Source organism: Pocillopora verrucosa, chromosome 8 (assembly GCF_036669915.1).
Source record: "Pocillopora verrucosa isolate sample1 chromosome 8, ASM3666991v2, whole genome shotgun sequence".
NCBI lineage: Eukaryota > Metazoa > Cnidaria > Anthozoa > Scleractinia > Pocilloporidae > Pocillopora > Pocillopora verrucosa.
Genome location: NC_089319.1, coordinates 6,561,261 through 6,633,349, shown reverse-complemented (window position 1 = coordinate 6,633,349; position 72,089 = coordinate 6,561,261). Strand labels below are relative to the sequence as shown.

At 39.2% G+C, this 72,089-nt stretch overlaps 2 protein-coding genes across 2 annotated transcripts; both read right to left on the bottom strand.

Annotated features, from left to right (window-relative positions):
• Positions 1 to 27,732: 27,732 nt before the first annotated feature.
• On the bottom strand, positions 27,733 to 45,115 carry LOC131769747 (enoyl-CoA hydratase, mitochondrial-like). The gene is made up of 8 exons (XM_066171117.1): positions 44,993 to 45,115; positions 40,103 to 40,286; positions 39,569 to 39,649; positions 34,677 to 34,802; positions 29,555 to 29,659; positions 28,625 to 28,757; positions 28,307 to 28,361; positions 27,733 to 27,798 (listed from the first exon to the last, which is right to left on the bottom strand). The coding sequence occupies exons 1-8, from the start codon at positions 45,113 to 45,115 to the stop codon at positions 27,733 to 27,735; spliced, it is 873 nt and encodes a 290-aa protein (XP_066027214.1).
• A 6,479-nt stretch (positions 45,116 to 51,594) lies between these two features.
• On the bottom strand, positions 51,595 to 52,395 carry LOC136282955 (uncharacterized). Its single transcript, XM_066171116.1, has one exon. The coding sequence runs from the start codon at positions 52,393 to 52,395 to the stop codon at positions 51,595 to 51,597; it is 801 nt and encodes a 266-aa protein (XP_066027213.1).
• Between the last annotated feature and the right edge of the window lie 19,694 nt (positions 52,396 to 72,089).

Below are 72,089 nucleotides of genomic sequence, written 5' to 3'. Positions count from 1 at the left end.
CAATTTAAACAAGGTGCCTTACAGCAAATAAAATCCATTTCTTCCAAGAATTTGATTGAAAACGAAAGGAAATTGAACAGAGAGGAAACAAGTCGAAAACTAGGTTTGTCTTGGATTAATTTACCAGAAAGTTTACTGAAGAGCCGTCATCTGGGGCGTCAGTTAGTTTTCCTGACTCGAGTCTTATTAACATATCGAACTGTGCAGAACTTAAATCTATACTCGCCCCAGTTCCAATGTATACCCCACGGTATCCGTTCAACAGATGAGCGAACGAACGAAAAATGACTATGATTTTACTTTATTTATTTTATTTTTTCTATCAATTTCGCCAGTAAAGTTTTTTTTTTTTTGGTGAAAATTCATGCTGAGTGTTTTCATTGCCCTTCACACAATTTTATATAAGCTTTCATTATTCTTTCACCTGCTCTAACAATCCCACACAACAATCCAAAGTTCTCGAAAGCTACGACTTTCCGAAAAATAACAGATACTAATTGTCCGTGAATTCGGCTTTTCGTTTCTCTACAAAAGCTGTCATCCCTTCCTTTTGATCGTCCTGCGAAATAAAAGAAAAGGAGAAATTTTTCCTTCGGGAAAGTTTCATCGCAAGTCCATACAAATTCAGTACACTGTTATTCATCATCATGGTAACAATCGAACAGACGAGGTTAGTGTCTAGAGAAACTGTGGTGTTGCGGCAGGTGGGGTATCACAAATATAATTTACATCAAAAGCGTTGATAATGTAAAAATAGCCACCATAGAGACTTTCTAAAGCTGACGTTCCTAGCGTTAGCCTTTCGTCAGAGCGAATAGAGGAATTGTGGGTTGTGTGTAGTTTACATGCAGAAAGTTGGAGCAACGCTTTTAGCGGGAACATAAGAACATTTTAATATTTTAATCCAAACTTTCTTCGGCTGCGCTGAAGACGTGAAGTATTCAGTGTATTGCTCTAAATCAGAGAGAGTAGGTGATATGTTTTCGGGAAATGGTTAAGTGGCTTTACCACTTTGTATTGCAATTGCCGTTTTCTTTCAATTGTAAAAGCCGATCAATATTAACTTACTGTTGAAAATGTTGAGTGAAACATTCTTTTCTCAAAATGCAGTCCTTCTGCCAGTGACATCTCGTAACCTAAACAAAAAGACATTTGGGAAATTCAACCATCTACGGAACTTTCAAAGGGAATGCAACGACCATAAATTGTTCTTGCATGCATTTCTTGTAAACCGTTAAACTTTTGGACTCAAGCAGGTCAGTCATGATGATTTATATCCCGAGGCAACAAAACCCTACGCAAGATCAAGTTCTTCTCTGCTTAACTTGCGCAAAAATCTAAGTCATTTTCTCAGTTTGCTTCAATTAAGATGATGACTTAGAAACAATCAATTTTACTCTTGTGAATGGAAGTACGTCATGATGTTTTGGGCTATTTCGGTCACCAGAAAAAAGATAGTTTCGCAGTAGAACAGTCAAATAGGATAAGTAACTGTTTTGAAGTTGACTGGTAAACCAACAAGAAACGTCTAGCGATGGACAAGATCAACACCGACTTCAGTTGACATAAAATCTTTCGAATAATCGAGGTATAACTCATGACAGGAAACAGTCAATCGGACGGTTACAACTGCCAGGGCAATACCTGTGTTGACAGCTTCTTTGGCGATCTGTACGGCAATCTTCGACAAGGATGATATTTTTGCAGCTGTCTTGATAGCTTCATCTACGAGCTCTTCTGCGGGGAAGACTTTATTAACCAGGCCTAACAAAAAATGAAAGTTTTTAAGTCTGCAATTTGAATTTAGATCTAAGTGAAGAAAAATCTCGAGAATGAATGCACAATGCCCCACCTGATAAAGCCGACGCCAATAATTCTTATAATTTTATGCAGTTTTATCACAGGAGTGCATGCCCCAAGTTCATACTTTTATTAACCCTTAAACCTAACTGAACAACTTGAGGTAACGCGGCCTTAACTGCGACTTTTTGAAAAAAGTATATAGAGCAAATGTACTTGAATCAAAACGAAGAGAAAGGTTGGCGCAAATAACTTTTGCCGAGAGCTTTTAATAAGAGAGGAGAGTACTGAAGACATACAAGTTTACGTAAACTCTAAAAAACGTCTTCGGAAGAGTGCGGACATCTTCGGAAGTGAACGGTTCCTTCGCGGAAATGCTAACAAACAGAAGGGAAAAATCTACGCCTTTAACTGAAATTTTGCAGGCTTACACAAGTGTTTAGCATAAAACAGTGCGTCTCCGTTGCAGTCCTTGATGATGTGGAAGTACGTTACACATTTCTCAATAATTTGTGTGAGAATTTGACGTTAGATCAATAACAAATTTGAACTGAGAAGTTTAAATATTCTCATTACCCGTTTGCTGGATGATGTGTGTTTATTACAGGGAGAAGTTGCATGTTGATCAATTTTGTAAGGTAAAGAGGTAATGATGAACAACTGGTCAAAAATAGGAGCTAGGTTGAAAGGAACATGGACCTGATTTCTGTGCATCCTCTGCTGAAATAGGATCTCCTGTTAGTATCATTGCCATAGCCAGGGACTTCCCAACAGCTCTTGGAAGTCGCTGTGTACCACAAGCACCTAAAAAAAATGAAAGCAATCTTCGAGTTAGTTGCAACTTTAAGCACAAACTTAAATTTAAACTTGACACAGTTGTAATTTTACTTATTGTCAACCATACAATTCTTATAATTTTAGTTTCAGAAATTTAATATTGGATCAACTAATTATCCCCAAATTGAAATTTTTCTTTATTCTCACCACTTATCTGGTTAATTTTGTATTGATAGTGTAAAGAGAAATTCTGTCTTGGTCACTCATGGGAGTTAAAGGGTTAAAGAACATAAAAGCAGCAATATAAGAGAAACTAGAATAAAAAAATATCCATTTCATAAAAAAGCCATCTTACTCCTATGATCTTTCCTGATTACAAGTCTTTACTTCCCCAAATCATATCACTTTTTTTTAAGTTCAAGCAAATTTTAACTCTTTGACCCCAAAGAGTGACTAGCATCTAATTTTTTTTCCTTACAATATCACCCCTGAATCACACATTAAGGTCATGAGAATAAAGGAAATGATCATCAATCAAACAAGATCTTGATTGTTAAACAAATTCTCCTTGTCAGCACATTAGGAAATGTATGGAGAAAAGTATGGAGAACTTGTAGACTGATGTTTGGGTGTAAAGGGGCTAATGACTAATACTCTTAAGAAGTCTAGAAAAATCTTGGAAAGGAGAAGACATAATTTTCATTTTCTTCATCTGCTATCCTGCAGCTTATTTCTGCTCTCTGATATTTTAATCAAGGTCAGTGGAATATATTATATTTTCTTATTGTGCAAACTGATAAAGTTGTTTCTGTGGGTAATTTATGTGTGCCATACCTGGAATAGTTCCAAGAAAAATCTCTGGTTGACCAAACTTAGCTTTGTTTCCAGCATAAATGATATCACACATGATGGCTAACTCACATCCTCCTTCAAGCTGTGAAGAAAGTATTGTACAACATACTTCAATCGAGCAACAATGGAAAAAGACAAACTTTGTTTGCCAACCATAATAACACAATGACAGCTACAAGAAAATCTCTTGATTATTGGACAATCTGGGCACTGAGCTGGTTATTTGCACCAATAACTTAGACTACTGGCATCTTATTCATAATAACATTTTGGACATATTAATAATGGTAACAGGACCGAGTGGAGTCTAATTTGGACTGTAACCATACGAGTGATTAACAAAATCGTAGGACCGCAAAGCGGAAGTCCGATTTGTTAATCACGAGTATGATTTCAGACAGAATTGGACAACAAGAAGGCCTGTTACCAATTAATCAAAACTATGACAAATTTGGGAAAGAAACTAGACATTGGTTATAAGTTTTCAGAAAAACCAAAAACCAACAGTTTACTCGGCGAAATGCGAGACAACAGCGCGCGCACATGACGCGTTCTGTCCCCTCGTACAGGCATGACGTGTTAACTGTCCCTTTAACTGACCTATTACACTGTCCAATTACAAGTATGACGCGTATACTGTCTTGTTGTGCTCAAATCGGCCGGCTGGTGATAACCAATCGCGTTGGAGAATTTTGTTACAGTTTCGATTAAAAAACATAACAAGGATCTTTGTAGAGAAAGCACGAATAGCTAAGACTAGAATGTTCCAATAGAAAGTGCTCCAAGTCAAACATACTCCGGTTTAAGTCCTGGTGTCTCTGAAAAAAGACTTATTCACTTACCACCATATCTTGACAAGTCACAATAGACCCTCAAAGGGTTTCCACTCTTCTCGGGGTCGATCTAATACTACCCGTCTCCTTTGGAGTGTCCAGAGTCCAGAATTTCCTTACAGGAGAAGGCCGGATGAGCAGAATCCCAGCCTCGTTTTTCTACATCGGAAGAGGGAAGAATAATCATTTGCAAGGAGGAGAGGATCAAACTTAGAAACAAAACAGCCCACCTAGGTCTTATTCCAAATGTAGTTCCTCTCGCGTGATTCTTAGATAGCTTTTGATTTTGGAAATATTTGTAGGATCCATAGCATCCTTCAATCTCAATTTAAGAGAATGGAAAAGTTATAAGGAAAGGCATGAGAACATTACCTTTATATTCTCTGAAAAGCGCTGAGGAGAAGTATGGAATAGGTCACCATTTTTTGCTTAGAAAAAGGGGGTGGGAGGTGTAGGAAGGTCTTACCGGGGGTGGGGGGTATCCTGGTTTTCAAAGGGAACGGGAAGGGGATCAGTCGCTGCTGACAGACCTTAAAGGTTGGACCTAAATTGAAAATTGATTTGAAAATTGACTGACTCGATTTATTGTGACAACCAAAATGCTGTGACCTTTCCTTCCCCCTCTTCTCCCCTTCTACCCAGGCGATAAAAATATGACTTGTTCCTAAGGTTAAGCACCTTACTCAACAGTACCTCTTCCATATTAAGTAGAACGTGGGTTACACCTTAAGTTTTCCGGACTTGATTTTTTAGTTAAGTTACTCAGTTGACATTCCTTCTTTGCATCACTAACATCTGATTTGCTGTTGTAAGATTGGCATTTTTCATCTTGAAGGCATCTCAATCCACAGGTCATTTCGTCAGCGTATAATGTCTTGGTGATATGACCAATTAGCTCAAATCCTAGAAAAACAACACAATCGTGTTTCATTTTATTATCATACAGTTTACTTTGGATACTTTCATAATACAGTATGTGTGTAGTTGTTCACCCTGTCTTAAGAAGTCATCTTGATTCTTGATATCGTGCACAGGTGAATATGAAGAAGCCCTAAGAGTTATGAGAGTTGTGCGTAGACAGTTCCCGTTGTTTTTACCCGATTTTGGGGCAATCCCATGTTTTTTTTAGGAGGATTTGTTGTGGCCAACAGAGTATAAAGAGAGACCGGAAGTGTAGAAAATTGACTGCCAAAGAGGGGGATCGTAAGATTGTTACAGAGCCTTATGTGGGGAGGGATCATGTAAAGTTTATCGTTATAGTAAGTTATATTATATTGATTTGGTGAGTTTTCGCTCATGGCAATTGACGCGTTCATATCCCGTCGGAAAAAAAATATCACGGTGTTATAACAGAGGCATAACACATTCACGTGTTACCTTCAATTCTCTCGAAAACCTCGTCCCTGCTCAAGTCAGTGCGGGCCGACGAACTGAAAGCCACAAGAAATGCAGCAACACCACTCAACAGATTGGGACAGAAATGGAAACTAACTAGAAGCCCTCTCATCCTGTAATTTGAGAAAGAAAGAAAAACAGATGACAAATGTCGCGCTTTCCCTTTTTTGATGCAACAAATAGTTTTGACTGCGAATTTAGGGTTTTAATTACACTTTGTCTGACTCGGCGAAAGAATACGGAGGGCTTTTTAAACTACCAGCTCATATAAAGGAACCTTCCCTGCTAAGGATTAAAACTTGTCCGCTGGCTTGCAAAAGTTACTCAACTCAGTGTCGAAATGATAAACGGTTCAGCTAGCTGTACTTTGGTTCAGTGACTTGACACAACCGAGAGTAGTGTGAAATAGCTAAAGCTATCGGCAAATGGTTGATAGTAGGCTGTAATGGCTTAGTAACGCATCAGCCTACTCAAAGGAAAGTGAAATGGTTTAGCGTGACGACAAAAGGTTTAGTACAAACCGAAACCGAAATGGTTTAGTGTCTAGTCTATGTGGGGTCTTACGTCACAATCCTATAGTTTTTATAGTTTTTAAGCGCCCTCTAGTTGCAGTTTGGCCGGTTTAAAGCAATGAATCACTTAATCACGTTTCCAAGCGATAGTTCTGAATGTCTAGACTGTAAGTGTGCTGTCGCGTAAAATGATGCATTTTATCTGAATTTTTGTCTTTCCTTTTATTTCAGATTCTTTTTTTATCTTGAGGTAGTCAAATGGAGAATTCTTCCCATGATTAGGCGTAAAGCCGGTAAGGATTAACTTAAAAACAAGAAAAATGAGCGGACAATCCTCTCTCGACAATTAGTTAAACACAACAAACATGTGTCATGTCTAAAAAGTGGAAAAAATCCTTCCCCAGTCCCCGAGGGGTTGAAGGTCAAAATCTGTATGATTACTTTTTTATTGTCCGGGAGATTTCCCAGCTACCCTCGACCTCTTGTGCTAAGCATGGTTTTTCTCAAAGGCTTCCCACCATATCAAACAGGTCTTGGAAATTTTCTTGTGTCAGTAGTGATTTTTTTTCGAACTGCAAAGTATTCTTTCCCCTTCCTCTGGAATTTTTAGTATTCACGTGCGACTCTCGCGATCCGATCAACTAGCCAATCATGTTTAGAGTCCTTCAACTTAACGTTGAGGTTGACATGGTCACTAGTTAAACCTTTTATTTAAGCAGTTGTGAAAATTTAATCGTTATGTATCTCTCAACTCAAATAGGTTTTTTGATTGGACGGTTGAATATGTCACGCGCCGTGAATCAAAATACACTAACTTTCTAGGGTGAACAAAATTCTCTAAGCCCCTGAGGAGACAACAACTTTAACTTTCGACTCTCGCGCGATAAGGTTGTTCGCCGTGAAACCGCGGCAAAAGTGTGTGCCAGCCTACGTACAAAAAGTGATTTTTGCTGTCATATTCGGTTTGGGATGTATGAGAAAATATTTTCAAAAATAAAAATTAAAATAAATGGCCCAACGGGAAACAGTGAGGATTGCTTTCCCTTACCCCGAAATGGAAACAAAAACAATCTTATAACCTAATGAGTGTAACGGTGCATTTGTCTTTATTTTGCTTTATTGGTTTGTTACTGTTATTCGCACAGTCAAGGGTTGCTTGGTGTACAGATAGACACAACTAACGAACAAAGACTCTCCAGAAATCGCCGTTTGTGTCGTTAGTGTTACGGGAGTCATCATCACATTCCATTTTTCTGAGGTCGCCAACGTCATGCAGTTGGACCCTAAGTTGACGACTGTTTTTTATCAAGACGGGATACCAGTATAGCCTCTCTTGATCTTCACCATGTCCCCACTTTCCAACCCGGCCCTTTCCACTTTTTAGTTTACCCCAATCTTTGCAAATGCCAGCTAACTTGGAATTGTCATCCAACGTCACTCTCACAAACGAACCACAGGCGTCCGGTTGCTCATCTGTCTGACCGCTGAAGTACTGGACCACAGCTTCGCCTGAGCTGTTGGAAGCTGTGACCACGTGGAATGTGCGTCCCTGTTTCTTGTGGCAGTGGAATCTCAGCTGAGTGAAGGACAAGTATCTTTTGAGCTCTTTCATGGCACTCTTCTGCAGAACCATGTGTGACTTACCTATTCCACGGTATGATGTCTCAATTGACACCTTAGGAGAGGGACTTCCGAACTCAACCTTTGACACCAGAAGCCAACCTCCTAAAATAAAACAAACCTAAAATAAAACAAACCTAAATGATCTGGTGACATCCATGTAACTAGAATTTTGGACATATTAAATGGTAACAGGAGCGAGTGGAGTCCAATTGGGTCTGTAATCCTACGAGTGATTTACAGAATCGTACGACCGCAAAGCGGGGGTCCGATTTGTTAGTCACTCGTATCGTTATAGACAGAATTGGACGACAAGAAGACCTGTTACCAATTAGTCAATACTATGACAAAATTTGAGAAAGAAACTAGACATCGGTTATACGTTTTCATAAAAACGAAAAACAACAGTTTACTCGGCGAAATGCGAGACAACAGCGCGCACATGACGCGTTCTGTCCACTCACAGAGGCATGACGCGTTAACTGTCCTATAAGTGTTCAAATCGGCCGGCTGATGATAACCAATCACTTTCGAGAACTCTGCTGTAGTTTTCATTCAAAACATAATAAGGATCTTGGTAGAGAAAGCAAGAATAGCCAAGACCATAACGTTCCAATAACAACTCTACCAAGTCAGATATACTCCTGTTGAAGTTCTCGTGTCTCAAAAAACAATTCATTCTCTTACCACCAGATCTTGACATGTCACAATAGACCTTCAAAGGGTTTCCACTCTTCTCGGGGTCGATCCAATACTCCCCGTCTCCTTTGGAATGTCCAGAGTCCAGAATTTCTTTACAGGAGAAAGCCGGGTGAGCAGAATCCCAACCTCGTTTATCTGCATAGGAAAAGAGAAGTATAATCATTTGGAACGAGGAGAGGATCAAACTAAGAAACAAAACACGTCACAGAGGTCTTATTCCATCAGTAGTTCCTTTCGTGTAATTATTAGATAGCTCTTGATTTTGGAAATTTAAATTTAAACTAAGAAAATGGAAAACCTATCATTATAAGGAAAAGCAAGAGATTTTAAACTTCATATTCTCTCGGGAAAGGTTATACATGGATGTACACGTGACACGAGAGAGCTCTGAAAAGCGCTAATCAGAAGTAAGAAATAGGTCACCATTTTTGACTTGTAAAGAGGGGGTGGGAGGGGTGGCAGAGTCTTAGGGGGGATATCATTGTTTTCAAAGGGAATGGAGAGGGGATCAGTGGTCGCTAACAGAGTTTAAAGGTGGGACTAAAGAAAATTGGCGGCCAATGAGGAAGATCGATAGAATAATTCGGAACGTTATGGAAGGATCAGGAAAACTTTATTGTGACAACCAAAATACTCCGACCCATCATACCCTCCCACCTCCTCTAACTTTTCCATAATGTTAAGCACCTTACTCAACAGTACCTCTTCCATAATAAGTAGAACGTGGGTTACACCTCAGGTTTTCCGGACTTGAATTTTTGGTTTGATTACTCAGTTGACATTCCTTCTTTAAATCACTAGCATCGGATTTGCTGTTGTAAGATCGGCAGTTTTCATCTCGAAGGCAACTCAATCCACAGCTTATTTCATCAGCATATAATGTCTTGGTGATGTGACCTATTAGCTCAAATCCTTGAAAAACAACACAATCGTGTTTCATGTTCAGATCACTCAGTTTATTTTGGATACTTTCATTATACAGTTTATGTGTAGTTAATTACCCTATCTTAAGAGGTCATCTTGACTCTTGATATCGTTCAAAGGTGAATATGAAGAAGCCCTGAAAGTTATGAGAGTTGCACGTAGAAAGTTCCTGTTGTTTTTACCCAATTTTGGGGCGGTGTCATATTTTTTTCCAGGGCGAACTACTGTGGCAACAGAGTATAAAAGGGGAAGAATGGAGACTTACTACCAATAAGGGGGATTGTAAGAATGTCACGGAGCCTTATTTGGGAGGGGGGAATCAAAATCTGTGTCATCCGATCCCAGTTTTCGCCCATGGCACTTGAAACACTCACATCCCATCGGAACAAAATATCACTGTGTTAGGAGGTATAACACATTCACGTGTTACCTTCAATTCGCTCGAAAACCTCGTCCCTCCTCAAGTCAGTGTGCAAAGACGAACTGAAAGCCACAAGAAACAAAGCAACACCACTCAACAGAACGGGACAGAAACGGAAACCAACTAGAAGCCCTCTCATCCTGTAATTTGAGAAAGAAAGAAAAACAGATGACAAATGTTGCCCTTCTCCCTTCTTAGATGCAACAAATAGTTTTGATTGTGAATTTAGGATTTTGCTAATTACACTTTGTCTGACTCAGCGAAAGAATACGAGCGCTTTTTAAACTACCAAGTCATATAAAGGAATCTTCCCTGCTGAGGATTAATTCTTGTCCGCTGGCTTGCACAAGTTACTCACCCGATAGTAAGCAAATACATTGAGTTTCTCACTCACACTCACCTTCCTTTTCTTACTTTTCCTCGACTTTTCTTCTCACGTTTATGCGGTAGTAAAGGTCTTTTGTATATATACTTCTCACTCAAACATATTTATCGAAGCGGCTGACTATTCAAGATTTATGTTGTTGTCAAAGTCAGAGAGCAATCTTCTTCTGAAGTTTAAATTAACCAATTTTCTCCAAATTGAATGACTTGGTTACTCCTTGAAACCAATCTATTCTTACCTTCAGTTTCTTTCACTCCTCTCGTATTTTTGCATTGAAAAACTCTTTTATAAACTTTTCATACAATTTTAATGAACCTTGGGTAACCATGAAAATTATAGAAATGAATAGGAACAGCTTGAGAACCCTTACATAAATTATGCATTGGTCAGTTTTGCACGAAGTACTGATCACGACTCGACTTTTCTTTCACGTTTATGCGGTAGTAAAGGTCTTTTGTATATATACTTCTCACTCAAACGTATTTATCCAAGTGGCTGACTATTCAAGATTTATGTTGTTATCAAAGTTAGAGAGCAATCGTCTTGAAACCAGTATATTCTTACCTTCAGTTTCCTTCCACTCCTCTCGTATTTTTGTCTCGAAAAACTCTTTTATCAACTTTTCATACAATTTTAATGAACCTTGAGACAATGATTAAAAGAAATAAATAGAAACAGCTAAAGAACCCATACATAAATTATGCATCAGTCAACTTTGCACGAAGTACTGATCACGGCTTGGGGTTAGCGTTTCTTTACATTTGAGTAAAGCGTGAGGGCATTTAACTAGAAACAAACCTAGATTACTCGGATTGTTTTTATTATGTTGTTATCAAAGTTGGAAAGCAATCTTCTTTTAAGTTTAAATTAACCAATTTTTTCCAAATTGAATGACTTGGTTCCTCCTTGAAACCAGTATATTCTGACCTTCAGTTTCTTTCCACTCCTCTCGTATTTTTCTATTGAAAAAATCTTTTATTAGCTTTTCATACAATTTTAATGAAACTTGAGACAATAATTAAAAAAAAAATAAAAAGAAACAGCTTGAGAACCCCTTTCGTAAATCAAGCAATAGTCAGCTTTGAACGAAGTACAGATCACGACTAAGATTTCTGATTAACATTTCTTTACATTCGAGTAAAGCGTGGGAGCGTTTAACATTAATAGAAACAACCTCGATCATTCGGATTTTTCTTTTTTTTCCAAACCACTTTTCTCTTGCACAAGGATTTCTATGAGTATCGATTGGTCGCATTCGGGATCGATGACAACTTTTTCCCACCAAACAAAGCGAAATTCGCCTTATAAAAATGAACTACAGGATGTAATTTCAACAGAGAGAGATGAAAAGTGACAGATTTCCTTCTCACCTTCTAACTCGTACATTCATGAGTCACAATTTGTAGATATATCTGCTGTACCATACATGTATTTCTGCGTTCCTATTTTTGACTCGTGCACGTTAAAATTGGCAACGGAAGCCAATATGCTAAGAAACATTTGTTTCTTCTGATGCACTAATTATTTTCTCATCCTTTGCCCTCTAGCTACCCTACTAATAGTGTTTACTTTCGCTTCCAGACAATTATAATGTAGACACCTGGCAAAGTTGGTAAAGTAAGTGACTAATGACCGACTCCAAGGGATACCGTGAGTTTTGTTGCCATGGCAGGGCAAGGTAGAGGAGTCCTCACTGTTTCCTGTGGTGCTCGTCACTTTAATTTTTTTTTTTTAAAGTGTTTCTCATACATCCCAACTCGAAAATGACTGCAAAAAATAATTTTTATAGGCAGGCTGGCACACACATTTGCTGCGGTTTCACGGTGAACGACCTTATCATGTGAGAGTCGAAAGTCAAGTCGTTGTTTCCCCAGGGGCCAAGTGAATTTTGTTTATCCTAGAAAGTAAGTTTATTTTGATTCACGACTCGCGACATGTTCAGCCCTCCAATCAAAAGACGTATTTAAGTTGGGCATTGCATCACCTGAGAGTCGAAAGTCAAGTCGTTGTTTCCCCGGGGGCTCAGTGAAGTTTGTTTATCCGAGAAAGTAAGTGTATTTTGATTCACGACTCGCAACATGTTCAGCCCTTCAATCAAAAGACTTATTTAAGTTGGGCATTGCATAAATGTCGCGTTCAGAGCTCTCTCAAGTCAAGAATTATATTATGCTTTTAGCACCCATAAGCTACTTTTCCTTCAAGTTTCAGTCAACCGAAATCCCGATATTAGCAACGTTATGTGCCCCTTGGAAGAAAACGTTTCCGTTGTGGCGGACCGGAGTAGGCTATGTAGGGGCTCTTTTCATACCGCATGCATGTTTACAATTAGAAGGCTAAAATAGTCGTCATTCTATACGAGGGGGTTCTCCTATCATATCGAAGGTTTCTGTATCAGAAAGTCCACTGAACTCACACGAGCGAAAATCTCGCTAGGAGGTTGGGACTGGCCATTGCTTGTTTGAAGACCAGTGGGATCTATGTTCTCTCAGTGATGCAATGCCGATGCCTCGATCGCCAGCAGATTTGCTCGATTGTTCATGACAAAAAATACTGTAAAACAAGTAGTAACTAGAGGTCATGTTTGTTCTATGAGTTAATTCTCGAGAGAGGATTGTTGGATCATTTTTCTAGATTTAGATTTAATCCTTACAGGCCTTCGGAAACAAAAGAATTCTAAAACTAATCTGAATGCATCCCCTTACGGAATGAGATTGATAGAAAAATTGATCCGTCAGTTAAATCGTCAAATTCTCACCTGTATTGATCTGTAAATAACGTCTTTCTGATTTACAATTTACGTTAACAATTCAGTTGATAAAACCAAATTATTTTGTCATACTTCCCCACCGACACAACACCACTGTTTCTCTCAAAACTTACCCCCTTTATACTTCAGACAAAGTTCCTCGTGCTCTCAAAAACTTGAACGATTTGACTTTGAAATGGATGAAATAACAAATTGTCAGATTTAAAAAAACACCTTGCCCTAATATTTATTTATATTCACGCGGAAATCATTATATTTACATATTCCGTGACCAAACAAAAGGGAAAGTCTATCTCTTCGAACCTTAATTGTTCTTGGAAATACATAAAGCAACATAAACTACTACATAGAAAACCGTGTTTATCTCATTGACTCCTTTAGGATCCGGTGTATGTAAAACTGGAACTACATGATAAAAACAGTGGAGCACTGTCGGTAAGCCTACCACAAGGAAGAAGCGAGCGTCAGACATGTGACCTAATTAGATATTTGTGCGCTAAAACGGCTTTACAATCCACAGCTGAGGGTAACGGTGCATTTCTTGTGTTCGTCTCTGTTTTCAGTCTATTCGTTTGAAGAAGTTATTCTCACAGTCAAGGGTTGCTTGGTGTACAGACGGCTCTGAGTTAAACGCAACTAACGAACAAAGACTTTCCAGAAATCGCCGACCGAGTTTACACTCTGAGAGGCGACATCAACACATTCCATGTCGTTGTCGCTATTCAAGTAGACCCTACGGTGATACTTAAATTGTCGGAAGGCAGGGAAGCTCTATAACCTCTTTTGATCTCCGCCATGTCCCCACTTTCCAACATAGTACTTTCCATTTGCTAGTCGCCAATCTTTGCAAATGCTAGCTAACTTGGAATTGTCATCCAATGTCAATCTCACAAACGAAACACAGGCGTCCGGTTGCTCATCTGTCCGACCGCTGAAGTACTGGACCACAGCTTCACCTGAGCTGTTGAAAGCTGTGACCACGTGGAATGTGCGTCCCTGTTTCTTACGGCAGTGGAATCTCAGCTGAGTGAAGGACAAGTGTCTTCTGAGCTCTTTCATGGCACTTTTCTGCAGAACCATATGTGACTTACCTATTCCACGGTATGATGTCTCAACTGACACCTTAAGAGAGGGACTTCTGCACTCAACATTTGACACCAGGAGCTAACCTCCTAAAATAAAACAAACCTAAATGATCTGGTGACATCCATGTAAATAGAATTTTGGACACAGTAATAATGGTAACAGGACCGAGTGGAGTCCAATTCGGTCTGAAATCATACGAGTGATTAACAAAATCGTAGGATCCCAAAGTGGGAGTCCAATTTGTTAATCACGAGTATCATTAGAGACAGAATTGGACGACAAGAAGTCCTGTTACCAATTAATCAAAACTGTGTTAAAATTTGAGAAAGAAACTAGACATCAGTTTTCATAAAACTAGACATACGTTTTCATAAAAACAAAAAAACAACAGTTAACTCGGCGAAATGCGAGACAACAGCACACACATGACGTACGGTCCTATTACGCTGTCCGATTACAAGTATGACGCGTGCACTCTCCTATTAGTGCTCAAATCGGCCGGCTGATGATAACCAGTCACGTTTGTGACTTTTGTTATAGTTTTGATTAAAAACATAATACTATTAGCCAAGACCAGAACGTTCCAATAACAACTGCTCCAAGTCAAATACACTCCGGTTAAAGTTCTCGTTTCAAAAAAAAATTCATTTTCTTACCACCCTATCTTTCCATGTCACAATAGACCCTCAAAGGGTTTCCACTCTTCTCAAGGTCGATCCAATACTCCCCGTCTCCTTTGGAGTGTCCAGAGCCCAGAATTTTCTTACATGAGAAGGCCGGATGAGCAGGATCTAAACCTCGTTTATCTGCATCGGAAAAGAGAAGAATAATCATTTGGAACGAGGAGAGGATCAAACTAAGAAAAAAAACACGCCACAGAGGTCTTATTCCATAAGTAGTTCCTTTCGCGTAATTATTAGATAGCTCCTGATTTTGGAAATCTTTGTAGGATTCATAGCATCCTTTAATTCAAACTAAGAAAATGGAAAACTTATCATTATAAGGAAAGGGAAGACATTTTAATCTTCATTTTCTCTCGGGAAAGGTTATACATGGATCTACACGTGACTTGAGAGAGTTCTGAAAAGCGCTGACCAGAAGTAAGAAATAGTTCACGAAAGAGGGGGTAGGAGGTACTTCGAAGGGGGGGGGGGGGATCTCATGGTTTTCAAGGCAACAGAGAGGAGATCAGTTGTCGCTAACAGAGTTTAAAGGTGGGAGTAAAGAAAATTGACTGCCAGTGAGGAAGATTAGTAGAATAATTCAAAACGTTATGGAGGGATCAAGTAAATGTTATTGTGACAACCAAAATACTCCACCCCCCTTACCCCCAACTCCACTAAGTTTTCCATAATGTTAAGCACCTTACTCAACAGTACCTCTTCCATAATAAGTAGAACGTGGGGTTACGCCTCAGGTTTTCCGGACTTGATTTTTTGGTTTGGTTCCTCAGTTGACATTCCTTCTTTGTATCACTAGCATCAGATTGGCTGTTGTAAAATTTTCATTTCTCATCTTGATGGCATCTCAATCCACAGCTTATTTGGTCAGCGCATAATGCCTCGGTGATATGACCAGTTACATCAAATCCTAAAATAACAACACAGTCGTGTTTCATTTTATCATCATGCAGTTTACTTTGGATACTGTGGCCAACACAGTATAAGGAAGGAGGTATAGAAAATTGATTGCCAATGAGGAGGATCGTAAGATTGTTACAGAGCCTTATGGGGGGGAGGAGGGATCATGTTAAGTTTATCATGATACAGCCAAAATCTATGTCATCCGATCCGAGTTTTCGCCCATGGCACTTGGCACCATGTAGGGAGATATAAAACATTCACGTGTTTTCTTTATCTCTCTCGAAAACCTCGTCCCTGCTCAAGTCAGTGTGCAAAGACGAACTGAAAGCCATAAGAAACAAAGCAACATCACCCAACAGAACGGGACAGTAATGGAAACCAACTAGAAGCCCTCTCATCCTGTAATTTGAGAAAGAAAGAAAAGCAGATGACGGATTTCGTCCTTTTGCCTTAAGCTTCTTAGACGCAGCAAATAGTTTTATGAGTTAAGGGTTCTGTCCATTACACTTTGTCTGAGTCGGCGAAAGAATGCGAGGGCTTTTTAAACAACCAAGTCATATAAAGGAATCATCTCGGCGAAGAATGAAAACTTGTCCGCTGGCTTGCACAAGTTACTCACCCTATAGTAAGTAAATACATCCAGTTTCTCAATCAAACTTACCTTCTGTTTCTTACTTTTCCTCGACTTTTCTTCTCACGTTTATGCGGTAGTAAAGGTCTTTTGTATGTATAATTCTCACTCAAACGTATTTATTGAAGCGGCTGACTATTCAAGATTTATGTTGTTGTCAAAGTTAGAGAGTAATCGTCTTGAAACCAGTATATTCTTACCTTCAGTTTCCTTCCACTCCTCTCGTATTTTTCTAATGAGAAACTCTTTTGTCAACTTTTCATACAATTTTAATGAACCTTGAGACAATGATTAAAATAAATAAATAGAAACAGCTTAAGAACCCATAGATAAATCATGCATCAGTCAACTTTGCACGAAGTACTGATCAAGACTTGGTTAGCGTTTCTTTACATTCGAGTAAAGCGTGGGGGAATTTAACTAGAAACAAACCTAGATTACTCGGATTGTTTTTATTATCCGGATTTCTTTTCTCCTGTACCCAGTTTTTTATGAGTATGAATCAGTAGCATTCAGGATACATAGTAACTTTTTCCCACCAAACAAAGCTAAATTCGCCTAGTGAAAACTGAAAGAACTACAAGATGAAATTTTAAGGTTAAAAGTTTTCTTCAGTGATTAAAATGACAGGATTCCTTCTCACGTTCTAACTTGTACATTTATGACTCACAGTGTGTTGGTATATCTGTTGTACCATACATGTTTTTGTGTGTTCCTGACTCCGGTGAATGCGTTGTTGTACACTTGGAAAATGCCAATGAATAAAAGGAAAACAAGCTGTTTGCAGTGCGTTAACCGAGCGACTAATGCCGGAAAATGATTTGTTTACCTACATTTACCGCGAAGGAAAACTATCGTATAATGGAACGAATACTGGGATTCACCGATGCGAAAACGCACAGAAAACGTTGCATTTTCCGTACGGCAAAACATGAGTAAACGTTTGAAAAATGCCGCGTTTTCCGTGAATTCAATTTAAGTCTTCCGTACGGTGAACGCTAGTTTTTTTGCCGTGATATTTTTACAGCTGTCTTGATAGTTTCAGCTCTTCTGCGGGGAAGACTTACTAACCAGGCTTAAGAAAAAATGAAAATTTTTAAGTCTGTAATTTGAATTTAGATCTAAGTGAAGAAAAATCTCGAGAATGAGTGCGCAATGTCCCACTTGACAAAGCCGACGCCAATAATTCTCAGAAGTTTATGCAGTTTTATCACAGGAGAGCATGCCCCAAGTTCATACTTTTATTAACCCTTAAACCTAACTGACAACGCGGCCTTAACTGCGACTCTTTGAAAAAGTATACAGAGCAAATGTACTTGAATCTAAACGAAGAGAAAGGTTGGCGCGAATAACTTTTGCCGAGAGCTATTAGTAAGAGAGGAGAGTACTGAAAAACTCTGAAAAACGTCTTCGGAGGTGTGCGGACATCTTCGGAAGTGACCGGTTAAGTTCGTTTGTGGAAATGCTAACAAACATAGGGAAAAAATCTACGCCTTGACTCAAATTTTCCAGGTTTATACAAGTGTTTAGCAGAGCACTGACTTAGCATAAAACAGTGTGTCTCCGTTGCAGTCCTTGATGATGTGGAAGTACTGTACACATTTCTGAATAATTTGTGTGAGAATTTCCTTGTGCCACCGGGAAGACTTGCGATGCTAAGTACCTTCCTCCTTGACCCTTTAACCCCCAAGATCTGATTGTTAATTCTCCCCTCTAGCTGCTACACATTTCCTTTTTTTGATGTTAGATCAAAATAACAACTTTGAACTGATAAGTTTAAATATTCTCATTACCCGTTTGCTGGTTGATGTATGAATATTACAGGGAGAAGTTGCATGTTGATCGATTTTGTAAGGTAAAGAGGTAATGATGAACAACTGGTCAAAATTAGGAGCTAAGTTGAAAGGAACATGGACCTGATTTCTGTGCATCTTCTGCTGAAATAGGATCTCCTGTGAGTACCATTTCCATAGCCAGAGACTTCCCAACAGCTCTTGGAAGTCGCTGTGTACCACCGGCACCTAAAAAAATGAAAGAAATCTTCGAGTTAATTGCAGCTTTCAGCACAAACTTAAGCTTGACACAGTTAACCCTTTAACTCCCAGATCAAATTTGTAATTCTACTTATTGTTAACCATACAATTCTTATAACTTAAGTTTAAAGAATTTATTGTTGGATCAACTAATTATCCCCAAATTGAAATTTTTCTTTATTCTCACCACTTATCTGGTTAATATTGTATTGATAGTGTAAAGAGAAATTCTGTCTTGGTCACTCATGGGAGTTAAAGGGTTAAAGAACATAAAAGCAGCAATATAAGAGAGTCTAGAATAAAGAAAGATCCATTTCATAAAAAGCCATCTTACTCCTATTATCTTTCCTGATTACGGGTCTTTACTTCCCCAAATCACATCACTTTTTTTTTTTAAGTTAAAGCAAATTTTAACTCTGACCCCAAAGAGTGATTAGCATCTAGTTTCTCCTTACAATATCACCCTTGAATCACACATTAAAGTCATGAGAATGAAGGAAATGATCATAAATCAAACAAGCTCTTCATTGTTAACCAAAAACAACAGTTTACTCAGCGAAATGTGAGACAACAGCGCGTGCACATGACGCGTTCTGTCTCCTCATACAGGCATGACGTGTTAAAGGTCCATTTGACTGCCCTATTACACTGTCCAATTACAAGTATGACGCGTATACTGTCTTGTTGTGCTCAAATCGGCCGGCTGGTGATAACCAATCGCGTTGGAGAATTTTGTTACAGTTTCGATTGAAAAACGTAATAAGGATCTTTGTAGAGAAAGCACGAATAGCCAAGACCAGAATGTTCCAATAGAAAGTGCTCCAAGTCAAACATACTGCGGTTAAAGTCCTTCTGTCTCTAGAAAAAAACTTATTCTCTTATTACCATATCTTGACATGTCACAATAGACCCTCAAAGGGTTTCCACTCTTCTCGGGGTCGATCCAATACTCCCCGTCTCCTTTGGAGTGTCCAGAGTCCAGAATTTCCTTACAGGAGAAGGCCGGATGAGCAGAAATATAAACTTTATATTCTCTGAAAAGCGCTTAGTAGAAGTAAGGAACACGTCACCATTTTTCGCTAGGAAAAAGGGGGTGGGAGGGGTAGGAGGGTCTTGCGGGGGGGGGGGGGGGGTTTCAATGGGAACAGAGAGGGGATCAGTCGTCGCTGACGGAGTTTAAAGGTGGGACTAAAGAAAATTGGCTGACTCGATTTATTGTGACAACCAAAATGCTTCGACTTTTCCCTCCCCCTCTTCTCCCCCTCTGCCCAGGTGATAAAAATATGACTTGTTCCTAAGGTTAAGCACCTTAATTAACGGTACTTCTTCCATAATAAGTAGAACGTGGGTTACGCCTCAAGTTTTCCGGACTTGATTTTTTGGTTTGATTACTCAGTTGACATTCCTTCTTTGCATCATTAGCATCGGATTTGCTGTTGTAAGATTGGCATTTTTCATCTTGAAGGTATCTCAATCCACAGGTCATTTCGTCAGCGTATAATGTCTTGGTGATATGACCAATTAGCTCAAATCCTGGAAAAACAACATAATCGTGTTTCATTTTCTTATTATACAATTTACTTTTGATGTTTTCATAATACGGTTTGTGTGTAGTTGTTTACCCTGTCTTAAAAGGTCATCATATGAAGAAGGGGTAAGTTTCTAAAGAAACTGTGGTGCTGCGTCGGTGGGAGAGTATAGCAGGTAATTTAGTGTTAACAACTGGGTTGAAAACGTAAATTAGCCACCGAAAAGAGTAAAAAAGCTGACGTTTCGAGCGTTAGCCCTTCGTCAATCGCTCTGACGAAGGGCTAACGCTCGAAACGTCAGCTTTTTTACTCTTTACGGTGGCTAATTTACGTTTTCAACCCAGTTGTTAACACTAAATTACCTATCATATGAAGAAGCCCTAGGAGTTATGAGTTGCGCGTAGAGATTTTTAGGAGGATTTGTTTTGGCTAACAGAGTATAAAGAGAAACCGAAGGTGTAGAAAATTGACTGCCAAAGAGGGGGATTGTAAGATTGTTACAGAGCCTTATTGAGGGGAGGGGGAATCATGTAAAGTTTATCGTTACACAGCCAAAATCGTTCGACGTCAGCAAGTTATACTATATTGATTTGGCGAGTCAACACCTCAGTGTGCAAAGACGAACTAAAACCCACAAGAAATACAGCAACACCACTCAACAGAACGGGACAGAACTTGAAACTAACTAGATGCCCTCTCATCCTGTAATTTGAGAAAGAAAGAAAAACAGATGACAAATGTCGCGCTTTCCCTTTATCGATGTAACAAATAGTTCTGATTGTGAATTTAGGGTTTTGTTAATTACACTTTGTCTGACTTGGCGAAAGAATACGGAGGGCTTTTTAAACTACCAGCTCATATAAAGGAACCTTCCCTGCTAAGGATTAAAACTTGTCCGCTGGCTTGCAAAAGTTACTCAACTCAGTGTCGAAATGACAAACGGTTCAGCTAACTGTACTTTGGTTCAGTGACTTGACACAAACAGTTCAGAGTAGTGTAAAATGGCTCAAGCTATCGGCAAATGGTTGATAGTAGGCCGCAATGGCTCATTATCGCATCAATCTACTCACCGTAAAGTGAAATGGTTTAGCGTGACGACAATAAGTTTAGTAGAAACCGAAATGGTTTAGTGTTACAGCAGTTGGTTTTCGCCGTAACCGCCAAAAATACAAAAGTGAAATGGACAAGTCAAGCTTGAAATGGAACAGTCTATGTGGGGTCCTACGTCACAACCCTATAGTTTTTATAGTTTTTAGAGGCCTTCTAGCTGTAGTTTCGCCGTCTTAAAACAATGAATCGCTTTATTACGTTTCCTAGCTATGGTTCTGAGTGTCTAGACTGTGAGTGCGCTGTCGTGTAAAATGATGCATTTTATCTGTATTTTTGTCATTTATTTTATCGAGGTAGTAAAATTGAGAATTCTTACCATGGCTAGGCGTAAGGCCAGTAAGGATTAAATTAAAAACTAGAAAAATTAACGGACAAATCCTCTCTCGACAACTAGCTAAATACAACAAACATGAGTTATAGCTATTATTCGTTTACAGTATTTTGTCATGAACAATCGAGCAAATCTGCACGCGAGGCATCGGCATTGCATCACTGAGAGAACATAGATACCACTGATCTTTAAATAAGCAATGTCCAGTCTCGACCTCTTAGCGAGATTGTCGCTCGTATGAGTTTTAGTGGACCTTCTGACACAGAGACCTTCGATGTGATAGGAGAACCCCCTCTGTATGGAATGACGACTATTCTAGCCTCCTAATTGTAAACTGCATGCGGTATGAAAAGAGCTCTTATGTAACCTTCTCCGGTCCGCCACGACGACAACGTTTTCTTCCAAGAGGCACATGACGTTGCTGATATCGAGATTTGAGTCGACAGAAAACCTGGAGGAAAAGGAGCTTATGGGTACTAAAAGCATAGTATCGTTCTTAACTTGTGTGAAGCTCTGAACACAATAAAAAAAAGTATATATATATAATGCCCGGTTATTGTGTTTGATATAAACCTCTCAATCATTAAAAATTAAAATTTCTTCGATAGTGATTGGCTACAGTATAAAAACTCGTGTCATGTCTAAAAAGTGGAAAAAAATCCTCCCCCCAATCCCTGAGGGGTTGAAGGTCAATATCTGTATGATTACTTTTTTATTGTCTAGGAGGTTTCCCATGCAGCTAGCTAGCCTCGACTTCTTGTGCGAAGCATAGTTTTTCTCAATAGCTTCCCACCATATCAAACAGGTCGTTGAAATTTTCTCGAGTCAGTCGTGAATTGTTTACGAACTGCAAAGTGTTCTTTTCTCTTGCTCTGGAATTTTTAGTATTCACGCGCGACGCTCGCGATCCGATCAACTAGCCAATCATGTTTAGAATTCCTGAACTTGACACTGACGTGTTCACTAGTTCAACCTTTCTTTAGAAGGAAGCAGTTGTGAAAATTTAATAGTTATGTACATCTCAACTCAAATACGTTTTTTGATTGGATGGTTGAATATGTCACGCGCCGTGAATCAAAATACACTAACTTTCTAGGGTGAACAAAATTCCCTAAGCCCCCGAAAAAACAACAACTTCAACTTTCGACTCTCGCGTGCTAAGGTCGTTCACCGTGAAACCGCAGCAAATGTGGGTGCCTGCCTACGTACCAAAAGTAATTTTTGGCATTCATATTCGAGTTGGGATGTATGAGAAAATATGTTCAAACTGGCCCCACCGGAAACAGTGAGGATTGCTTTCCCTTGCCCCGAAATGGAAACAAAAAAAATTCTTATAACTTGATGAAGGTAACGGTGCATTTGTCTTTATTTTGCTTTATTCGTTTGTTACTGTTATTCGCACAGTCCAGGGTTGCTTGGTGTACAGACAGGTCTGAGTTAAACGCAACTAACGAACAAATACTCTCCAGAAATCGCCGATTGTGTTAACGGTCTGAGAGGCAACATCATCGCATTGCATCACGTTGAGGTCACCAACGTTATTCAAGTGGACCCTTAGGTGATACGCATGTACTTTGAATGCGGGATACCAGTATAGCCTGTTTTGATCTTCACCATGTCCCCACTTTCCAACAAAGTACTCTCCACTTACTAGTCCCCAATCTTTGCAAATGTCAGCTAACTTGGAATTGTCATCCCACTTCAAACTCACAAACGAACCACAGGCATCCGGTTGCTCATCTGTCTGACCGCTGAAGTACTGGACCACAGCTTCACCTGAGCTGTTGGAAGTGGTGACCACGTGGAATGTGCGTCCCTGTTTCTTGTGGCAGTGGAGTCTCAGCTGAGTGAAGGACAAGTGTCTTCTGAGCTCGTTCATGGCACTTTTCTGCAGAACCATGTGTGACTTACCTATCCCACGGTATGATGTCTCAACTGACACCTTAGAAGAGGGGCTGCCGAACTCAACATTTGACACCAGAAGCCAACCTCCTAAAATAAAACAAGCCTCAATGATCTGGTGACATCTATGTAAATAGAACTTTGGACATATTAATAGTGGTAACAGAACCGAGCGGAGTCCAATTCGGTCTGAAATCATACGAGTGATTAACAAAATCGTAGGACCGCAAAGCGGGAGACCGAATTGTTAATCACGAGTATCATTAGAGATAGAATTGGACGACCAGAAGTCCTGTTACCAATTAATCAAAACTGTGTTAAAATTTGAGAAATCAAAACTAGACATCAGTTTTCATAAAACTAGATATACGTTTTCATAAAAACAAAAAAACAACAGTTAACTCGGCGAAATGCGAGACAACAGCGCACGTGTTAACTGTCTCCTTAACTGTCCCATTACATTGTCCACTTACAAGCATGACACGTACACTGTCCTATTAGTGCTCAAATCGGCCGTCTGGTGATAACAAATCATTGTTTTGATTAAAAACATAATACGAATAGCCAAGACCAGAATGTTCCAATAACAACTGCACCAAGTCAAACATACTCCGGTTGAAGTCCTCGTGTCTCAAAAAAAAATCCATTCTCTTACCACCATATCTTGACATGTCACAATAGACCTTCAAAGGATTTCCACTCTTCTCTGGGTCGATCCAATACTTCCCGTCTCCTTTAGAGTGTCCAGAGTCCAGAATTTCTTTACAAGAGAAGGCCGGATGAGCAGAATCCCAACCTCTTTTATCTGCATAGGAAAAGTGAAGAATAATCATTTGGAACGAGGAGAGGATCAAAATAAGAAACAAAACACGCCACAGAGGTCTTATTCCACAAGTAATTCCTTTCGCGTAATTATTAGATAGCTCATGATTTTGGAAATCTTTGTAGGATCCATAGCATCTTTCAATTCAAACTAAGAAAATGGAAAACCTATCATTATAAGGAAAAGCAAGAGATTTTAAACTTCATATTCTCTCAGGAAAGGTTATACATGCCATGTTATACATACGCTGACCAGAAGTTAGAAATAGGTCACCACTTTTCGCTTGGAAAGAGGGGGTGGGAGGGGTGGGAGGGGGTATCTCATGGTTTTCAAAGGAAACGGAGGGGGGATCAGTCGTCGCTAACAGAGTTTAAAGGTGGGACTAAAGAAAATTGGCGGCCAATGAGGAAGATCGATAGAATAATTCGGAACGTTATGGAAGGATCAGGAAAACTTTATTGTGACAACCAAAATACTCCGACCCTTCATACCCCCCCCTCCCACCTCCACTAGCTTTTCCATAATTTTAAGCACTTTACTCAACAGTACCTCTTCCATAATAAGTAGAACGTGGGTTACGCCTCAGGTTTTCCGGACTTGATTTTTCGGTTTGGTTACTCAGTTGACATTCCTTCTTTGCATCATTAGCATGGGATTTGCTGTTGTAAGATTGGCATTTTTCATCTTGAAGGCATGCGAATCCACAGTTTATTTCGTCAGTGTATAATGTCTTGGTGATATGACCAATTAGCTCAAATCCTTGAAAACAACACAATCGTGTTTTATTTTATCATCACACAGTTTACTTTGGATACTTTCATGATACAGTTTGTGTGTTGTAGTTTACCTTATCTTAAGAGGTCATCTTGATTCTTGATAGTGCACAAAGGTAAGTATGAAGTAGCCCTAGGAGTTATGAGAGTTGAGCGTAGCAAGTTTCTGCTGTTTTTACCCGATTTTGAGGCAATCTCATATTTTTTTTAATGGGGGGGATCTGTTGTGGCAGAGTATAAAAGGGGAAGTATAGAAAATTGTCTGTCAATGAGGAGGATCGTAAGATTATTCCAGAGCCTTATTGGGGGCGGGGGGGGGGGGAGGGAATGTAAAGTTTATCATGACACAGCCAAAATGTGTCATCCGATCCGACTTTTCGCCCATGACACTTGAAATATTCACATCCCGTCGGGAAAAAAAATCTCTATATCGGGAGGTATAAAACATTCACATGTTACCTTCAGTTCTCTCGAAAACCTCGTCCCTGCTCAAGTCAGTGCGAGCAGACGAACTGAAAGCCACAAGATACAAAGCAACACCACTCAAAAGAACGCGACAGAAATGGAAACCAACTAGATGCCCTCTCATCCTGTAATTTAAGAAAGAAAGAAAAACAGATGACAAATGTCGCCTTTTTCCCTTTTTTGATGCAACAAATATTTTTGTGACCTTAGGGTTTTGTTAATTACAATTTTGCCGTCTGACTTGGCGATAGAATGCGAGGGCTTTTTAAACTACCAAGTTATATAAAACTATCTTTCCTGCTAAGGACTAAAACTTGTCCGCTGGCTTGCACAAGTTACTCACCCGATAGTAAGTAAATACATCGAGTTTCTCACTCACACCCACCTTCCTTTTCTTACTTTTCCTCGACTTTTCTTCTCACGTTTATGCGGTAGTCAAGGTCTTTTGTATATATACTTCTCACTCAAACGTATTTCGCGAAGCGGCTGACTATTCAAAATTTAAGTTGTTGTCAAAGTTGAAGAGCAATCTTCTTTTGAAGTTTAACTTAACCAATTTCTCCAAATTGAATGACTTGGTTACTCCTTGAAACCAGTATATTCTTACCTTCAGTTTCCTTCCACTTTTCTCGTATTTTTCTATTGAAAAACTCTAAGATCAACTTTTCATACAATTTTAATGAAGCTTGAGACAATAATTAAAAGAAATAAATAGAAATAGCTCGAGAACCGATACATAAATTATGCATCAGTCAACTTTGCACGAAGTACTGATCACGACTTGGGGTTAGCGTTTCTTTACATTGAGTAAAGCATGGGGGCATTTAACTTTAATGGAAGCAAACCTAGATTATTCGGATTTTTTTGGTTATCCGGATTTCTTTTCTTCTGTACCCGGTTTTTTATGAGTATCAATTAGTCGCATTCAGGATACAAACAACTTTTTCCCACCAGAAAAGCTAAATTCGCCCAATGAAAAAGAGCTACAGGATGTAATTTCAAGGTTAAAAGTTTTCTTCAGAGATGAAACTGACAAAATTCCTTCTCATGTTCTAACTCGTACATTTATGAGTCACAGTGTGTCGGTATATCTGTTGTACTATACATGTTTTTGTGTGTTCCTGTTTTGCACCCGTGTTAGTTAAATCTAATAACCGAAGCCAATATGCTAAGAAATATATATTTTTTTCGATGCTCTAATTATTTCCTCACCTTTTGCACTCTAGCTACCCTACTTATGGTGTTTACTTTCGCTTACAGACAGTTCTAATACAGACACCTGGCAATGTTGATAAATTAAGCGACTAACTGATTCCAAAGGAAACAATGAGTTTTGTTTCCACTGCGGGTCAAGGTAAAGCAATTCTCACTGTTTCCCGTGGGGCCAGTAACTTTGATTTTAATTTTCAAAAGTGTTTTGTTATACCTCCCAACTCGAAAATGACTAAAAAATAATTTTGTTTTCGCAGGCTGGCACTCACATTTGCTGCAGTTTCACAGTGCACGACCTTATCACGTGAGAGTCGAAAGTTTAAGTTCTTGTTTCCCTCAGGGCTAAGTGAATTTTGTTCACTTAGAAAGTTGGTGTATTTTGATTCCCGGCCCGCGATATGTTCTCCTCAAATCAGAAAACTTATTTGAGTTGGGAGGTACATAACGATTAAATTTTCACAACTGCTTTCTTCTTAATATAAGGTTGATCTAGTGCTAAGGAAATTGACCACGTCAACCTCAAGATCAAGTTCAAGGATCCAAACATGATTGGCTAGTTGGTCGAATCACGTGCGTCGCGCGTGAATATAAACATTCCAGTGGAAGAAGAAAAGAACGCTTTGCTGTTCGGAAAAAAATTCACGAAAGTCAAAAAAATTTCAACGCAATATTTGATGTGGCGGAAAACTATTAAGAAAAACCATGCCTAGCACGAAAGGTCGAAGCTAGCTGGGAATCGTGGACGAAAAAAAAGTAATTATACAGACATTGACCTTTCTGGCTTGTTCTTGTGCCTTACAGCAAATAAATACTTTTCTTCCAAGAATTTGATTCAAACGAAAGAAAAGTGAACAGTGAGGAAACAAGTCGAAAAACTTGGTTTGCCTCGGATTAATTTTCCAGAAAGTTTACTAAAGAGCCGTCATTTACAGCGTCACTTAGTATTCCTGGCTTGAGTCTTAATTAACACATCGAACTGACCAGAACTTAAATCTATACTCGCCCCAGTCCCAATGTATACCCCACGGTATCCGTTCAACAGATGAGCGAACGAACGAAAAATGACTATGATTTTACTTTCTTTATTTTAATTTTTTCTATCAATTTCGCTAGTTAAGTTTTTATTTTTGGTCAAATTCATGCTAAGTGTTTTCATTGCCCTTGACACAATTTTACATAAGCTTTCACTATTCTTTCGCCTGCCTTAACATTCCCACACAACAATCCAAAGTTCTCGTTGACTACAACTTTCCAAAAAAACAGATACTAATTGTCTTTAAATTCGGCTTTTCGTTTCCCTAAAAAAGCTGTCATCCCTTCCTTTCGATCGTCCTGCGAAATGAAAGAAAAGGAGAAAATTTTCCTTAGGGAAAGTTTCATCGCAAGTCTTTACAAGTTCACTATACTGTTATTCATCACCATGGTAACAATTGAATAGACGGGGTAAGTTTCTAGAGAAACTGTGGTGCTGCGGCGGGTGGGGTATCACAAATATCATTTTTATCAAAAGCGTTGATAATGCAAAGTGGCCAACAAAGAGAGTTTCTAAAGCTGACGTTCCTAGCCTTAGCCGTTCGTCAGAGCGAATAGAGGAATTGTGGGTTGTGTGTAGTTTACATGCAGAAAGATGGAGCTGCGCTTTTGGTAAGAACATAGGAACATTTTCATGTTTTAAATTGAAATCACTTCGGTTGCGCAGAAGACGTGAAGAGTTCAGTGGATTGCTCTAAATCAGAGAGAGTAGGTGATATGTTTTCGGGAAATGGTTGAGTGGCTTCACCACTTTGTATTGCAATTGCCGTCTTCTTTCAAGTGTAAACGCCGATCAATATTAACTTACTGTTGAAAATGTTGAGTGAAACATTCTTTTCTCAAAATGCAGTCCTTCTCGTAGCCTAATAAATAAAAGAGGAAAAAAAGGATTTCAGACGCCTGAACAAAAAGACATTTGGGAAATTCAATGGTCTAAGGAACTCTCACAATAGTCTCGCAATAGAACAGTCAAATAGAAAAGATAATTGTTTTGAGATTAACTACTAAACCAACGAGAAACGACTAGCGATGGACAAGATTAACGCCGATTGCAGTAGACATAAAATCCTTCGATTAATCGAAGTATAACTCATAGCAAGAAACAGCCAATGGGACGGTTACAACTGCCAGGGTAATACCTGTGTTGACAGCTTCTTTGGCGATTTGTGCAGCGATCTTCGACAAGGATGATGTTTTAGAAGCTGTCTTGCTAGCTTCATTAACTAGCTCTTCTGCGGGGAAGACTTTACTAACCAGGCCTTATAAAAAATAGGAAACTGAAACTGTCTAATTCTGTAATTTGAATTTGAATCTGGGTAAAGAAACATCTCAAGAATGAGTGTGCACCAGTTTTATCACAGGAGGGCATGCCCCAAGTTCACAGTTTAGTCCTTTAACCTAGCTGAACAATTTGAAGCAACGCGGCCTCAACTACGACTTTTTTAAAAAAGGAAAAAGAGCAAATCTACTCGAATCAACACGAAGAGAAAGGTTGGTGCAAATAATTTTTTCCGAGAGCTTTTAATAAGAGAGGAGTACTGAAGACATGCAAGTTTACGTAAACTCTGAAAAACCTCTTCGGAAGTGAACGGTTCCTTCGCGGAAATGCTAACAAACAGAAGGGAAAAATCTACGCCTTTAATTCAAATTTTGCAGGCTTACACAAGTTTTTAGCATAAACAGTGTGTCTCTGTTGCAGTCCTTGATGATGTGGAAGTATTGTATACATTTCTCAATAATTTGTGTGAGAATTTCCTAGTGCCACCGGGAAGACTTGCGATGCTAAGTAAGTCACTCCTTGACCCTTTAACCCCCAAGATCTGATTGTTAATTCTCCCCTCTAACTGCTACACATTTCCTTTTTAATTAGTTATGAGAATTTGATGTTGGATCAATAACAACTTTGAACTGATAAGTTAAATATTCTCATTATCCGTTTGCTGGATGATGTATATTTATTACAGGGAGAAGTTGTATGTTGATCAATTTTGTAAGGTAAAGAGGTAATGATGAACAACCGGTCAAAAATAGGAGATTAGTTAAAAGGAACATGTACCTGATTTCTGTGCATCCTCTGCTGAAATAGGATCTCCTGTTAGTATCATTTCCATAGCCAGTGACTTCCTAACAGCTCTTGGAAGTCGCTGTGTACCACCGGCACCTAAAAAAATTGAAAGTGCTCTGTGAGCAAACTCGTGAATTTACACATGATTTTTTGGATTATGTTTAATGTTATCTGGTTTAGGGAATTTTGAGGTTGATTGTCATATCTAGAGTACGAGCGGTAGTTCAGTGTTCGCTAATGTAGCAAAGAAACAAAGTAACGTTGGGATAAGAAGGCATTACAATTGAAATGATCATGCTATTACATTTGACAAGGGTGAATGATGTAATGTGTTTTAAACGTATATCATTTTTGTTTCCGGTTCAAAAGAAAAGGTTGGAAGTAAATGTGGGTGAAAAGTGAAATTTACTGTCTATCATTGTAAATATTAGAAAATCAAGGCAATACTATCTTAATGAAAAAATTAACGATTCCCTCTTTATCAAATGAGACAAACGGGAACGAGTTTTGAGTGATGTAACTAAGCCAAGGCTGCCACCGTCATTTTGGATCTCCGCCTGGGTAGATTTTAGTCACGTGCTAGGAAATGTATAATCAACAAAAAGATAGAATTTCATTTCAGGCCTATTTATTAATTTTGTGGTGTATAACTTTCGCATTTTAGTACGTAATATGTATTTTGAATCTTCAAATTGTCTTGAAGCTTAAAAGAAAATTGTCCTTTAAAAATTCACTGAAAATCGGTAGCTAAAATTGTTTGTTTAGGTGTTATTTGATTTTCGTGTTAACTTGTAACTTCGTCAGTCGCCGGCATCTTTTGTTGCTTCACACAGGAAAAACACACGATACGAAACGTAATGATCGATTTTGTCCTCAATCTCACGCCATAACAGAAAAAGCTTTTGAACATCTGTTAACTCCGAGCGCTTCGCAGTAAGTGATATTTTCAATGAATCTTCGGATTGTTTTCAAGTTCAAGGATTGTAAATTACAATTTTATGAAAAACGAAGATTGCTCAGTTATTTCAGTGTGAAACCTTGCATGCCTGCCAGTCGCTGGCGCCGCTTGTTGAATTTAAAACGAAAAAAAGAACCTCTTTTAAAATTAATATTGGCTTCTTTTTCACCCCACCACTATTCTGAGCAACAAAGTTCGCCATTTCGTTTGTTTATTGCTCGCCAAAAACTATTAAATGCACTCAAAAGCCTAAAATCGAAAAAAAGTTTACAGGAATCGACCAATCGAGCGAGCGAGTGCTATCACCCACATTGTACCTACAACTCGCTCTTGCGCATGCGCGCAATTCACGAGTTAATGAAAGAAATCTTCGAGTTAGTTGCAGCTTCAAGCACAAACTTAAGCTTGACACAGTTAACCCTTTAATTCCCAGATCAAATTTGTAATTCTACTTATTGTCAACCATACAATTCTTATAATTTTAGTTTAAAGAATTCAATATTGGATCAACTAATTATCCCCAAATTGAAATTTTTCTTTATTCTCACCACTTATCTGATTAATATTGTATTGATAGTGTAAAGAGAAATTCTGTCTTGGTCACTCATGGGAGTTAAAGGGTTAAAGAACATAAAAGCAGCAATATAAGAGAGTCTAGAATAAAAAAATATCCATTTCATAAAAAAGCCATCTTACTCCTATGATCTTTCCTGATTATGAGTCTTTACTTCCCTAAATCATATCACTTTTTTTTAAGTTCAAGCAAATTTTAACTCTTTGACCCCAAAGAGTGATTAGCATCTAGTTTCTCCTTACAATATCACCCCTGAATCACACATTTCTCCTTACAATGAGAATGCTAATTGTACGAGCGAGGTGTGCGGACGAATATCTGATCGCTCCGCGTTAATGCAATTTTTTTCCCATAGCTATGCCTGATACGAATGTTAACTCGCTTAAAAAAGAAAATGAAAGCCTCAAATCAGAAATTACTGCTCTAAAGAAAAATTTTGAAGACTTTCAGAATTCCCTCAAACTTAGCGTCAACGATGCTAATGTCTCCAACAATGGCGGCGATGGGAGTCGACCGGCGATATCACAGGACGAGACTTTGAACACCCTCCAATTTTATGGCAAGTCTTACGATGACCTTCACCAGGAAGCGGACAAAAGTTTACAACAGCTCTGGGCGCGCCTGAATGTCCTGTCTAAACGAGTGGAAGAGATTGGGAAATCCATAGAGTTGATTCAGCGCTACAGCTATCAATACAACGTAAAGATCGTCGGCCTCCCTGAAATAAAGGCAAGTGAGTCAGCCTCCGACACAACTACACTATGTCTTAGCCTCTTTCAAGCTGCAGGAGTTGAAATTTCTATTCAAGATACCGATATGGTCCATCGTATTCCCACCAGAAACGCCACTTCCAGCCTGAGACCAGTTGTTTGCAAGTTCACAAGAAGGATTGCTAAAGAGAAGGTCATGAACGTACGGAAAGATGCATGCAAGGTTACAGCTTCTTCAATTGGTTTACATGCCGATTGCACACTAGAGAACGTGAAGCTTTTTGATCATCTAACTCCGCAGGTTCAACAACTCCTGGCGGATACGAAAAAATTTCAAACTCGTAATGGCTTCAGGTTTTGTTAGTGTAAGAACTTCACCATCTATCTACGGCAAACCGAAGACTCCCGCCCTATCCAGTTCAAAACCCTTGACGAACTTGAAAGGTTTGCTCGGCAAGAGAGCTTACCTTTAAGCTAAGTACTCTGAATTTGTAACTTAGTCTGTAATTTAATTTGCTTCTTCTATGTTGGCTGACAACACACCCTTCAATCTTTCCTCCCTTTTAATCACTTGGATGATAGTTCCTTTAATTTAGCAGTTTATGAATTTTCTCATGGTCCCTTGAGTTACGATGCCGACCGTCTTGAAACATTATTATTTAATCCTGTTGAAAAGCCTGAATCATTTAATCCGCTTTCTAGTCATCTTCTAACCTGCCCAATAGTGGCTACATGGTTGAGGAAGATCTGAACAATCGAGTAACTTCTTTTGGCGACAAAACAAACTTTTCTATTATACATTTCAACACTCGAAGCTTAATAAGAAATTTCGATCAACTTAATTTATTGCTAAGAAATCTTAATATGCCGTTCTCTGTGATTGGTGTGTCAGAAACTTGGCTAACTGATTGCACTGCAGAGCACGTAAATATCAGGGGATATAATTTTGTCTCCAACCATCGTAAATCAAAAACAGGCGGCGGAGTTGGAATTTATTTACAAAACGGCCTTGAATACAAACTTCTCGAAGAATGCAAATTTTCAGATCCAGATGTAATTGAGTCACTTTTCTTGGAAATTATTGTTCCCCACGGAAAAAATTTATTGTTGGTTGCGTCTACAGACCACCAAATCAAAACGCTGCTATGTTTATTGACAAATTCAACAATATTCTCTCACTAATTTATAAAGGCAATAAACACTGTTATGTGATGGGAGACTTTAACCTAGACCTTCTCCAATACAATCATCATGTTCCAACACAGGAATTTATTGATAGCTTATTTTCACACGCCTTTCTTCCTCTCATCTCCAATCCAACACGCCTCACCTCATACTCTGCGACGCTAATTGACAACATATTCACCAACAACCTTGCCCCTAGTGTTTTTAGCGGCATTATTCTAAATGATTTATCTGACCACTTATCCGTTTTTGCATATTTTGACGACGCAACTCTAACGCGCAGCACAGAAAGAAGAATTGGGATGCGCACATTCAATGACGATAATTTGCATAAATTCAACGAGAACCTTTCAAACGCAAAATGGTCCTTATTTCGCCACATGGAAGATCCCAATGAAGCCTATAATGATTTTATTGAAGGATACTCCAGAATCTATAACACCTGTTACCCTTTAAAGGTTCTCAAAGGTAAGCAGGTAAACAAGTTCTTTTCTTCATGGCTTAGCCGTGGACTTCTGAAATCCGTTAACAAGAAGAACAGACTCTACAAAAAGTTCGTCACATCATCTTCCACATCTTCTGAGACGAAGTATAAAGCCTACAAAAACAAACTCACCCATCTTATTCGCATTGCCAAACGTAAATACTACGACTCCAAATTTGAGAATGCCAGAAATGACCTCAAAACAACTTGGAAATTGTTAAATGAAGTTATTAACAAGCGTAACAGTAAGTCATCTCTTCCCACATCATTCAGATCTGAAGGCAGAACATTAACGGATCCAATGGAGATCGCTGACAGATTCTGTAAATACTTTACAAACATTGGTCCCAACCTAGCTAAATCTATACCCAAGGTGAATCCTTCTTTTCGTTCTTATCTTGGTGATAATATCCGTCCCTCCATAAACTTAAAGCCCACCACAAAAAGTGAACTGGAAAGCATTTGTGACATGTTCGCTTCAAAGAATGCTATGACAGTATCCCAATGCATGTCATTAAATATTCATTTCACCTTATTTCTGCTCCATTGGCAGATATTATCATCTATCTCTGCTAAAAGGCATTTTCCCGGACAAACTTAAAATCGCTAAAATTATTCCCATCTTCAAAGCAGAGGATGTACAATCGCTTGGTAGAATTTGCCGAAAAACAAGATATACTTTACCGCTGTCAGTTTGGATTTCGGAAAAATCACTCGACATCGCACGTACTCATTTATTTGGTAAATAAAATAGCTTCTGCAATCGACCAACACGAAACAACGGTGGGTGTTTTCCTAGATCTTTCCAAAGCATTTGACACTCTCGATCATCATATCTTGTTTGCAAAATTGGAGCACTTTGGTATCCGTGACGTGGCTCTGCAGTGGTTCAAAAGCTACTTTTCTTGCCGCCAGCGATTTGCCCAATTCAATCAAGCTTGCTCTCCTATGCAAAACCATCAAGTGTGGTGTCCCTCAAGGTGCAGACTGATGTACGAGTGTAAGGGGCTAGTGACTAATACTCTTAAGAAGTATAAAAAAATCTTGGAAAGGAGAAGACATCATTTTCATTTTCTTCATCTGCTATCCTGTAGCTTATTTCTGCTCTCTGATATTTTAATCAAGGTCAGTGGAATATATTATATTTTCTTATTGTGCAAACTGATAAAGTTGTTTCCGTGGGTAATTTATGTGTGCCATACCTGGAATAGTTCCAAGCAAAATCTCTGGTTGACCAAACTTAGCTTTGTTTCCAGCATAAATGATATCACACATGATGGCTAACTCACATCCTCCTTCAAGCTGTGAAGAAAGTATTGTACAACATACTTCAATCGAGCAACAACGAAAAAAGACAAACTTTGTTTGCCGCCCTTAATAACACAATGACAGTTACAAGAAAATCTCTTGATTATTGGACAATCTGAGCACTGAGCTGGTGATTTGCACCAATAATAGACTACTGGCATCTTATTCATAATAATATTTTGGAAATATTAATAATTGTAACAGGACCTAGTGGAGTCTAATTTGGACTGTAACCATACGAGTGATTAACAAAATCGTAGCGGGAGTCCGATTTGTTAATCACGAGTATGATTTCAGACAGAATTGGACAACAAGAAGGCCTGTTACCAATTAATCAAAACTAGGACAAAATTTGGGAAAGAAACTAGACATTGGTTATACGTTTTCAGAAAAACCAAAAACAACAGTTTACTCGATCGGCGAAATGCGAAACAACAGCGCCCGCACATGACGCGTTCTATCCCCTCATACAGGCATGACGTGTTAACTGTCCCTTTAACTGTCCTATTACACTGTCCAATTACAACTATGACAAGTATACTGTCTTGTTGTGCTAAAATCGGCCGGCTGGTGATAACCAATCACGTTCGAGAATCTGGTCACAGTTTTGATTAAAAAACACAATAAGGACCTTTGTAGAGAAAGCACGAATACCCTAGACCAGAATGTTCCAATAGAAACTGCTCCAAGTCAAATATACTCCGGTTAAAGTCCTGGTGTCTCTAAAAAAAACTTATTCACTTACCACCATATCTTGACATGTCACAATAGACCCTCAAAGGGTTTCTACTCTTCTCGGGGTCGATCCGATACTCCCCGTCTCCTTTGGAGTGTCCAGAGCGCAAAATTTCCTTACAGGAGAAGGCCGGATGGGCAGAATCTCAGCCTCGTTTATCTACATCGGAAGAGGGAAGAATAATGATTTGGAACTAAGAGAAGATCAAACTTAGAAACAAAACACCTCACATAGGTCTTATTCCAAAAGTACCGTAAACGTCCATGTATAAGCGGCATCCTTAGATAACCTGCACCCCTGATTTGGAAGCGCAGTATTTGGAAAAAAATAAAAATAATACAGTTTGAAGTTTCAGTAGAGTTGTATTGCTACAAACAATCAAGGTTTCGAAACACCGACATAGAAGTTGTGGCTATCTTTCACATTTATCAAGTCTAAAGAAAGCGAAACAGAAAAGAGAACAAATAAGTGCTTAGTAGCCAAGCTTTAAATGTTGGGAGGAGTCTGGGCCAGGGCCTGGCCATCGTCGACTCAGCTGTTCGGGGATACCACGTGTATAAAGATGTTTGGAAACCCGCAATAGGTGAAAAACTTCATGCAGAACAGGAGCCTGATAATGCAGTCGACAAATTTGCCATGAAGGTAGTAAAAGACAACGAGAGATTCCTTGTATGTTGGTGTTTAGTTGTTCGAGTAAAGCGAAAATTAATCACTTGAAAGAACTCTTGGAGAGAAAGATTCGCCGATAAACACTCGAAGACACAAACGGCTCCTTTAGGAGCCACCACTCAATGAAAAAGTCAATGAACTACAGCAACACTCTCTCAGTTTCTTTTGTTTATTTCTTAAGAAGTTTTATGAATATTTATTAGGTTTTTGAGAACTCCAAACACAAATGTATCCATGCATAAGCCGCACCCTTGATTTTTGGCTTCAATTTTGTGAAAAAAAGTGCGGCTTATACATGGACGTTTACGGTAGTTCCTTTCACGTGATCATTAGATAGCTTTTGATTTTGGAAATATTTGTAGGATACATAGCATCCTTCTATCTCAAATTAAAAAAATGGAAAAGTTATAAGGAAAGGCAAGAGATCATAGACTCTATATTCTCTGAAAAGCACTTAGGAGAAGTAAGGAATAGGTCACCATTCTTCGCTTGGAAAAGGGAGTGGGAGGGGTAAGAGGGTCTTGTGGGAGGGGTAAGAGGGTCTTACGGGAGGGGGGGGTGGGGGGTATCCTGGTTTTCAAAGGGAACGGAGATGAGATCGGTCGTCGCTGACAGACTTTTAAGGTGGAACCTAAATTTAAAATTGATTTGAAAATTGGCTGACTCGATTAATTGTGAGAACCGAAATGCTGTGACCTTTCCTTCCCCCTCTTCCACCCTTCTACCCAGGTGGTAAAAATATGACTTGTTCCTAAGGTTAAGCACCTTACTCAACAGTAATTCTTCCATAGTAATTAGAACGTGGGTTACGCCTCAGGTTTTCCGGGACTTAATTTTTTAGTTCGGTTACTCAGCTGACATTACTTCTTTGCATCGCTAACATCGGATTTGCTGTTGTAAGATTGGCATTTTTTATCTTGAAGGCATCTCAATCCACAGCTTATTTCGTCAACGTATAATATCTTGGTGATACGACCAACTAGCTCGAATCTTAGAACAACAACACAATCGTGTTTCATTTTATTATGATACAGTTTACTTTGGATACTATCATAATACAGTTTGTGTGTAGTTGTTCACCTTGTCTTAAGAGGTTATCTTGATTCTTGATATCGTGCACAGGTAAATATGAAGATGCCCTGAGAGTTATGAGAGTTAGGTGTAGAAAGTTTCCGTTGTTTTTACCCGATTTTGGGACAATCCCATGTCTTTGTTTAGGAGGATTTGTTGTGGCCAGCAGAGTATAAAAAGAGACCGGAAGTGTAGAAAATTGACTGCCTTTAGTTGTAGTTTCGTCGTCTTAAAACAATGAATCACTTTCTTACGTTTCCTACCTATGATTCTGACTGCCTAGACTTTAAATGTGCTGTTGCGTTGTGATGCATTTTATCTGTATTTTTGTCATTCCTTTTGTTTCAGATTCTTATTTTATCTTGAGGTAGTCAAATGGAGAATTCTTCCCATGGTTAGGCGTAAAGCCGGTAAGGATTAAATTAAAAACAAGAAAAATGAAAGGACAATCCTCTCTCGACAATTAGCTAAATACAACAAACATGAGTCATAGCTATTATTCGTTTACGGTATTTTGTCATAAACAATCGAGCAAATCTGCACGCGAGTCATCAGCATTGTATCACTGAGAGAACACAGATACCAGTCTCAACCCCTTAGAGAGATTGTTGCTCGTGTGAGTTCAGTGGACTTCCTGACATAGAGACCTTCGATATGGTAGGACAACTCCCTCTGTATGGAATGACGATTATTTTAGCCTCCTAATTGTAAACTGCATGTGGTATGAAAAGAGCCCTTACATAACCTACCCTGGTCCGCCACAACGGCAACGCTTTCTTCCAAGGGACACATGACGTTGCTGATATCGAGATTTGAGTCGACTATAAACTCGAAGGAAAAGGAGCTTATGGGTGCTAAAAGCATAATATAGTTCTTGACTTGTGTGAATCTCTGAACAATTAACACGATATATACATATATATTTATATATATATATATTGCCCGGTTATGTTTGATATAAACCTCTCAATCATTGAAAATTTAAATTTTTTTATTGTGATTGGTTACAGTATAAAAACTCGTGTCATGTCTAAAAAGTGGAAAAAACCCTCCCCCAGTCCCCGAGGGGTTGAAGGTCAAAATCTGTAGGATTACTTTTTTATGGTCCGGGAGATTTCCCAGCTAGCCTCGACCTCTTGTGCTAAGCATGGTTTTTCTCAAAGGCTTCCCACCATATCAAACAGGTCATTGAAATTTTCTTGTGTCAGTAGTGAGTTTTTTTCGAACTGCAAAGTATTCTTTCCTCTTCCTCTGGAATTTTTAGTATTTACGTGCGACGCTCGCGATCCGATCAACTAGCCAATCATGTTTAGAGTCCTTCAACTTAACATTGAGGTTGACGTGGTCACTACTTCAACCTTTTATTTAGAAGGAAGCAGTTGTGAAAATTTAATCGTTATGTACCTCTCAACTTAAATAGGTTTTTTGATTGGACGGTTGAATGTGTCACGCGCCGTGAATCAAAATACACTAACTTTCTAGGGTGAACAAAATTATCTAAGCCCCCGAGGAGACAACAACTTTAACTTTCGACTCTCGCGCGATAAGGTTGTTCACCGTGAAACCGCAGCAAATGTGTGTGCCAGCCACGTACAAAAAGTGATTTTTGGCAGTCATATTCGGTTTGGGATGTATGAGAAAATATTTTCAAAAATAAAAATTAAAATGACTGGCCCCACGGGAAACAATGAGGATTGCTTTCCCTTGCCCCGAAATGGAAACAAAAACAATCTTATAACCTGATGAGTGTAACGGTGCATTTGTCTTTATTTTGTCTTTGCTTTATTCGTTTGTTACTATTATTCGCACAGTCAAGGGTTGCTTGGTGTACAGATAGACGCAACTAACGAACAAAGACTCTCCAGAAATCGCCGTTTGTGCCAACATTAGGAGCGGAGCTATCATCACATTCCATTTTTCTGAGGTCGTCAACGTTACGCAGTTGGACCCTAACGTGATACTTGTATATTCTTATGACGGGATACAGGTATAGCCTGTTTTGATCTTCACCATTTCCCCACTTTCCAACCCGGGACTCTCCACTTACTAGTCGATCCCATTCTTTGCAAATGCCAGCTAACTCGGAATTGTCATCCAACGTCAATCTCACAAACGAACCACAGGCGTTCGGTTGCTCATCTGTCTGACCGCTGAAGAACCGGACCACAGCTTCACCTGAGCTGTTGGAAGCTGTGACCACGTGGAATGTGCGTCCCTGTTTCTTGCGGCAATGGAATCTCAGCTGAGTGAAGGACAAGTGTCTTCTGAGCTCTTTCATGGCACTTTTCTGCAGAACCATGTGTGACTTACCTATTTCACGGTATGATGTGTCAACTGACACCTTAGGAGAGGGACTTCCAAACTCAACATTTGACACTAGAAGCCAACCTCCTAAAATAAAACAGACCTAAATGATCTGATGACATCCATGTAACTAGAATTTTGGACATATTAAATGGTAAGAGGACCGAGTGGAGTCCAATTGGGTCTGTAATCATACGAGTGATTTACAGAATCGTACGACCTCAAAGCGGGAGTCCGATTTGTCAATCACTCGTATCACTGATTACAGACAGAATTGGACGACAAGAAGGCCTGTTACCAATTAGTCAAAACTATGACAAAATTTGAGAAAGAAACTAGATATCAGTTATACGTTTTCATAAAAACGAAAAACAACAGTTTACTCGACGAAATGCGAGACAACAGCGCGCACATGACGCGTTCTGTCCACTCGCACAGGTATGATGCGTTAACTGTTTCTCTTTACAATAACAACTGTACCAAGTCAAATATACTCCTGTTGAGGTCCTCGTGTCTAAAAAAAAAAGTTAATTCGCTTACCACCATATCTTGACATGTCACAATAGACCCTCAAAGGTTTTCCACTCTTCCCTGGGTCGATCCAATACTCCCCGTCTCCTTTGGAATGTCCAGAGTCCAGAATTTCTTTACAGGAGAAGGCCGGAAGAGCAGAATCCCAACCTCGTTTATCTGGATAGGAAAAGGGAACGAGGAGAGGATCAAACTAAGAAACAAAACACGCCACAGATGTCTTATTCCATTAGTAGTTCCTTTCGCGTAATTATTACATAACTCTTGATTTTGGAAATTTAAATTTAAACTAAGAAAATGAAAAACCTATCATTATAAGGAAAAGCAAGAGATTTTAAACTTCATATTCTCTCGGGAAAGATTATACATGGGTGTACACGTGACACGAGAGAGCTCTGAAAAGCGCAAATCATGATCAGAAGTAAGAAATAGGTCACCATTTTTGACTTGGAAAGAGGGTTTGGGAGGGATGGCAGAGTCTTGGGGGGGATATCATTGTTTTCAAAGGGAACGGAGAGGGGATCAGTCGTCGCTGACAGAGTTTAAAGGTGGGAATAAAAAAAATTGGCGGCCAATGAGGAAGATCGATAGAATAATTCGGAACGTTATGGAAGGATCAGGAAAAGTTTATTGTGACAATCGAAATACTCCACCCCCCCCTCCCCCCCCCCCCTCACACCTCCACTAACTTTTCCATAATGTTAAGCACCTTACTCAACAGTACCTCTTCTATGATAATAAGTAGAACGTGGGTTACGCCTCAGGTTTTCCGGACTTGATTTTTTGGTTTGATTACTCAGTTGACATTCCTTCTTTGCATCATTAGCATCGGATTTGCTGTTGTAAGATTGGCAGTTTTCATCTTAAAGGCATCTCAATCCACAGGTTATTTCGTCAGCATATAATGTCTTGGTGATGTGACCAATTAGCTCAAATCCTTAAAAAGCAACACAATCGTCTTTCATGTTCTCATCACTCAATTTATTTTGGATACTTTAATAATACAGTTTGTGTGTAGTTAATTACCCTGTCTTAAGAGGTCATCTTGATTCTTGATATCGTTCAAAGGTGAATATGAAGAAGCCCAGAGAGTTATGGGAGTTGCGCGTAGAAAGTTCCTGTTGTTTTTACCCGATTTTGGGGCGATCTCATATTTTTTCGGGGGCGAACTGCTGTGGCCAACAGAGTATAAAGGGGGAAGAATGGAGATTTACTACGAATGAGGGGGTTGGTATTAATGTCACAGAGCCTTATTTGGGGAGGGGGGGGGGAGGGATCATGTAAAGTTTATCGTGACACAGCCAAAATCTGTGTCATCCGATCCAAGTTTTCGCTCATGGCATTTGAAACATTCACATCCCGTAGGAAAAAATATCACTGTGTTAGGAGGTATAACGCATTCACGTGTTACCTTCCACTCTCTCGAAAACCTCTTCCCTGCTCAAGTCAGTGTGCAAAGACGAACTGAAAGCCACAAGAAACAAAGCAACACCACTCAACAGAACGGGACAGAAATGGAAACCAACTAGAAGCCCTCTCATCCTGTAATTTGAGAAAGAAAGAAAAACAGATGACAAATGTTGCCCTTCTCCTTTCTTAGATGCAACAAATAGTTTTGATTGTGAATTTAGAGTTTTGTTAATTACACTTTGTCTGACTCAGCGAAAGAATACGAGCGCTTTTTAAACTACCGAGTAATATAAGGAATCTTCCCTGCTAAGGATTAATTCTTGTCCGCGGGCTTGCACAAGTTACTCACCCGATAGTAAGTAAATACATCGAGTTTCTCACTCACACTCACCTTCCTTTTCTTACTTTTCCTCGACTTTTCTTCTCAGGTTTATGCGGTAGTAAAAGTCTTTTGTATATATACTTCTCACTCAAACGTATTTATCGAAGCGGCTGACTATTCAAGATTTATGTTGTTGTCAAAGTGAGAGAGCAATTTTCTTATGAAGTTTAAATTAACCAATTTTCTCCAAATTGAATGACTTGGTTACTCCTTGAAACCAGTATATTCTGAACTTCAGTTTCTTTCCACTCTTCTCGTATTTTTCTATTGAAAAACTCTTTTATCAACATTTCATACAATTTTAATGAACCTTGGGTAACAATGAAAATTATAGAAATGAATAGAAACAGCTTGAAAACCCATACATAAATTATGCACGGGTCAGTTTTGCACGAAGTACTGATCACGACTCGTTTTACCGACTCTTTACATTCGAGTAAAACGTGGGGGCGTTTGACTTTAAGAGAGAAAAACCGCGATTATTCGGATTCTTTTTATTATCCGAACTTCATTTGTCCTGCACCCTTTATGAGTATCAATAAGTCGCATTTGGGATCCATAACAACTTTTTCCCACCAAACAAAGCTAAATCCGCCTAATGGAAAAGGGCTGCAGGGTGTAATTTCAACTTAAAAAGTTTTTTCAGAAATGAAAACTGACATAATTTCTTCCTAAGTTCTGACTCGTACATTTATATACATTTAAATAGTCACAATTTGTAGGTATATCTGCCATACCATTCTGTGCAAGTTAAATCTGATAATCGAAGCTAATATACTAAGAAACATTTATTTCTTTAGATGCTCTGATTATTCTCTCATCTTTTGCACTCTAGCTACCCCACTAATATTGTTTACTTTCGCTTCCAGACAATTCTAATACAGACATCTGGTAGAGTTGGTAAAATAAGTGACTAATGACTGACTCTATGGGAAACAATGGGTTTTGTTTCCATTGCGGGGCAATCCTCATTGTTTCCCGTGAGGCCAGTCATTTTAATCTTTAAAGTATTTTCTCATACCTCCCAACTCGAATTTGACTGCCAAAATTTACTTTTTGTACGCAGGCTGGTACACACATTATCAGGTGAGAGTTGAATGTTCAATTTGTTGTTTTCCCGGGTGGCTTAGTGGTTCTTTACATTCGAGTAAAACGTGGGGGCGTTTGACTTTAATTGAGAATAACCTCGATTATTCGGATTCTTTTTAATATCCGGACTTCTTTTGTCTTGCACCCTTTATGAGTATCAATTAGTCGCATTTGGGATCCATAACAACTTTTCCCCACCAAACAATGCTAAATTCGCCTAATGAAAAACAGCTGCAGGATGTAATAGGATGTAACAGAGAGAGATGAAAACTGACAGAATTGCCTTTCAGGTTGTAACTCCTACATTTATGAGTCACAATTTGTAGATATATCTGCCGTACCATAAATGTAGTTATGTGTTCCTTTTACGGACCCGCGCACGGATCCAAAATCTGATAACCGAAGCCAATATGCTAAGAAATATTTATTTCTTCGATGCTCTAACTGCGTGAGAGTTGAAATTCAAGTCGTTGTTTCCCTAGGGGCTAGTGAATTTTGTTTACCCTTGAAAGTTGGTGCATTTTGATTCACGGCTTGTGACATTTTCAACCCTCCAATCGAAAAAAACGTATTTGAGTCGGGCATTGCGTATATATACCGCGCTCAAGAGCTTTAGACAAGTCAAGAATTACATTATGCTTTCAGCACCCATAGACTACTTTTCCTTCAAGTTTCAGTGGACTGAAATCCCAATATTAGCAACGTTATGTGCCCCTTGGAAGAAAACGTTGCCGTTGTGGCGGAGTAGGTTATGTAGGGGCTTTTTTCATACCGCATGCTTGTTTACAGCTAGGAGGCTAAAATAACCGTTATTCCATACAGATGGGGTTCTCCTATCATATTGAAGGTCTCTGTGTCAGAAAGTCAACTGAACCCACACGAGCGACAATCTCACTAAGAGGTTGAGACTGGCCATTGCTTGTTTAAAGACCATTGGTATCTATGTTCTCTCAGTGATGCAATGCCGATGCCTCGATCACGCGTGCAGATTCTTCGATTGTTCGTAGAGGTAATCACATGATTTCGAGTGCAATTTGGAATAAATAAGCACGAGTAAGTTTTTTTTAAAGACTAACAAAATTACACAAGCCCGTAAGGCGAGTGCAATTTGTGGTCTTTGAAAAAATTAACAAGTGCTTGTTTATTCCAAATTGCACGAGAAAAATCATGTGATTACGTGTTAATAATATACATGGAAAAATACGAGATGATAATTAAGCATAAGCAAAGCGCGCGCATCAAGTGCATGCAAAAATAATTTATTCAAACTGTGCGTTCGGTCAAAACAACCGCGTACGATCAAAACAATAATATGCAATAATATCTTTACAATTTTAAGGCGCAAAAAAGTCCGGCTAAACAGTTCTAGGAATTGTTCAGTCTGTGTCCAGATCACTTTCGATAAAATTGAATCGTCGTTTCCGAGGTTTAACCATGTTTGTTTTTAATTTCGGCATTGGATCGCTTGAGCAAAGTGTTAAGCTGGGTCGGCTCGTAATTTTCGATTTCCTTGGCAATTCCCTTCTCTGAACACCACTTTTTCCAAACCGACAACCAAATAGCAGTGCTTTTTACAGCGTTTTCGTTGTTTGAGCTGTTTTTCAGCTGCGGTGGCGAAAGAAAACCTAAAAAAAAAAAACGCCGACATCCAAGGCTCACATTTGATTGGCTATTTGTGAATTTCTTTGATTATTGACCAATCAGAATGTCCGATTGAATTAACTCTCTTCTGCACTAAATTACCTGAAAACTGCATTTATCTTAACCAATCAGAACTAAGTGATTTTTCCTTGTATATTATTAATGACAAAATACTGTAAACAAATAATAACCACAACTCATGTTTGTTCTATGAGTTAATTCTCGAGTGAGGATTGGTCATTCATTTTTCTAGTTTTTTATTTAATCCTTACAGGCCTTCGGAAACGAAAGAGTCCTAAAACTAATCTGAATGCATCCCCTTCCGTAATAAGATTGAGAGACAAATTGATCCGTTAGTTGAATCGACAAATTCTCACCTGCACTGATCTGTTGATAACGTCTTTCCGATTTTCCAAATCTCGAGGATGTAAAACATGGTCTGAGTCACTCAATTCATTGTAATATGTTCCATCGCCTTTTGGTTCGATGTTGATCGACATACAATCATCCTCTAAATAACACTTTAATTCACAATCCTCTGACGATTCTGTCACATGTACGCTGATTACGTGATCGAAAACCAAGGCGCTTCCTTCATGTATAGGAAACAAAATTGAAGATGGTACGCCTTTGATGCCTAATTGTTTTAATAATGTTATATTTTAGAGTGTTACTTTAAACATTTTATGGTAAATGAAACATTTCTTGGTCGACATTCGTCATTCTAGCTCATCACCTGTCCTGTACTTACAAACCTGAATTTCCTTGAATGATATCCCCAATCTCTGATTTATGATTAAAATAACAAATGAATAAAGGGGTAAGTTTCTAAAGAAACTGTGGTGCTGCGTCGGTGGGAGAGTATAGCAGGTAATTTAGTGTTAACAACTGGGTTGAAAACGTAAATTAGCCACCGTAACGGGTAAAAAAGCTGACGTTTCGAGCGTTAGCCCTTCGTCAGAGCGATTAGAGGAATTGTGGGTTGTGTGTGGATTTATATGTAGGAAGTGGAGCTACGCCATTGGTGGGAATGTGGTGACGAGAAAACAGGAATAAATTAGTTGAATGAAAAGCGCTCGTTGATTCTGTGGGGATTAAGGGTGCCGATTTGGAATATACAGTGTCAGTGTTCTCCTTCATTCATCCTCACATCCATCACACGTCAAGAAATCCATACCTTTTCACAGTTTCTCAGACTTCGTCGTTTATGTAGTAACGACTCTGATTTTTCCGAAAAATCAGAGGCAATGTGCCAGTTTTTCGGTAAACGCGGCTATCCTGTTTCTGTCGTTCAAGCGGGCTACCACCGTGCCCAACTAATCGATCGACAGGCAGCACTACAAACGGCCGAGAAGGAGAACACTGACCGCATTCCATTTACTCTTACATTTCACCCTCACAACCACGCAGTTAAATTTATCATTCTTAAAAATTTTAAATTACTTCAAAACGATTCAGAGACTGGCACTATCTTTCCGCAACCCCCACTTATTTCATTCAAACGCGACAAAAACATAGGCAACTTTTTAGTCAAGAGTTCATTTCAAACCTAAGACCAATCTGGAACTTTTAAATGTGCTCGCTCACGATGCAAAACTTGTCCTTTCATTCATAACGTAGAGAAAATATCGGGACCCAAAAGATCCATTAAGATCATTGATCACTTTACGTGTACCTCCGCCAATGTTATTTACTGCATAACTTGCACTTATTGCAATAAGTTATACATCGGCGAAACAGGAAGACGACTGGGTGACCGATTCCGAGAACACCTTCGCGATGTGGAAAGAAATGACAAGGACGCATCCAAACCAGTCGCTAGACACTTTAATCTTCCTTATCATTCTAAACAGCATATGGCAGTTTGCGGCCTTTCCTTACATCTAGGCAGTTCGGAAAGCCGTAAAACACTAGAACAAAAATTTATATTCCAAATCGGCACCCTTAATCCCCACGGAATCAACGAGCGCTTTTCATTCAACTAATTTATTCCTGTTTTCTCGTCACCACATTCCCACCAATGGCGTAGCTCCACTTCCTACATATAAATCCACACACAACCCACAATTCCTCTAATCGCTCTGACGAAGGGCTAACGCTCGAAACGTCAGCTTTTTTACCCTTTACGGTGGCTAATTTACGTTTTCAACCCAGTTGTTAACACTAAATTACCTGCTATGAATAAAATACCCGAGGATTACGCCGAATTGTTTTATACTTCGGAATCTTTGACCTTAAAATCCCTCGTCTCATTCGATCCCTTAACACGGACAATTGAGCTTTATCTAATTAGCTGAAAACGGCGAATAAAGGAGACGACAGTATAAAGAGAATACGGAAACTTTGAGAAATTTTTAAAGCCAAACTCAAGCTTTCACGAAGGGCTTTCAAACTATAGTCAGTACTGATCACTTTTTCGTTGCTGTCAAGAACACAGATTTTTAGAGTGGTCGGAGTTTTAATATTTGTGACTATAGTCAGTTTACGCAAATTTTTTCATTTACAGAACCACGCAACACTAAACTGATTCATAAAATGTCAGATTTGTCTAACACATGAAAGCTTAAATTGACATAAAGTGTGATCTACAGTGTCGGGAAACTAATCTCGTGCAGTAACGTTATTACTCATTCAAGGTTTTATAAGTTATAGAGGGATTATGAGAGGATCATGTTCTCCTATAAATGAGAGAACCAAGGGTGGAATGATGTTCTTCATCCTCTCTTAAGAAAACATAACTGAAAAATCTTAAACAAATGGCTTACCACTTCCTTGAGAGACTTCGAACGAGCCAAGCGCTTTAAAAAAAGGAAAAGTGCGATCGGGAATACTCGTTCTGACATGCAAAAACTTTTGTAAAACTGTCGGGGAAAAAAGTCATAAAACTTGCCCCGGCACTTTAACCCTCTAACCCCTAAGAGTGACTAGCATCTAATTTCTCCTTACAATATCACCGCTGAATCACACATTAATGTCATGAGAATAAAGGAAATGATCACCAACTAAAGAAACTCTTGATTGCTAGACAAATTTTCTATGTCACAACCTTAGTAAATGTTCAGAGAACATTATGGAGAATATGCATACTGATCTTAGGGTGTAAAGGGTTAAAGAAGTTTGTGGCAAGCTCTAAGGTGATACTTATAACGAACAGACCGCATTACTTGGCTTGGAGTTTTAACGGATCAAGCTAACTAAGAAGAGTCGCAAGTACAGATCAAGTTGTGCAACCTTTAGTTTGTTATAATCCTCATTTCTAAAGAAGGAAAACAAGCGGCGTGACCAAACAAAAGAGAAAGGCTTACTCTTCTAACCTCAATTGTTCTTGGAAATAAGTAAAGCTACATAAGCTTCTGCATAGAAAACCGCGTTTATCTCATTGACTCCTTTAGGCTGTGGTGTATGTAAAACTACAAGTACACGATAAAACAGTGAAGCACTATTGGTGAGTCACAAGGAAGGGGCGAGTGTCAGACATGTGACCTAATTAGATATTTGTACGCTTAAACGTCCTTATAACCTGCAGCTGGTCACGGTGGCGGTGCATTTCTTGTGTTTGTCTTTGTTTTGATTATTCGTTTGTTAAAGTTATTCGCACAATCAAGGGTTGCATAGGGTACAGACAGCTCTGAGTCACACGCAACTAACGAACAAAGACTCTTCTGAAATCGCCGATTGAGTTAACAGTCTGAGAGGCGATATCATCGCATTCCATGTCGTTGAGGTCACCAACGTTATTCAAGTGGACTGAAGGCGGGAAACCGATATAACCTGCCTTCAATTCTCCATGTCCCCACTTTCCAACAAAGTACTTTCCACATACTAGCCCCCAATCTTTGCAAATGCCAGCTAACTTAGAATTTTCATCCTACTTCAATCTCACAAACGAACCACAGGCATCCAATTGCTCATCTGTCTGACCGCTAAAGTATTGGACCACAGGTTCACCAGAGCTGTTGGAAGCTGTGACCATGTAGAATGTGCGTCCCAGTTTCTTTTGGCAGTGGAAGTCAGTCTCAGCTGAGTGAAGAACAAGCGCCTTCTGAGCTCTTTCATGGCACTTTTCTGCAGAACCATGTATGACTTACCTATTCCATGGTATGATGTCTCGACTGACACCTTGGGAGAGGGGCTTCCAAACTTAACTTTTGACACTAGAAGCCAATCTCCTAAAATAAAACCAACCTGGATGATCTGGTGACATTCGTGTAACTAGAATTTTTTACATATATACAGGACCGAGTGGAGTCCAATTTGGTCTGTAATCATACGAGTGATTTACTGAATTGTACGACCGCAAAGCGGGAGTCCGATTTTTTTTATCACGAGTATGATTACAGACAGAATTGGACGACAAGAAGGCCTGTTACCAATTAATCAAAACAATGACAAAATTTGAGAAAGAATCTAGATATCAGTTGTACGTTTTCATAAAAACGAAAAACAACACGGTGGAGTGCGAGACAACAGCGCCCGCACATGACGCGTTCTTTTCCCTCATACAGGCATGACGTGTTAACTGTCTCTTTCACGGTCCTATTACACTGTCAAATTGCAGGCATGACGCGCATACTGTCCTGTTGTGCTCAAATCGGCAGGCTCTTGATAACCAAACACGTTCTAGAATTTTTTTACGGTTTCGATTAAAAAACATAACAAGGATCTTCGTAGAGAAAGGACGAACAGCCATGATCAGAATGTTCTAATCAGGAAACTGCTCCAAGTCAAATATACTCCGGTTAAAGTCCTCGTGTCTCAAATAAAAAGACTTATTCAATTACCACCATATCTTGACATGTCACAATAGACCCTTAAAGGGTTTCCACTCTTCTCTGGGTCGATCCAATACTCCCCGTCTCCTTTGGAGGGTTAAGAGTCCAGAATTTCTTTACAGGAGAAGGCCGGATGAGCAGTATCCCAGCCTCGTTTATCTACATCGGAAGAGGGAAGAACAATCATTTGGAACGAGGAGAGGATCAAACTTAGAAACAAAATACCCCACATAGGTCTTATTCGAAAAGTAGTTCTTTTCGCGTGATCATTAGATAGCTTTTGATTTTGGAAATCTCTGTAGGATCCCTAGCATCCTTTAATCTCAAATTAAGAAAATGGAAAAGTTATAAGGAAAGGCAAGAGAACATAAACTTTACATTCTCTGAAAAGTGCTGAGCAGAAGTAAAGAATAGGTCACCATTTTTCGCTTGGAAAGAGGGGTGGGAGAGGTGAGCGGGTCTTGCAGGTGGGGTGGGTCTCCTGGTTTTCAAAGGGAACGGAGATAGGATCAGTCGTCGCTGACAGAGTTTAAAGGTGGGACCAAAGAAAATCGACTGACTCGATTTATTGTGACAACCAAAGTGCTTTCCTTTTTTTGATGCAACAAATAGTTTTGATTGTGAATTTAGGGTTTTATTAATTACACTTTGTCTGACTCGGCGAAAGAATATCAGCGCTTTTTAAAGTACTAGCTCAAAGGAACTTTCCCTGCTAAGGATTAAAACTTGTCCGTTGACTTGCACAAGTTACTCAACTCAGTGTAGAAATGACAAACGGTTCAGCTAACTGTACTTTGGTTCAGTGACTTGACACAAACGGTTCAGAGTAGTGTGAAATGGCTAAAGCTATCGGCAAATGGTTAATATTAGGCTGTAATGGCTTAGTATCACATCAATCTACTCACCGTAAAGTGAAATGCTTTAGTGTGACGACAAAAGGTTTAGTAAAAAACGGAATGGTTTAGTGTTTCAGCAGTTGGTTTACGCCGTAACCGCCAAAATTACAAAAGTGAAATGGACAAGTCAAGCTTGAAATGGAACAGTCTATGTGGAGTCTTACGTCACAATCCTATAGTTTTTATAGTTTTTAGGCGCCCTTTAGTTGTAGTTTCGTCGTCTTGAATGAATCGCTTTATTACGTCTCCTAGCTATGATTCTGACTGTCTATACGATGCATTTTATCTGTATTTTTGTCGTTCCTTTTGTTTCAGATTCTTATTTTATCTTGAGGGAGTACAATGGAGAATTCTTACCATGGTCACACGTAACCATGGTAAGAATTCTCCATTTAAAGTACAGCAGTTTTCACTATAAACTATTTATAACCATGTAGTTTTTAACTATAAAAATTTTTTGAAATTTTTAGGCGCCCTTTAGTTGTAGTTTCGTCGTCTTAAAACAATGAATCACTTTATCACGTTTCCTAGCAATAGTTCTGAGTGTCTAAACTGTAGGTGTGCTGTGGCGTAAAATGATGTATTTTATCTGTATTTTTGTCATTCCTTTTATTTAAGATTCTTATTTTATCTTGAGGTAGTAAAATGGAGAATTCTTACCATGGTTAGGCGTAAGGCCGGTAAGGATTAAATTAAAAACTAGAAAAATTAGCGGACAATCCTCTCTCGACAATTAGCTAAATACAACAAACATGAGTCATATTATTCGTTTACAGTATTTTGTCATGAACAATCGAGCAAATCTGAACGCGAGGCATCGGCCTTGCATCACTGAGAGAACATAGATACCACTGGTCTTTAAACATGCAATGTCCAGTCTCAACCTCTTAGCGAGATTGTTACTCGTGTGAGTTCAGTGGACTTCCTGACACAGAGACCTTCGATATGGTAGGACAACCCCCTCTGTATGGAATGACGATTATTTTAGCCTCCTAATTATCAACTGCATGCGGTTTGAAAAGAGCCCTTACATAACCTACCCTGGTCCGCCACAACGGCAACGTTTTCTTCGAAGAGGCACATGACGTTGCTGATATCGAGATTTGAGTCGACTAAAAACCCGAAGGAAAAGGAGCTAACAATAATAATAATAACTTTATTTGTATAGCGGTATATACAAAAGCTCTATATCGCTTTACAATCAAAAAAGAAAATAACTAACTAACAATAACACTAAAACAAAAAGTCAAATGAAAGCGAGTCTGAAAAGATAAGTTTTCAATCTAGATTTAAAAACATCAATTGATCCACTTATTTAATATCTAAGGGAATATCATTCCATTGCTTTGGGGCAGCGACCGAAAAGGCCCTGTCCCCATAGCTCTTCCGGCGCACATTCAGTACTTCTAATAAATGTTTGCCAGCAGACCTAAGATTTCTTGTAGGGTTATATGGGACTATAAGTTGACTTAAATACGGAGGCGCCAGATTATTGAGAGCTTTAAAAGTTAACAGTAATACTTTAAAGGTAATTCGCTGCTCCACAGGTAACCAGTGTAGCTCCTTAAGGACGGGGCGAATGTGCGCAGCCCTAGGTTGCCCAGCTACAAGGCGTGCGGCGCAGTTTTGAACGCGCTGGAGCTTCTGAATAATATAGTCCGGTGACCCGAGGAGCAACGAGTTACAATTGTCCAGTCGACAGGTAAGGTAAGCATGGACAAGGGTCTTTGTGCTCTCAAAAGTCAGATACATTCTAATCTTAGCGATATTCCGAAGATGAAATAAAGCAGATTTACAAACGGAACTCACATGCTTATCCAGTGACAAGGTCTCATCAAAAACAACTCCTATGTTCCTAGCTTTGTCAGACCGCTCTACACGATGATCACCAATCAGGATACTATCTAAAGATGGGCGTGGCCGATATTTTGAACTGATAACGAGCAGTTCCGTCTTGTCCCTATTCAACTTAAGTTTGTTACAAGACATCCAACGGTCGATATCTCTAACACAAGATTCAACCTGAGAGACAGAATAAGCTTGATCATCTCCACTGAGAGAATTGAAAGACAGATACAACTGAGTATCATCAGCATAGAAATGATAGCCCATGTTGTATTGTCTGACAATATCCCCCAATGGGGAGGTATAGAGCAGGTATAAAATAGGTCCAAGCACGGAGCCCTGTGGTACTCCGCACGACAGCGAACACGTGACAGACTAATGGGTGCCAAAAGCATAATATAGTTCTTGACTTGTGTGAAGCTCACAATGCCCGGTTATTATGTTTGATATAAATCTCTCGATCATTGAAAATTAAAATTTCTTCGATTGTGATTGGTTACAGTATAAAAACTTGTGTCATTTCTTAAAAGTGGAAGAAGAAACCCTCCCCCAATCCTTGAGGGGTTGAAGGTCAAAATCTGTATGATTATTTTTTTATTTTCCGGGAGATTTCCCAGCTAGCCTCGTCCTCTTGTGCTAAGCATGGTTTTTCTCAATGGCTTCCCGCCATATCAAACAGGTCGTTGAAATTTTCTTGTGTCAGTAGTGAGTTTTTTTCGAACTGCAAAGTGTCCTTTCCTCTTCCTCTGGAATTTTTAGTATTCACGTATATCATGTTTAGAGTCCTTGAACTTAACATTGAGGTTGACGTGGTCACTAGTTCAACCTTTTATTTAGAAGGAAGCAGTAGTGAAAATTTAATCGTTATGTACCTCTCAACTCAAATACGCTTTTTGATTGGATTGTTGAATATGTCTAGCTAACTTGGAATTGTCATCCCACGTCAATCTCATAAACGAACCACAGGCGTCCGGTTGCTCATCTGTCTGACCGCTGAAGTACCGGACCACAGCTTCACCTGAGCTGTTGGAAGCTGTGACCACGTGGAATGTGCGTCCCTGTTTCTTACGGCAGTGGAATCTCAGCTGAGTGAAGGACAAGTGTCTTCTGAGCTCTTTCATGGCACTTTTCTGCAGAACCATGTGCGATAAACCGCGATTATTCGGATTCCTTTTATTATTCGGACTTCTTTTGTCTTGCACTCTTTATGAGCATCAATTAGTCGCATTTGGATCCATAACAACTTTTTCCCACCAAACAAAGCTAAATCCGCCCGATGAAAAAGAGCTGCAGGGTGTAATTTCAACTTAGAAATATTTTTTCAAAGATGAAAATTGACAAAATATCCTCCTACGTTCTAACTCGTACATTCATGAGTCACAATTTGTAGGTACATCTGCCATACCATTCTGTGCACGTTAAATCTGATAACCGAAGCTAATGTGCTAAGAAATATTTATTTCTTCGATGCTCTAATTATTTTCTCGTCATTTGCACTCTACCTACCCTGCAAATATTGTTTACTTTCGCTTTCAGACAATTCTAATACAGACTCCTGGCAAGGTCGATAAAATAGTTGACTAATGACTGACTCCAAGGGAAACAATGAGTTTAGTTTCCATTGCGGGGCAATCCTTATTGCTTCCCGTGAGGCCAGTCATTTTAATCCTTAAAGTATTTCCTCATGCCACCCAACTCGAACATGACTGCCAAAATTTACTCTCTGTACGCAGGCTGGCACACACATAATCACATGAGAGTCGAAAGTTCAAGTTGTTGTTTTCCCAGGGGGCTTAGTGGTTCTTTACATTCGAGTAAAACGTGGGGGCGTTTTACTTTAATTGAGAAAAACCTCGATTATTCGGATTCTTTTCAATATCAAGACACCCTTTATGCGTATCAATTAGTCGCATTTGGGATCCATAACAACTTTTCCCTACCAAACAAAGCCAAATTCGCCAAATAAAAAAAGAGCTGCAGGAAGTAAAAGGATACAACAGAGAGAGATGAAAACTGACAGAATTGCCTCTCAGGTTCTTACTCCTACATTTATGAGTCACAATTTGTAGATATATCTGTTGTACCATACATGTAGTTATGTGTTCCTATTTCGGACCCGTGCACGAATCCAAAAATCTGATAACCGAAGCCAATATGCTAAGAAATATTTATTTCCTCGATGCTCTAATTATTTCCTCATCTTTTGCACTCTAGCTACCCTGCTAATATTGTTTACTTTCGCTTCCAGACAATTCTAATACAGACCTCTGGCAAAATTGGTAAAATAAGTGACTAATGACTGACCCCAAGGGAAACAGAGAGTTATGCGGGGCAAGAGAAAGCAGTCCTCACTGTTTCCCGTGGGGCCAGTCACTTTAATTTTCATTTTATTCAGTATTTTCTCATACATCTCAACACGACGGCAAAAAAACTATTTTTTTGTACGCAGGCTGGCGCACACATTTGCTGCGGTATCACGGTGAACGACCTTATCACGAGAGAGTCGAAAGTCAAGTCGTTGTCAAGTCGTTGTTTCCCTAGGGGCTACTGAATTTTGTTTACCCTTGAAAGTTGGTGCATTTTGATTCACGGCTCGTGACATGTTCAACCCTCCAGTCATTTGAGTCGGGCATTGCATGTATATATTGCGCTCAAGAGCTTTAGACAAGTCAAGAATTACATCATGCTTTTAGCACCCATAAGCTACTTTTCCTTCAAGTTTCAGTTGACTGAAATCCCAATATTAGCAACGTTATGTGCCCCTTGGAAGAAAACGTTGCCGTTGTGGCGGACCAGAGTAGGTTATGTAAGGGCCTTTTTTTTTACCGCATGCTTGTTTACAGTTAGGAGGCTAAAATGACCGTCCTTCCATACAGATGGGGTTCTCCTATCATATCGAAGGTCTCTGTGTCAGAAAGTCAACTGAACCCTCACGAGCGACAATCTCACTAAGAGGTTGAGACTGGCCATTGCTTGTTTAAGGACCATTGGTATCTATGTTCTCTCAGTGATGCAATGCCGATGCCTCGATCACGCGCGCAGATTGTTCGATTGTTCGTAGAGGTAATCACATGATTTCGAGTGCAATTTGGAATAAATAAGCAGGAGTAAGTTTTTTTTAAAGACTAACAAAATTACACAAGCCCGTAAGGCGAGTGCAATTTTTGGTCTTTGAAAAAATTAACAAGTGCTTGTTTATTCCAAATTGCACTAGAAAAATCATGTGATTACGTGTTAATAATATACATGGAAAAATACGAGATGGCTCATCATAATTAAGCATAAGCAAAGCGCGCGCATCAAGTGCATGCAAAAATAATTTATTCAAACCGTGCGTTCGGTCAAAACAACCGCGTACGATCAAAACAATAATATGCAATAATATCTTTACAACTTTAAGGCGCAAAAAAGTCCGGCTAAACAGTTCTAGGAATTGTTCAGTCTGTGTCCGGATCACTTTCGATAAAATTGAATCGTCGTTTCCGAGGTTTAACCATGTTTGTTTTTAATTTCGGCGTTGGATCGCTTGAGCAAAGTGTTAAGCTGGGTCGGCTCGTAATTTTCGATTTCCTTGGCAATTCCCTTCTCTGAACACCACTTTTTCCAAACCGACAACCAAATAGCAGTGCTTTTTACAGCGTTTTCGTTGTTTGAGCTGTTTTTCAGCTGCGGTGGCGAAAGAAAACCTAAAAAAAAAACGCCGACATCCAAGGCTCACATTTGATTGGCTATTTGTGAATTTCTTTGATTATTGACCAATCAGAATGTCCGATTGAATTAACTCTCTTCTGCACTAAATTACCTGAAAACTGCATTTATCTTAACCAATCAGAACTAAGTGATTTTTCCTTGTATATTATTAATGACAAAATACTGTAAACAAATAATAACCACAACTCATGTTTGTTCTATGAGTTAATTCTCGAGTGAGGATTGGTCATTCATTTTTCTAGTTTTTTATTTAATCCTTACAGGCCTTCGGAAACGAAAGAGTCCTAAAACTAATCTGAATGCATCCCCTTCCGTAATAAGATTGAGAGACAAATTGATCCGTTAGTTGAATCGACAAATTCTCACCTGCACTGATCTGTTGATAACGTCTTTCCGATTTTCCAGATCTCGAGGATGTAAAACATGGTCTGAGTCACTCAATTCATAGTAATATGTTCCATCGCCTTTTGGTTCGATGTTGATCGACATACAATCATCCTCTAAATAACACTTTAATTCACAATCCTCCGACGATTCTGTCACATGTACGCTGATTACGTGATCGACAACCAAGGCGCTTCCTTCATGTATAGGAAACAAAATTGAAGATGGTACGCCTTTGATGCCTAATTGTTTTAATAATGTTATATTTTAGAGTGTTACTTTAAACATTTTATGGTAAATGAAACATTTCTTGGTCGACATTCGTCATTCTAGCTCATCACCTGTCCTGTGCTTACAAACCTGAATTTCCTTGAATGATATCCCCAATCTCTGATTTATGATTAAAATACCCGAGGATTACGCCGAATTGTTTTATACTTCGGAATCTTTGACCTTAACATCCCTCGTCTCATTCGATCCCTTAACACGGACAATTGGGCTTTATCTAATTAGCTGAAAACGGCGAAAAAAGGAGACGACAGTATAAAGAGAATACGGAAACTTTGAGAAATTCTTAAAGCCAAACTCAAGATTTCACGAAGGGCTTTCAAACTATAGTCCGTACTGGTCACTTTTTCGTTGCTGTCGAGAACACAGATTTTTAGAGTGGTCGGAGTTTTGATATTTGTGACTATAATCAGTTTACGCAAACATTTTCCTTTACAGAACCACGCAACACTAAACTGATTCATAAAATGTCAGATTTGTCTAACACATGAAAGCTTAAAACTAATTAAGAACAGTCGCAAGTATAGATTAAGTTGTGCAACCTTTTACTTGTTAGAATCCTCACTTCTAAAGATTGAAGGAAAACAAGCCGGCGGCGTATGACAGAAATATATTTTTCATTGAGAATTCAGCCTTGTTACTCAGCGAAGAAATTAGGAATTAATAAACAAAGCCATGGAAGTATCTATAAGTATAAATGTAGCACAAATATTTCTATTATCGGTTGAACCTTTTTTCCTATTGTACCCTGCTCGTGTCGTTTTTATATATTGAACACAGTAGCCAAGAATCCTTCAGTTGTGCTTAATATTTGATTTACAACATTACTGGAGTACTTTTAACATATTAATTAGGGCTGAGTATTTCTTCACAAGCACAAACACAAAGGCAGTAGCTGTAGACGGACCTTTGCTACTCATAAAAAGCGCCACAAATCCTCGAACGGTATACTATGCTTGTATATTTTCGCAGAGTTTCACCTGAACTGTGTTCAAAACTCGTACATGTTGTTTAACTCATCCACTGATAATCTAAACGTCCCTACAGCAACATTAATAATTTACAGACAAGTTGTTTTTCCACTTACCTGACCACAATCACCATCATTTGCTTTTTCGGACAAATACAGGCCAAGTAAACCGATGAAGGAGATGCTATGGCGCGTTTATTCAAATTTTAAAACTAATTTTAACATATTTCAAACAAAGAGTTTAAAACCTGGCGTTTCCAGCATTAGCCCTGCGTCTTCCGCTGTGACAAAGGTCTAACGCTAGAAACGTCAGCGTTTAAGCTCTTTACGGTGGCCAATTCACAATATCAATTCAGTTGATTAAACCAAATTATTCTGTAACACTTCCCCACCGACGCAGCACCACGGTTTCTTTAGAAACTTACCCCCCTTATACTTCAAACAAAGTTCGTCGTGCTCTCAAAAGCTTAGGCGATTTTGACTTTGAAGTAAATGAAATAACGAATTATCAGATTTAAGAAAAATCTAATATTTATATCTATTCACGACGATATCAGTATATTTACATACTCCGTAATCAAACAAAAGAGAAAGGCTTACTCTTCCAACCTCAATTGTTCTTGAAAATAAGTAAAGCTACATAAACTTCTGCATAGAAAACCGCGTTTTTATCTCATTGACTACTTTAGGCTGTGGTGTATGTAAAACTATAAGTACACGATAAAACAGTGGAGCACTTTTGGTGAGTCACAAGGAAGAGGCGTGTGTCAGACATGTGACCTAGTTAGGTTGTACGCTTAAACGTCCTTATAACCTGCAGCTGGTCACGATGACGGCGCATTTCTTGTTTTCGTCTTTGTTTTGATTATTCGTTTGTTAAAGTTATTCGCACAATCAAGGGTTGCTTAGGGTATAGACAGATCTTAGTCAAACGCAACTAACGTAACTAACAAATACTCTCCAGAAATCGTCGATTGAGTGAATACTCTGAGAGGCGATATCATCGCATTCCATGTCGTTGAGGTCACCAACGTTATTCAAATGGACCTAAAGATGATACTTAATTGTCCGAAGGCGGGAAACTGGTATAACCTGTCTTCATCTTCTCCATGTCCCCACTTTCCAACAAAGTACTTTCGAATTACTAGTCCTCAATCTTTGCAAATGCCAGCTAACTTGGAATTGTCATCCTACTTCAATCTCACAAACGAACCACAGGCATCCGGTTGCTCATCTGTCTGACCGCTGAAGTATTGGACCACAGCTTCACCAGAGCTGTTGGAAGCTGTAACCGTGTGGAATGTGCGTCCCTGTTTCTTTCTTCAGTGGAAGTCAGTCTCAGCTGAGTGAAGAACAAGTGTCCCAGAGCTCTTTCATGGCACATTTCTGCAGAACCATGTGTGACATGTGTGACTGTTGTGCTCAAATCGGCAGGCTGGCGATAACCAAACACTTTCGAGAATATTTTACGGTTTCGATTAAAAACACTGAAAACAGGGATCTTCGTAGAGAAAGCACGAATAGCCAAGATCAGAATGTTCTAATAGAAACTGCTCCAAGTCAAATATACTCCAGTTAAAGTCCTTGTGTCTCACCACCATATCTTGACATGTCAAAACAGACCCTCAAAGGGTTTCCACTCTTCTCAGGGTCGATCCAATACTCCCCGTCTCCTTTTGAGTGTCAAGAGTCCAGAATTTCTTTACAGGGGAGGGCCGGATGAGCAGAATTCCAGCCTCGTTTATCGACATCAGAAGAGGGAAGAATAATCATTTGGAACGAGGAGAGGATCAAACTTAGAAACAAAACACGCCACATAGGTCTTATTCGAAAAGTAGTTCCTTTCGCGTGATCATTAGATAGCTTTTGATTTTGGAAATATTTGTAATATCCATAGCATCCTTCAATCTCAAATTAAGAAAATGGAAAAGTTATAAGGAAAGGCAAGAGATCATAAACTTTACATTCTCTGAAAAGCGCTGAGCAGAAGTAAGGAATAGGTCACCATTTTTCGCTTGGAAAGAGGGGTGGGAGGGTGAGCGGGTCTTGCGGGTGGGGGGGGGGGTCTCCTGGTTTTCAAAGGGAACGGAGGTAGGATCAGTCGTCGCTGACAGAGTTTAAAGGCGTGACCAAAGAAAATTGACTGACTCGACTTATTGTGACAACCAAAATGCTGTGACCTTTCTCTCCCTCCCCCTCCCCCCCCCACCCCTACCCAGGTGATAAAAATGTGACTCGTTCTTTAGGTTAAGCATCTTAATAGACAGCACCTCTTCCATAATAAGTAAAACGTCTCAAGTTTTCCGGACTTAATTTTTTAGTTTGGTTTCTCAGTAGACATTCCTTCTTAGTATCATAAGCATTGGATTTGCTGTTGTAAGATTGGCATTTTTCATCTTGAAGGCATCTCAATCCACAGCTTATTTCGCCGGCGTTTAATGTCTTGGTGATATGACCAATTAGCTCAAATCCTTGAAAAACAACACAATCGTGTTTGATGTTCTCATCACTCAGTTTATTTTGGATACTTTAATAATACAGTTTGTGTGTAGTTATTTACCCTGTCTTAAGAGGTCATCTTGATTCTTGATATCGTACAAAGGTGAATATGAAGAAGCCCTAAGAATTACGAGAGTTGAGCGTAAAAAGTTTCCGTTATTTTTACCCGATTTTGGGGCAATCTTATATTTTTTTAGGGGATCTATTGTGGTCAACAGAGTATAAACAGAGTATAAGGGGGGGGGGAGTATAGAGATTTACCACCAATGAGGGGTATTGTAAGAATGTTACAGAGCCTTCTGGGGTGGGGGGGGGGGGCGGCGGAAGGGGGGATAGGATTATGTGAAGTTTTTTTTTTCTGTGTCATCCGATCGGAGTTTTCGCCCATGGCAATTGACACCTTCACATCCCGTTGGAAATTGAATATCACTGTGTTGAAGGCGTATATGTATATAAAGTTTATCGTGACAGCCAAAATCTGTCATCCGATCCGACTTTTCGCCCAAGGCACCTGACACATTCACATTCCGTTGGAAAGAGGGATTTGTTGTGGCCAACAGAGTATAAAGGGGGATCAGAAGTGTATAAAACGTCAGAAAAAAATATCATGGTGTTATAATAGAGGTATAACACATTTACGTGTTACCTTCAACTCTCTCGAAAACCTCTTCCCTGCTTAAGTCAGTGTGCAAAGACGAACTGAAAGCCGCAAGAAACAAAGCAACACCACTCAACAGAACGGGACAGAAATGGAAACCAACTAGAAGCCCTCTCATTCTGTAATTTGAGAGAGAGAATGTCAGGCTTTCCCTTTCTGATGCAACAAGTAGATTTGAATTTTTGAATTTAGGGTTTTGTTAATTACACTTTGTCTGACTCGGCGAAAGACTACCAGTGTTTTTAAACTACCAGATCATATAAAGGAACCTTCCCAGCTAAGGATTAAAACTTGTCCGCTAACTTGCACAAGCTACTCAACTCAGTGTCGAAATAACAAACGGTTCAGCTAACTGTACTTTGGTTCAGTGACTTGACACAAATGAGAGTAGTGTGAAATGGCTAAAGTTATCTGCAAATGGTTGATAGTAGACCGCAATGGCTTAGTATCGCATCAATCTACTCAGTCACCGTAAAGTGAAATGGTTTATCGTGACGACAAAAGGTTTAGTATAAACCGAAATGGTTTTGTGTTACAGCAGTTGATTTACGCCGTAACCGCCAAAAATACAAAAGTGGAATGGACAAGTCAAGCTTGAAATGGAACAGTCTATGTGGGGTCTTACGTCACAATCCTATAGTTTTTATAGTTATTAGGCGCCATTTAGTTGTAGTTTCGTCGTCTTAAAACAATGAATCGCTTTATTACGTTTCCTAGCTATGATTCTGACTGCCTCGACTTCAAATGTGCTGTTGCGCAAAATGATGCATTTTATCCGTGTTTTTGTCATTCCTTTTGTTTCAGATTCTCATTTTATCTTGAGGTAGTAAAATGGAGAATTCTTACCATGGTCACACGAAACCATAGTAAGAATTCTCCATTTAAAGGACAGCAGTTTTCACTGTAAACTATTCGTAACTATGTAGTTTTTAACTATAAATTTTTTTTAAGTTTTTAGGCACGCTTTAGTTGCTGTTTCGTCGTCTTAAAGCAATGAATCACTTTATCACGTTTCCTAGCAATAGTTCTGAATGTCTAGACTGTAAGTGTGCTGTCGCGTAAAATGATGCATTTTATTTGTATTTTTGTCTTTCCTTTTATTTCAGATTCTTATTTTATCTTGAGGTAGTCAAATGGAGAATTCGTCCCATGGTTAGGCGTAAAGCCGGTAAGGATTAAATTAAAAACAAGAAAAATGAGCGGACAATCCTCTCTCGACAATTAGTTAAATTTAACAAACATGAGTCATAGCGCTTATTCGTTTACGGTATTTTTTCATAAACAATCGAGCAAATCTGCACGCGAGTCACCAGCATTGTATCACTGACAGAACACAGATACCACTGGTTTTTAAAAATGCAATGTCCAGTCTCAACCTCCTAGAGAGATTGTTGGACTTCCTGACACAGAGACCTTCGATATGGTAGGACAACTCCCCCTGTATGGAATGACGATTATTTTAGCCTCCTAATTGTAAACTGCATGTGGTATGAAAAGAGCCCTTACATGACCTACCCTGGTCCGCCACAACGGCAACGTTTTCTTCCAAGGGACACATGACGTTGCTGATATCGAGATTTGAGTCGACTGAAAACCCGAAGGAAAAGGAGCTTATGGCTGCTAAAAGCATAATATAGTTTTTGACTTGTGTGAAGCTCTGAACAATGAACACGATAAAAAAAGTTATATATATATATATATTGCCCGGTTATTATGTTTGATGTAAACCTCCCAATCATTGAAAAGTAAAATTCTTTCGATTGTGATTGGTTACAGTATAAAAACTCGTGTCATGTCTAAAAAGTGGAAAAAAACTCTTCCCCAATCCCCGAGGGGTTGAAGGTCAAAATCTGTATGATTACTTTTTTGTTGTCCGGGAGATTTCCCAGCTAGCTTCGGGTCGTTGAAATTTTCTTGTGTCAGTAGTGAATTTTTTTCGAACTGCAAAGTATTCTTTCCTCTTCCTCTGGAATTTTTAGTATTCACGTGCGACGCTTGCGATCCGATCAACTAGCCAATCATGTATAGAGTCCTTCAACTTAACGTTGAGGTTGACATGGTCACTAGTTAAACCTTTTATTTAAGCAGTTGTGAAAATTTAATCGTTATGTATCTCTCAAATCAAATAGGTTTTTTGATTGGATGGTTGAATATGTCACGCGCCGTGAATCAAAATACATTAACTTTCTAGGGTGAAAAAAATTCTCTAAGCCCCCGAGGAGACAACAACTTTAACTTTCGACTCTCACGCGATAAGGTTGTTCACCGTGAAACCGCGGCAAATGTGTGTGCCAGCCACGTACAAAAAGTGATTTTTGCAGTCATATTCGGTTTGGGATGTATGAGAAAATATTTTCAAAAATAAAAATTAAAATAAATGGCCCCACGGGAAACAGTGAGGATTGCTTTCCCTTGCCCCGAAATGGAAACAAAAACAATCTTATAACCTGATGAGTGTACCGGTGCATTTGTCTTTATTTTGCTTTATTCGTTTGTTACTGTCATTCGCACAGTCAAGGGTTGCTTGATGTACATATAGACGAAACTAACGAACAAAGACTCTCCAGAAATCGCCGTTTGTGTCGTTAGTGTTACGGGAGTCATCATCACATTCCATTTTTCTGAGGTCGTCACCGTTATGCAGTTGGACCCTAAGTTGACACTTGTTTTTTCTCATGACGGGATACCAGTATAGCCTGTTTTGATCTTCACCATGTCCCCACTTTCCAACCCGGACCTCTCCACTTACTAGTCGACCCCATTCTTTGCAAATGCCAGCTAACTGGGAATTGTCATCCAACGTCAATCTCACAAACGAACCACAGGCGTCCGGTTGCTCATCTGTCTCACCGCTGAAGTACCGGACCACAGCTTCGCCTGAGCTGTTGAAAGCTGTGACCACGTGGAATGTGCGTCCCTGTTTCTTGTGGCAGTGGAATCTCAGCTGAGTAAAGGACAAGTGTCTTCTGAGCTCTTCCATGGCACTTTTCTGCAGAACCATGTGTGACTTACCTATTCCACGGTATGATGTCTCAATTGACACCTTAGGAGAGGGACTTCCGAACTCAACATTTGACACCAGAAGCCAACCTCCTAAAATAAAACAAACCTAAAATAAAACAAACCTAAATGATCTGGTGACATCCATGTAACTAGAATTTTGGACATATTAAATGGTAACAGGACCGAGTGGAGTCCAATTGGGTCTGTAATCATACGAGTGATTTACAGAATCGTACGACCGCAAAGCGGGGGTCCGATTTGTCAGTCACTCGTATCATTATAGACAGAATTGGACGACAAGAAGCCAAAACTATGACAAAATTTGAGAAAGAAACTAGACATCGGTTATACGTTTTCATAAAAACGAAAAACAACAGCTTACTCGGCGAAATGCGAGACAACAGCGCGCACATAACGCGTTCTGTCCACTCACACAGGCATGACGCGTTAACTGTCCTATTAGTGTTCAAATCGGCCGGCTGATGACAACCAATCACTTTCGAGAACTCTGCTGTAGTTTTGATTCAAAACATAATAAGGATCTTGGTAGAGAAAGCAAGAATAGCCAAGACCATAACGTTCCAATAACAACTCTACCAAGTCAGATATACTCCTGTTGAAGTTCTCGTGTCTCAAAAAACAATTCATTCTCTTACCACCAGATCTTGACATGTCACAATAGACCTTCAAAGGGTTTCCACTCTTCTCTGGGTCGATCCAATACTCCCCGTCTCCTTTGGAATGTCCAGAGCCCAGAATTTCTTTACAGGAGAGGGCCGGATGAGCAGAATCCCAACCTCGTTTACCTTTGGAGTGTCCAGAGTCCGGAATTTCTTTACAGGAGGCGGCCGGATGAGCAAAATCCCAACCTCGTTTACCTGCTTAGGAAAAAGGAAGAATAATCATTTGAAACGAGGAGAGGATCAAATTAAGAAACAAAACACGCCACAGAGGTCTTATTCCATAAGTAGTTCTTTTCGCGTAATTGTTAGATAGCTCTAGATTTTATAAATCTTTGCAGGATCCATAGCATCTTTCAATTCAAACTAAGAATATGGAAAACCTTTCATTATAAGGAAAAGCAAGAGATTTTTAACTTCATATTCTCTCGGGAAAGATTATACATGTACACGTGACATGAGAGAGCTCTGAAAAACGCTAATCAAAATTAAGAAATAGGTCACCATTTTTGACTTGCTAATGGAAAGAGGTGGTGGGAGGGGTGGCAGAGTCTTAGGGGGGATATCATATTTTCCAAGGGAATGGAGAGGGGATCAGTTGTCGCTAACAGAGTTTAAAGGTAGGACTAAAGAAAATTGGCGGCCAATGAGGAAGATCGATAGAATAATTCGGAACGTTATGGAAGGATCAGGAAAACTTTATCGTGACAACCAAAATACTCCGAACCTTCATACCCTCCCACCTCCACTAACTTTTCCATAACGTTAAGCACCTTACTCAACAGTACCTCTTCCATAATAAGTAGAACGTGGGTTACACCTCAGGTTTTCCGGACTTGAATTTTTGGTTTGATTACTCAGTTGACATTCCTTCTTTGCATCACTAACATCGGATTTGCTGTTGTAAGATTGGCATTTTTCATCTCGAAGGCAACTCAATCCACAGCTTATTTCGTCAGCATATAATGTCTTGGTGATGTGACCAATTAGCTCAGATCCTTGAAAAACAACACAATCGCGTTTCATGTTCTCATCACTCAGTTTATTTTGGATACTTTAATAACACAGTTTGTGTGTAGTTAATTACCCTGTCTTAAGAGGTCATCCTGATTCTTGATATCGTTCAAAGGTAAATATGTAGAAGCCCTGAGAGTTATGAGAGTTGCGCGTAGAAAGTTCCTGTTGTTTTTACCCAATTTTGGGGCGATCTTATATTTTTTTTCCAGGGCGAACTGCTGTGGCTAACAGAATATAAAAGAGGAAGAATGAAAATTTACTAACAATGAGGGGAATTGTAGGAATGTCACAAAGCCTTATTTGGGGGGGGGGGGGGGAGGAGGGATCAAAATCTGTGTCATCCGATCCCAGTCATGGCACTTGAAACACTCACATCCCATCGGAACAAAATATCACTGTGTTGGGAGGTATAACACATTTACGTGTTACCTTCAATTCGCTCGAAAACCTCATCCCTGCTCAAGTCAGTGTGCAAAGACGAACTGAAAGCCACAAGAAACAAAGCAACACCACTCAACAGAACGGGACAGAAATGGAAACCAACTAGAAGCCCTCTCATCCTGTAATTTGAGAAAGAAAGAAAAACAGATGACAAATGTTGCCCTTCTCCCTTCTTAGATGCAACAAATAGTTTTGATTGTGAATTTAGGATTTTGCTAATTACACTTTGTCTGACTCAGCGAAAGAATACGAGCGCTTTTTAAACTACCAAGTCATATAAAGGAATCTTCCCTGCTGAGGATTAATTCTTGTCCGCTGGCTTGCACAAGTTACTCACCCGATAGTAAGTAAATACATCGAGTTTCTCACTCACACTCACCTTCCTTTTCTTACTTTTCCTCGACTTTTCTTCTCACGTTTATGCGGTAGTAAAGGTCTTTTGTATATATACTTCTCACTCAAACATATTTATCGAAGCGCCTGACTATTCAAGATGTATGTTGTTGTCAAAGTTAGAGAGCAATCTTCTTCTGAAGTTAAAATTAACCAATTTTATCCATATTGAATTACTTGGTTACTCCTTGAAACCAGTATATTCTTACCTTCAATTTCTTTCCACTTCTCTCGTATTTTTGCATTGAAAAACTCTTTTATAAACTTTTCATAAAATTTTAATGAACCTTGGGTAACAATGAAAACTATAAAAATGAATAGGAACAGCTTGAGAACCCATACATAAATTATGCATTGGTCAGTTTTGCACGAAGTACTGATCACGATCTTTTGTATATATACTTCTCAGTCAAACGTATTTGTCCAAGTGGCTTAATATTCAAGATTTATGTTCTTATCAAAGTTAGAGAGCAATCTTCTTGAAACCAGTATATTCTTATCTTCAGTTTCCTTCCACTCCCCTCGTATTTTTGTATCGAAAAACTCTTTTATCAACTTTTCATACAATTTTAATGAACTTTGAGACAATGATTAAAAGAAATAAATAGAAACAGCTTAAGAACCCACACATAAATTATGCATCAGTCAACTTTGCACGAAGTAATGATCACGGCTTGGGGTTAGCGTTTCTTTACATTTGAGTAAAGCGTGAGGGCATTTAGCTAGAAACAAACCTAGATTACTCGGATTGTTTTTATTATGTTGTTATCAAAGTTGGAAAGCAATCTTCTTCCTAAGTTTAACTTAGCCAATTTTTTCCAAATTGAATGACTTGGTTCCTCCTTGAAACTAGTATATTCTGACCTTCAGTTTCTTTCCACTCCTCTCGGATTTTTCTATTGAAAAAAATCTTTTATCAGCTTTTCATACTATTTTAATGAAACTTGAGACAATAATTAAAAAAATAAATAAAAAGAAACAGCTTGAGAACCCTTTCGTAAATCAAGCAATAGTCAGCTTTGAACGAAGTACGATCACGACTAACATTTCTGATTAACATTTCTTTACATTCGAGTAAAGCGTGGGGTCGTTTAACATTAATAGAAACAACCTCGATTATTCGGATTGTTCTTTTTTTTTGCGGACCTCTTTTCTCTTGCACAAGGATTTCTATGAGTATCAATTAGTCGCATTCGGGATCGATGACAACTTTTTCCCACCAAACAAAGCAAAATTCGCCTAATAAAAAAGAGCTACAGGATGTAATTTCAACAGACAGAGATGAAAAGTGACAGAATTCCCTCTCACCTTCTAACTCGTACATTTATGAGTCACAATTTGTAGATATATCTGCTGTACCATACATGTATTTCTGCGTTCCTATTTTTGACTCGTGCACGTTAAAATTGGCAACGGAAGCCAATATGCTAAGAAACATTTGTTTCTTCCGATGCACTAATTATTTTCTCATCTTCTGCCCTCTAGCTACCCTACTAATAGTGTTTACTTTCGCTTCCAGACAATCATAATGTAGACACCTGGCTAAGTTGGTAAAGTAAGTGACTAATGACCGACTCCAAGGGATACAGAGAGTTTTGTTGCCCTGGCAGGGCAAGGTAGAGGAATCCTCACTGTTTCCTGTGGTGCTAGTTACTTTAATTTTTATTTTTTTAAAGTGTTTCTCCTACATCCCAACTCGAAAATGACTGCAAAAAATAATTTTTATAGGCATGCTGACACACACATTTGCTGCGGTTACACGGTGAGAGTCGAAAGTCAAGCATTTGTTTCCCTGGGGGCCAAGTGAATTTTGTTTATCCTAGAAAGTAAGTGTATTTTGATTCACGACTCGCGACATGTTCAGCCCTCCAATCAAAAGACGTATTTAAGTTGGGCATTGCATCACCTGAGAGTCTAAAGTCAAGTCGTCGTTTCCCCGGGGGCTCAGTTAAGTTTGTTTATTCGAGAAAGTAAGTGTATTTTGATTCACGACTCGCGACATGTTCAGCCCTTCAATCAAAAGACGTATTTAAGTTGGGCATTGCATAAATGTCGCGTTCAGAGCTCTCTACAAGTCAAGAATTATATTATGCTTTTAGCACTCATAAGCTATTTTCCCTTCAAGTTTCAGTCGACTGAAATCCCAATATTAGCAACGTTATGGAAGAAAACATTTCCGTTGTGGCGGACCGGAGTAGGCTATGTAGGAGATCTTTTCATACCGCATGCATGTTTACAATTAGGAGGCTAAAATAGTCGCCATTCCATACGAGAGGGTTCTCCTATCATATCAAAGGTTTCTGTATCAGAAAGTCCACTGAACTCACACCAGCGAAAATCTCGCTAGGAGGTTGAGACTGGCCATTACTTGTTTGAAGACCAGTGGTATATATGTTCTCTCAGTGATGCAATGCCGATGCCTCGATCGCGAGCAGATTTCCTCGATTGTTCATGACAAAATACTGTAAAACAAATAGTAACTAGAGGTCATGTTTGTTCTATGAGTTAAATCTCGAGAGAGGATTGTTCGATCATTTTTCTAGATTTAGATTTAATCCTTACAGGCCTTCGGAAACAAAAGAATTCTAAAACTAATCTGAATGCATCCCCTTACGGAATAAGATTGATAGAAAAATTGATCCGTCTGTTAAATCGTCAAATTCTCACTTGTACTGATCTTTTAATAACGTCTTTCTGATTTACAACTTACGTTAACAATTCAGTTGATAAAACCAAATTATTTTGTTATACTCCCCCACCGACACAGCACCACTGTTTCTCTAAAAACTTACCCCCTTTATACTTCGGACAAAGTTCCTCGTGCTCTCAAAAACTTGAACGATTTGACTTTGAAATGGATGAAATAACAAATTGTAAGATTTATAAAAAAACCTTGCCCTAATATTTTTTTTATATTCAGGCGGATATCAGTATATTTACATATTCCGTGACCAAACAAAAGGGAAAGGCTAACTCTTCGAACCTTAATTGTTCTTGGAAATACATCAAGCAACATAAACTACTACATAGAAAACCGTGTTTATCTCATTGACTCCTTTAGGATCCGGTGTATGTAAAACTAGAACTACATGATAAAAACAGTGGAGCACTGTCGGTAAGCCTACCACAAGGAAGAAGCGAGCGTCAGACATGTGACCTAATTAGATATCTGTGCGCTAAAACTGCTTTACAATCCACAGCTGAGGGTAACGGTGCATTTCTTGTGTTCGTCTCTGTTTTCAGTCTATTCGTTTGAAGAAGTTATTCTCACAGTCAAGGGTTGCTTGGTGTACAGACAGCTCTGAGTTAAACGCAACTAACGAACAAAGACTTTCCAGAAATCGCCGATTGAGTTTACACTCTGAGAGGCGACATCATCACATTCCATGTCGTTGTCGCTATTCAAGTAGACCCTAAGGTAATTGTCAGAAGGCAGGGAAGCTGTATAACCTCTTTTGATCTCCACCATGTCCCCACTTTCCAACATAGTACTTTCCATTTGCTAGTCCCCAATCTTTGCAAATGCTAGCTAACTTGGAATTGTCACCCAACGTCAATCTCACAAACGAAACACAGGCGTCCGGTTGCTCATCTGTCCGACCACTGAAGTACTGGACCACAGCTTCACCTGAGCTGTTGAAAGCTGTGACCACGTGGAATGTGCGTCCCTGTTTCTTACGGCAGTGGAATCTCATCTGAGTGAAGGACAAATGTCTTCTGAGCTCTTTCATGGCACTTTTCTGCAGAACCATATGTGACTTACCTATTCCACGGTATGGTGTCTCAACTGACACCTTAGAAGAGGGACTTCCGCACTCAACATTTGACACCAGGAGCTAACCTCCTAAAATAAAACAAACCTAAATGATCTGGTGACATCCATGTAAATAGAATTTCGGACACATTAAAATGGTAACAGGACCGAGTGGAGTCCAATTCGGTCTGAAATCATACGAGTGATTAACAAAATCGTACGATCCCAAAATGGGAGTCCAATTTGTTAATCACGAGTATCATTACTGACAGAATTGGACGACAAGAAGTCCTGTTACCAATTAATCAAAACTGTGTTAAAATTTGAGAAAGAAACTAGACATCAGTTTTCATAAAACTAGACATAAGTTTTCATAAAAACAAAAAAACATAAGTTAACTCGGCGAAATGCGGGACAACAGCACACACATGACGCTATCTGTCTACTCACGCAGGCATGATGTGTTAACTGTCCCTTTACGGTCCTATTACGCTGTCCAATTACAAGTATGACGCGTACACTCTCCTATTAGTGCTCAAATCGGCTGGCTGATGATAACCAATCACGTTTGTGACTTTTTTTTATAGTTTTGATTAAAAACATGATGCTATTAGCCAAGACCAGAACGTCCCAATAGCAACTGCTCCAAGTCAAATACACTCCGGTTAAAGTTCTCGTTTCAAAAAAAAAAATCATTTTCTTACCACCCTATCTTTACATGTCACAATAGACCCTCAAAGGGTTTCCACTCTTCTCTGGGTCGATCCAATACTCCCCGTCTCCTTTGAAGTGTCCAGAGCCCAGAATTTTCTTACAGGAGAAGGCCGGATGAGCAGGATCCAAACCTCGTTTATCTGCATCGGAAAAGAGAAGAATAATCATTTGGAACGAGGAGAGGATCAAACTAAGAAACAAAACACGCTACAGAGGTCTTATTCCATAAGTAGTTCCTTTTGCGTAATTATTAGATAGCTCCTGATTTTGGAAATCTTTGTAGGATTCATAGCATCCTTTAATTCAAACTGAGAAAATGGAAAACTTATCATTATAAGGAAAGGGAAGATATTTTAATCTTTCTTTTCTTTCGGGAAAGGTTATACATGGATGTACACGTGACTTGAGAGAGTTCTGAAAAGCGCTGACCAGAAGTAAGAAATAGTTCACCATTTTTTCGCCTAGAAAGAGGGGGTAGGAGGTACTTCGAAGGGGGGGGGGGGATCTCATGGTTTTCAAGGCAACAGAGAGGAGATCAGTTGTCGCTAACAGAGTTTAAAGGTAGGACTAAAGAAAATTGACTGCCAGTGTGGAAGATTAGTAGAATAATTCAAAACGTTATGTTAAATGTCAAGTAAATGTTATTGTGACAGCCAAAATACTCCACCCCCCCTACCCCCACCTCCACTAACTTTTCCATAATGTTAAGCACCTTATTCAACAGTACCTCTTCCATAATAAGTAGAACGTGGGGTTACGCCTCAAGTTTTCCGGACTTGATTTTTTGGTTTGGTTCCTCAGTTGACATTCCTTCTTTCTATCACTAGCATCGGATTGGCTGTTGTAAGATTTTCATTTCTCATCTTGATGGCATCTCAATCCACAGCTTATTTCGTCAGCGCATAATGCCTCGGTGATATGACCAGATACCTCAAATCCTAAAATAACAACACAGTCGTGTTTCATTTTATCATCATGCAGTTTACTTTGGATACTGTGGCCAACACAGTATAAGGGGGGAGGTATAGAAAATTGATTGCCAATGAGGAGGATCGTAAGATTGTTACAGAGCCTTATGGGGGGGAGGAGGGATCATGTAAAGTTTATCATGACACAGCCAAAATCTATGTCATCCGATCCGAGTTTTCGCCCATGGCACTTGAATTATTTACATCCCGTCGGCAAAAAGAAAATCACCATGTAGGGAGATATAAAACATTCACGTGTTTTCTTTATCTCTCTCGAACACCTCGTCCCTGCTCAAGTCAGTGTGCACAGACGAACTGAAAGCCATAAGAAACAAAGCAACATCACTCAACAGAACGGGACAGTAATAGAAACCAACTAGAAGCCCTCTCATCCTGTAATTTGAGAAAGAAAGAAAAGCAGATGACGGATTTCGTCCTTTTGCCTTAAGCTTCTTAGACGCAGCAAACAGTTTTATGAGTT

What these genes read in the sequence shown, in the direction of transcription:
- LOC136282955 (XM_066171116.1), bottom strand. Translation starts at nt 52,395, where the DNA reads ATGGGCTATCATTTCTATGCTGATGATACTCAGTTGTATCTGTCTTTC.
- LOC131769747 (XM_066171117.1), bottom strand. Translation starts at nt 45,115, where the DNA reads ATGTCGATCAACATCGAACCAAAAGGCGATGGAACATATTACAATGAA. An exon ending in TGACATGTCAAGATATGGTG is followed by an intron (nt 39,650 to 40,102) that starts GTAAGCGAATTA and finishes GTTTTATTTTAG; the next exon opens with GAGGTTGGCTTCTAGTGTCA. An exon ending in TTCACTCAACATTTTCAACA is followed by an intron (nt 27,799 to 28,306) that starts GTAAGTTAATAT and finishes TTCATTTCGCAG; the next exon opens with GACGATCGAAAGGAAGGGAT.